This window comes from Cyprinus carpio, chromosome A24, assembly GCF_018340385.1.
Source record: "Cyprinus carpio isolate SPL01 chromosome A24, ASM1834038v1, whole genome shotgun sequence".
Taxonomy (NCBI): Eukaryota; Metazoa; Chordata; class Actinopteri; order Cypriniformes; family Cyprinidae; genus Cyprinus; species Cyprinus carpio.
In genome coordinates this window covers 10,690,791-10,759,328 of record NC_056595.1, presented here as the reverse complement: position 1 = coordinate 10,759,328, position 68,538 = coordinate 10,690,791, and the positions used below count along the sequence as shown (strand labels likewise).

Below are 68,538 nucleotides of genomic sequence, written 5' to 3'. Positions count from 1 at the left end.
TTTTAAAAATTTATTTTGGCAAATTTGTAATCACCGTAAAATGGTTAAAAAATAAAAAATAAAAAAAAAATTTATATAAAAAAAAAATAAAAAAAAAAAAAAAAAATAAAAAAGTTTTGGAAAATTTTGCCCCTTTGCCTTCACCCAAATTTAGGGGAAAACAGCAATGTTAGTCACCACGGCAAAATTGAAAACCCCAAAAACAAAAAATGGCCTTTTTTCCAATTTTTTCAAACCCAGGGGCCGGGGGTTTTACAGCTTTCCCCCACCATTTTTTAAAAATCGGGATTAACCCAAAAAACATAAACCCAACTGTTTTGTTCCTTTGGAGTCTTATTATTAAAAAGAAGCCCTTGAATTATGCATTTTATTTTTTGTGCTCCAGGGAAAAATATAAGTCTTACAGGTTTATAATTAAAAAAACATAAGGGTGAGACCCCTTAGTACTAAATGTTTGTATGCATGTTCATACCCGATGAGCCCAGTGTCTGGGGCTGGCGGGAAAAAAACATTAAACCCCAAATTTAAAATCATTACCTAAACCTTTACACTTATGAGTTCAAAGTACCCCTTTTTGTTTTTTAATTTAAAAAATGTAAAAAATGGAACTCAATAGGTTTAGATTTGTATTTGGGAAAACCTTGTGCCGAGAACATTTAGCCCCGTGTTTTGAGGGCGATATTCTTTGCCTAAATTTCTGATATCTGCAAAAAACAGATCATTTAAATTTACTTTTGAAGTGTTTGATATGCATTATGTCAAAACAAGCCACACCTGGAGTCAATGCCCGGGTTTAAACCTGACCTTCTAACAATATTTGAACTTAAATATTAAATAGAAAAAACCATTTTGTAAATTTTAATTGGAAATCTTTCTTCAGGTTTTACCGTTTCCCAGAGGAAAAAAACAGTGAAAAAAATACAAAAGTATTGTCTAGGTTTTTAAAATTTGTTTTGGGTTTTTAGTAGAATATTTTTTAGAGTATTTTTTAAATGGTCAAATTGGGGTTTTTTTTAAAAACCACCTGTTTTCCCATCCTTTTAAAAAGTTCAAAAAAAAACACTAGAACTTTTTTCGTAGTAACAACTTTTTTCCTCCATCTAAGTGGGGTTTTGGCCCACCTTCCTGTTCCCGGGGCCCTGGGGAAATGGGGGTGGCCAGAAAGGGTATAACCTTTGCCTTCTGCCTCTCAAGTAATTTTCGGGTGGCATTCATGACCTTTCAGAACCCTCTGGGGTGATGCTGCAAAAGACACGCGGAGTATCTGCTCCAATACATGAAAGAACACATAAAACAGATGAAAAAACCACTGAAAAAGATATGCAAAACTGATGGAATTCAAAGCATATCAGGTGATCTTGAAACTAATTAATAAAAAATAAATACATTTTAAAAAAAAAAAAAAAGAGAGGATCACAATTTTCCTAGCTACCTAAGATCCCCCCTCTCACAATTTTGGGGGATTTCTGCTCGCATGCTCAGCCTGTTGGATAATGAAAGGATGAAAGGTTCGAAAGGGAGGGATGGAACATCGGGATGAGAGATGTTTGAACATCTCGGCGGAAAGGTGAGGGGAGTTTAAAGTGCAAAACCATCCTCAACATAAAATTTTAAATTTTACAGAAAAAATTTACGAAATTAATAACAGTCTTATTAACCCCCTCGGTTGTTTAAAAATTTTTGGGTACAAAATATTTTTTCTGTGGAAGAAATAACAGCATTCGGGTTTTGTATGGACATGAGGGTGAAAAAAAAAAAAGACTGAATATTTATTTTGGTGAACTACTGTTTTTTCTATAAGAGATAATAGTTCAAATCACACTTTTCCAAAAAAACTCTGTAACTACAGAGAGACCCCCCATTGTAAGATGTGAAAGGACATGGGGAAGACATTTGTTTTTGTCAATACACTTTTAAAAGTTAGTGGGATGGTTCTTTTAGAGAACTAACCATCAGATGAGATGTACATGTTGATGCGGTTGTTTTTTGAAAGTAAGACAGTAAGCACAAAAATGATGACATAAAAGGGGGGGACTTTTTCGGGAGAAAGTGAGAATGAAAGAGACAGAAAAAAAAGGGGTGGAGAGTGTATTCAAATGAATACTTCCCAAATAAAAAAAAAAAATTTTTGGGTTGGTTTGTGCTTGCCCCGAAAGAAATTTTAAAACTGGTCCCTTTTAAAGGGTTTTGGGTTCCCAAAAAAGCCCTTTGTGGGGAACATGTAGAAAAAGCAAAACAATAAATTAAACCCCCCCAATAAAATTTTTTAAACCACTTCCATTACCTTCAGAACAAAATTTAAAAGATATTTTGAATGAAAACCGGGGGCTTGGGGAGTCCCTTTACGTCAAGTTTTAAAAGGGCCGAAAAGTAGAAAAAACATCACAGAATAGTCCCTCTGCCATCAGGGAACAAACGGGAAAATTTTGAACAACAAGAATCCTTTTTGTAACGAAAACAAAAAATAAAGATTTTTTTCAACAATTTTTTTTCCTTGTTTCCCCCTGCATCACCGTGGGTTTTTTGGGGAATATCCGCTGGGTGCAAGCGCTACACTCGGTGTCCGGTGTGCATGATGCCTGTTTTTTTTGGGTGGGACCAGGAGAGGGACTTTGGGGGGATGGAAATTTTACAGGACCAGCGGAGACAAAAGGAGAACTCTCGGGGCGGATTCTGGGGGAGGATAGGGCCGGAAACCCTTTGGGGGTAGCACATTTACAAGGCCCGGGGGCAGCGGCGGAGGGGCCTGCGGGGAGCCAATTCTGGATGGGGATGGACACTCTCCAGACAGGAGGAACCCTTCCCCGTCGTCCAGGGGGGGCCCCGGGGGGGTCCACTATGACGTTTGGTCCGATCCAAAAGGGGAAAAAGGAAAAGCCAAGTGGCGGCTGGTTGGAATTTGTGGGGCCCCGGGGCGAGGAGAACCAGTGGCATTTCCCTGGCCTGGGAGAAATACATAGAAAAAGAAATTTTTAAAAAAAAAAAAAAAAAAAAAAAAAAAAAAAAAAAAAATAAATAAAAAAAAAAAAAAAAAAAAAAAACACTCATTTTTTTTTGGCTGGGAAATTCGTCAGGGTCTGCTACGTGAGGGGGGCAAAGGGGGAGCAGGTACAAATCAAACATACAGTCTTAAAAAACACCAAACCACACGTAGCAAGGGTTAACATAACAATTCCCTACAAGGAGAAAAGAAAGGGGTAGAACACAAATGGGAGAAAGGGGGGGGCAGAAGGGAGGAGGATAAAAAAATGAGAAAAACCGGGGAAAAAATGAACTAAATGGGGACAGAAAAAGAAGGACCAAATAAAAAACAGGGGAAAAAAACGGAACATACCGGACAGCACAAATGAAATGGCATAATTTTTACTTTTTTGAAAATAAGATTTTGCCTAAATGATTATATAAACTACATTTTAAAAACAATCTAGTTGCCCGGGTTTTTAAAACAATAACCAAAATAAAACAGATTACATACTTTACAAACTCAAGCAAACTTCATCCCCCTGAGTGAAATCTTAATTTGAATTAAATCACTTCCCGTTGCATATTCTGCCCGGTTTGTTATTAGAAAATTTACCCATAAATTATGAATATGTTTACTGAAACTTTTATGTAAATTTATTTGTTGACAAATCATGAATCATGGTTTTACATAATATTTAGAACAGTTTTTTTTTTTTTGTTTTTTTTTGTTTGTTTTTTTTTAAAAAATTAAATTTTTTTTTCAGAAAAGGGTACATTTAAAACAGGGGGCACCCAAAAACGGTCCTGGAGGTTCTGCAGGTTTAGCCAAACCCCCAAATTAAAAAAACACCTGAACTAGCTAATCAATTTTAATAAGTATACTTGAAAATTTCCCGGCGGTGTGTTGGGGCAAGTTGGGCTAAACCGCAACACTGGCCCCCCAGGATGGGTTGGGGCCCCGAATTTAACATAATCAAAGGACAATAAAAGGGCCAAATTAAAAAATGTTCTTTTGAACTTTCCTTTTATCAAAGAAATTTTGAAAAAGTTTTATGGTTCCACAAAAAAAAATTTTAAACAGATAACTGATTTTAACATGGGTAAAAAAAAAAATATTTTTTGAACAATCAGCATGATTTTTTTAAGAAACATTTGACACTGAAAACGAAGGCTGCTGAAAAACCAGCAACACCAAATTCATTTTCATTTTAAAATATATTAAAAAGAAAGTTTTTTTAAATTGTATAACATTTAACAAAAAAAAAAAATCCTAGGTGCCAAAGATATATATATATAAAATATATATATATATATATATATATATTCTTTTTTTCAGTTATTTATTTTTTTATTTTTTTTTTTAAAAAAAGGCTTGTTTTTCCCCTGGATAGTGGGAGAAACTTTTCAACAAATGAAGAAACCGAGAGCTCAGAACCAGAGTAAAGGCTTTTTTTTCAACATCATGACTGCTATAATATCACCACCAGTACTGTAGATTAAAGAAAACTAAAAGGAAGATTTTTATCACTCTAAGTGATGAGCAGGTTCTAAGACAGGAGTATGAATGGACTACGCTTGATTCAGGAGGCATCTCTCCAAAGCTCTACTGTGTCTTCCATCATGATGCATCTCACCTGCTGTGGAAGAGAGAAGAGAGTAACTGAAGATTCTGCTGCAGGGCATTATTATTCAGACTCTCCTGAACCAAGAGGAGGGGGTTGAAAGAAAGAGAGAAACACACAGACACAAAGAGAGAGATCGATTAGAAAAGACAAAATGAAAGAGAAAAAAAGACAGAACCACAGAAAATAAAGTAGAAAGAAAGATAAAATAGATGAAAGACACAAGCCAAACAATTAAAGGGATAGCTCACCTAGAAATTAAAAATTCTGTCATCATTTACTCACCCTCATGCCTTTCCAAAACCAGTATGATTTTCTGTAATTTTTATTGAACACATTAGAAGTCCTGATGATTGTACTGGTTTCTGTTCTGCACTTTCCAAAAGAACGCTAAAATGCATCACATCTGTGTCAAGAGAAATTTGTCAGTGCAACTTGGCAGTATGCACTATATTCAAAGCAATATGTTAATTAAAATTGTTATTATTTTACTGATAATCTTTACCTTTGGAAAGATGTCAGATATGTGAACCAATCATTCAGATTAGTTTTGTCAACCAGACCAATTAACTGAAAAGATCTGATCCAAAAAGAATGATTTACTCTAAAATTAGACATTGCTGCATCTCCTCATGAACTCTGCCAAGGAGAGGATGAGCAGATTTCAAGATTTTCTGTGTATCTATAGTGCTTTTAGTTTCCTTTTTTGAAGCTTCTTGAAAGCAATTCCATTTTGCAAAAGAACCAATTTTGATTTTCTTTTTTTTCTTTAATGTAAAATCATACTGGTTTGGAGAAATATGAAGAAATAGTTGTTAATTTTGGCTTTAACTATTCCTTTAATATAAATGGGATAAAGATGCTAGTTTGAAAGGAAAGGACTCAGACCAGATGCTGCCAGGTGAAGAGGATCCATAGATGAGGACAGTGCTGCTCTCTTATTGTGTGCATTCCCTCACAGCATCAGATGTTCTCACAACATCTAGAGAGGTTCTTTATTCATTTCGCAGGCTGGTTCATCTATCACACATTGCCTCATGCACGATACAAGTCTGAAGTGACTACACAGAATTGAGCTTTCATCAGACATGCTTTTCTGTGTGAGCTTGATCATGACTCCCTCATCACCATTGAGAGCGTAAGATCTTCATTCTGGACCCACATAGCAAACGGACTTGGCTCCAAATGTGGCCTCCCTGTTGGTACCGCTGGCCTCCTGGTCGGCAATAAAGGCATAAACCCACTTCAGCCAGAGCTAGGGCCATGTGTGTGGCAATGAAGTCACCCACAGCATGGGATCTGAAACCATGAGCACAAAATGAGGAGTCGCATTGTTGTTGATGAGGAGGTGTGGCCCAGATCAGGCTATGATATCTGGCGAAGCACATATAATGTGGCCCCATGAATGATAAACCCAGATAAACAATATACAATATTGCATGATAATGGTTAAATGATCACATACATTTTTAATGAAGTGGAGTATTGTTTAAATATAGTCTTTGAAATGCCAAGTCAAAACAGAATGAAACATTATCTTTACAAAATTAAGCAAATCTTTTATGATCACATACAACATAAACTGCACGTTATTTATAATTTACAATTAGAATTTTATATTATTCTTCTTGGTACAAATAATCTTAGAATCCTTACATGAAAGAGAAAAGAAAAGAATGATTTAGAGATTATTTTGTAATTTTTATTTAATATTATATTTTTAATTTTTTACTATTGAAATCCCTCATGATCCATGCAAGTGTGAGAGGAAACAGAGCCAAATGTCAAAAACCATTTCATCAGTGATATGTATATTTCCTTTCTCTGTGTGCTATAGTAACAATTAAATTGAGGTGCAGGTTAAAAAGTTTTACAAGTTCATTTCTTGACAGCGATATCAAATGCTCATTGGCTCTCGCTGGTTTCTTCATAGATTGCGACATGCCGTGTTTCTGGTGATGCGTGTTTTGAATGTGAAACGCACACCTTGACGGAGTGGATCGGGATAGTATTTTCAGCGTTTAACAACTTAAATTATGCCCTGACTCCCTCGCACTAAAACTGTTATATTTCTGCCAGAGAAGACTGCTACTGCAATGCATCGTCATTTGGACTCTACTATGGTTCTGCTCTTTGACACATCTGCAATAAATTCTTATGATTTAAATTAACGGTACGTTACATGTGTCTATCTGTTACATTTTTCTTATAGACTGTATACTTTATACACTCACTTTTTGTTGGTTGATTTGTTTTATATATATATATATATATATATATATATATATGAGAGGTATATATATATATATATATATATATATAAAGATAGATAGAGGTATCCCAGACAGCAAGCAGTTTGATCCAGCCCTCACATCTGCCTCAAGATGGATTTCTTGGCCGTCTGGGGCACAGTTACATGATTTTGGGGTTTTAAGTCTGATTTTTCATCAGTTTAATGTCTGATATAGCAGATCTTACCGGCTACCAAGCTTGCTGTCAGGGGTAATACGGCACAAAGCATGTCACAAAATGAATAATGGCAATTATAGTAATACACAATGTAATAATATGAAATATTAAGATTCTGTATTGAGCTATATAAGGCTCAGATTTGGGGATTCTGGTTTACTTAAGGCTGAGAATTGGTACCTAATAATAAAAACCTGTTTTGGCCCAGTTCAGGGGCAGTTAAGGGTGATTAACTGGCTGAGATTCTCGAGCCGGTTATGGCCCATGTGTGGCTCCCCTTGCTCTGGAGCCACTTCAGGTCGTCATTCTTTGCGGTACTTTTGGGCCGAGGGAAAAGTGATTGCATTGGCCTGGATCTGGGCCAGAAAACATTTGCTATGTGGGGAGTTTGATCAGTAACATAAATGCAAGTTTAAGGGGTTTGATAGAGTGCCGGAATTAAGGATCTAGACAAGCAGGCATCTTCTAACGGACCTCAGTCTCTTATAAGGCACCACATAATTTATGGCGTAAAGTAGGACATCAACATCCTTTAATATTTCTGGAACCACATTCAACCAATCACTATCCTCTAGTTTTAGGTGTAGGGCTGAGGATTGGTTGACAGGAGGATCAACAAGGAGATTGATCCACAAACTCATCCTACTTTGTAATCACATTAAGTCTCAGCTTATCAACAGTGTGCAGTTTATTATTTAAACTTCGATAAAGGAGAATTGAGTTGCATAATAACACTTGACATTCACATCAGAGAGTGAACTAGGACTCTATTCCAAAACCACAGTGAACTGCCTATATGCTATTTTTTTTAAATATACTGTGCCTGTACCACGATACATTGATTGCATTAAATGGCAATACTATTTTTTTTTGAATGAAACCATACACTTGGTAAAATACATAAGTATCTTTTACTGAACATTGATGGAGGAGGAACACATTTAATGGGAAAGAATAAATGATAAAAGTAGTATATTTTTGTAAAAAACAAAACATAAATGGGGTAGGACAGAAGGTGAACTTTTGTCTCCATATACCATACTTTTACAATCATACATTTTATTTACTGTTTTAATTTTATTTATTACTATTTATACTGAAATCTGTAAAGTTTATCATTAAATTAAAAAAAACAATAGATGTGGTTATGATGCTCTTTAACGTGGCATGACAAATTGCTGTAGTGCCTTAGTTCAAGTGTCATGCCAAGAGATATCAACTAAAATGGGCTACTGAATCATATACATGATCTACTATTTGATATAATTCTGTTTAGATGTTTTACAAACCTTGTAACGATGTTATTTGCATTTATAGTAAAAAGTTTTTTAAATTAATTAATTTACGTCATTTATTATTATTTTAATAGCAATTCAGCACTGAATATTTTCAACTCTCCATGTTCTCTAATCAGGTATAAAATCCCTCATATCTGAGGGTGTGGATGATATTTCTGACATCTTTAAACATATTTCTTTTCTAAGAAATAAAAAAAATACATGTTTTCATTTTTATTTATCAGTTGATTATTTAAAAACTAAATGATTAATAAAAGGAAAACATTATTTTTTTTTGTTTTAATTAAAATATATATTTAAAAAGTTATTAATTATAATAATAATAATAATAAAATTGTTACAAAAGGTTTATCTGTTAAATGAAAACTATGAGGGAAATAGAATTGCATTTAAAATGGGCTTCTTGCGTAACATAACTTATTTTCTATCCCTTTAATCGATTTGCCCATTTCCGGAAGCAAGCTGTGTTCCAATTCAGAGTCTGCATCCTTAAAGGACCATTCACACCAAGAACGAGCAACCATAAAGATAACTATAGATGGTTTCAACGGCAACAACTTATAAATGCTTACTGTGTATGCCAGCTTTGTGGTCCTAACTTGACTTCCGGTAGACTTCCAAATAGAATCACTAACAACAGCTAAATAGTCCTCCTCTAGATTAGATTATTTTTGATAACATGCAAAATATGTTTAAGCTGGGCAGAAATCAGATTGACTTATTGAAAATGCAAATGCATTCTCTGCCAGCAGGGAGGTGCTTTAATTATAGGACCTAAAAAACTCTGCATGTAATAACCTCAGAACACTGCCTAATAGGCTGACCAAACGCGAAGTGATTTTCCCAGGACACGCCCTGGCCAGGATTTCTATATTGCCTAAAATATCCAGGTTTTGGATTTGATTGATAGCATGAGACCAATTGTTGTATGACAAAGTACCGTTAAGAGGCCTCTAGAGAGTAGACGGCTTCTTGTGCTTTTTGAATCACTCTCACGGTACTTTGATGTCATCGGGTATGCTCAGTGCTGCTCCTCATAGACGTGCAGCTAAGCTGAATAAAAAGCAGAATGAACTGATGAAACGTTAAGAAAAAAAAACACAATAAATAAATAAAATTTATGAGTGATGCAGTGCTAATTGACATATCATTTATTACAGTACAGAAACTATAAAAAGTTTATTTTCTACCTTATTCTGTGCCGAAAATTTTGATAATTGTTTGTAGTATATAAAACAATCATAAAATTGTCATACGAAGAAAAAATAAATAAATATTACAAATGTTTGATTATTGTCCAGCAGTGTATTTGATTTTTTTATAGCAAATTCAAAGTAATAGATAAGAAAAGAATTCCTTGTAAAAAAAATAATAATAATAATAATACACACAATAATAATAATAATAATAATAATAATTATGATAATACATACATACATAAAATTATTGTATTTGACACTTCTGTCACTTCTGAAATTATGGTTATGCCCCTGGTGTGACAAAATGTTATCTAATACATAATATTTTTAAAGCTCTTTTTTTAATCTTGGCTTACATAATTGTTTACATATGCCATGTCATTCCATAGCATCATTAAACTAGCATCTAACAATGGACAAAAGTGTTTTTTTCTTTTCACAACCTAAGGTTCTCTAACCATACAGGCTGCTGTGTAATTCTTGCCCCTGATTAATCATTTTAAAGAATTTAGGGGAAGCATTTACATAATTCTGTGAATGCACTTAAAAAGAATGCAGAATCGAATTATTTGCTGTGAATCTAATCAAATTTAATTGTGAATCAAATCGTTCTAAATTTTCAAAAATCGTTCTTGATTTAAAACGAAAACCTATGAATCGTGAATTGAATCAAATCACTGTCTATCCAAAGATTCACAGCCCCTACTTATCTGGCATTTTCTATCATTAAAAATCTATTGTCACCTGTGTGCAACAAGTCTTAGTCTAGGCTATGAATGATCCACCAGTTGTAAGTTTGCTGCCTAAAAGGAAGCTTGAAGGATGCATTTCAAGGCCACATTTTTGAAGAATCGCTTTTGGATTGCAGCTGAAAACAGCCTTTGAAGGATACAGCCTTTGAATTAGGTTTACAGCTACAGACACCAGATTTTTTTGAGATTCCAGATACAGATATCGATACACAGATAGATATAATGGATGCTAAAAACTTTTTTGTTATTTTTTTCAATGATGGTCAATTATTAAGCATTAGTCATTTCCACAATTAATTGTACCGCACTGCTACAGTACATATTACATTACTGATGTGGTCACAATTTTAACAAGAAAAATAAGCCAAATCTATGCTTGTGAAGTGACAAAGAATAATTTTCCATGCCTAACTATTATCGAGATTCTAAATAACTGGAGACAGAAATTTTGAGACTCTATGTAGATAATAAACCAATGAAATCAGTTAAGAATGTTAATGTAATTGCACGCTATCCAGAAGAAGAAGAAAAAAACAAAAACAATTCCAAAGCCCCGCTTCTTTTTTATTTGATTATGTGAGCAGTCTTGCCTGGTCCATTATGTCGGACGAGTTGAAGCATCACAGCATCGGGGACAAAGTGGCCAATGAGTATTCCATGTATTCAAGTTCATGGATATTTCCTTCAACTACATCAAACATTAAATGACCATCTTGCAATGCACTATGACCTCTTTTTAGGGTTGAAACATACCTTATGCAAAAAAATAAATAAATAATATTAATATTACACATTGTAGCATCCAAAATGTGTTCCATGACCGACCTTCTTACTTTAGCTGCAGACACTATAAGCTGTCTTCTTCTACAGTAAGTTTTCTTATTCAGGTTAACTACGGTCACGGCGCAGCAACAGTCTGAAAAGAATTAAGTTGTTTAAACTGTCAATATGTTTACAGCTTTAGTTGAATAACTGTTTCAGAGTTTGGTTAGACAGTTCATTAGAGGCACTGTCTGGAGATGTGATTGAAGACCTTGTTATCTTTTTCTCAAGTTGTTCTTGTTTTTCTGACCCTGTTTCTGATGGACTTCTTTGTGGTGATATTCTCTTCAGCTTTTCCTCATTGGGCTTTTCTGTTTCATCATAGTCTTCCTTCAAACTGTTATTTGTCTCCATTAGTCTACCTAAGGATTCTTGTTCCTCTCCTCTTTGGATTTCTGCATTAATACCTATAGGTTCTAATTCTCTTTTTCCATGCATATGCTTTTCCTCTTCTTTTTCATCTCGTGCTCACCCTGATCGTCTCTCTCTTGCTCTTGTTTCAGCTGTTTCTCTCCATTTCTCTCTGTCTTTCCTGTTTCCTCTCAACCCGCATCTTGAGCTTTCATTTGTTGTTCTCGTCCCTCATAGATTTGTTTCTCCAGTCTCTGTCTCTCTCTCGCTTCTCTCTCTACTTGTCTTTCAGTTTTCTTTCTTGTCTTCCCCTATATCTCTTCACTTCTCTGCAAGCTATATTTATCCTGTCTCTTACTGTATCACTTATTTCTATTTCTCTAACTGTTTTGTCAATTTTCACACACTGGATTCCCAGTTTTCTTCCTCTTTCCTTCCCTCTTGTCTCGTTTTGTCTCAAGTGCCTCTCCATTTCACAGTCTCATTTTCTCATGCTCTTTGTCCTTTACTTGGTCCCTCTTGGTTGTTGCCTACTTCCTGATTACTGTCTCAAAATCAGATGACATCCACATCCATCTCAACTTGGCTTGGCTAAGCCAGCTCCCAGAGTTTGGATCTCCAGTTCCTGTTCAGGGTTTCATTAACAGAGGAGCCCCCTAAGCAAGGGCCTTGCCAGATGTTGAGACTCTGGTTTGCTTGCTGGCCCCCAGTTGGCTCAGCATTGGTGGAGCTAGTGGCGCCCGGAGATTGTGAGCCACTGTGTTCTGATAATAGTAATTCAGTTGCAGTGTCCTCATGGCGTCAGAGGCCAAAAGATCAGGAGGGGGAGCCACAGTCAATCTGGAGCCTGTAGTAATTCAGAGGGACTGGGTTCTCCTGGCCTCCTCAATGTTGCGAGGCGCATCCATCCATAAGTGCTGAGGGAAGGACGGCCGCCACTGTTCATCCTAGAGATGTAATTAAAAGAGATGAACAGTTGAGATGAGCAGAAGAGACATATTATGAAGGAGAAATAATAAGAATATAAAATAAACACTTCATGGCGCTAGAGATAATAAGGGTTAACATTTTTTCCACACTATTTATGCCAATAAAAAGCACAACTCTGTCATGCACTGCCACCTACTGGAGTCAAATATAAACCATATTCAAAACTTTCAAAAGCAAGAAATTCTAAACAAGTTTTCTTCCTTTTTGTTTTCAATGATTTTATAACTTCCATTGCTTCCTCTTGCCAAAATGGTCATTTTCTATTTAGTATCTTAAATATTGACAAATGATGAGTAGCATCACATTCATCTTTAAGAAGTCATCTATATTCCCACTTAAGCGGCGATTTTACAGTGTTGTTTTTAAAGAAATAAATGGAATTCCAATGTATTAATTTGTATGTCCCTAAGTAATACGTTTATAGCAAGAAAACCCCAAAAACAAACAAACAAACAAACAAAAACAATCTTGCCAATAATTACAAGTTTTATAGAACATGAGGTGTGGCAAGCATTTTCATCCAGAGATGAGGATAAGAGTCTGGTAAGACACTAAATGGAAAAGCTCAAGGAGAATTTAACTGTGATGCCTTAAAAACACATGATGCTAAAGAGAGGGGTAGGGGCAGAAAAAATGTTCCTATATATTTATAGTAATAATAATAATTAAATACTTTAATAATCACATTTAATTAATAATTAATTACTTTAATAATCACATAGGTCTGGTTAAGGATCTCTCCTCATTAAGATATTCATTTGCTGGTTATTTTTTTGCACACCTATCTAGAAAAAATCAGCATAGGTTTATTTTTATTTGTGTGCTTGATATGCGAGCAGCAACAAAATGACATGTCAAATCTTTTGTCATAATATAAGTCCAAATCACAAATGTTATATATGTGCCAAAGTAATCTCAGTATGATTTTTTTGTGGATCAACCAGCAGGCTATTATTTTTCACCGCTGTGGCAGAGCTGTACAGTGCAAATGTGCTCAGCTGTGCTCTGATGTCTTGTATTTGCTCTTCTCCTCCCGCCTCATCTGACCTGCTTTGTTCGCTTCTCCTCCCCATCACTACTGTCCCCTTCAAGACGGGGGTTAAAGTTTACATCCAGTGCCTCTGGCCTCAGTAGAAGCGAAGCAGCAATTTTTACAGGATGTCTGTATGGAGGATACAGGTGTGAATCAGATGACCTCTTCTGCGGCATACCGTGGGCTGGTCTGCAGGTTTGAGTGGACAGGGCAGGAGATGTCTCAGAGTCTGAGGTAGGAGTCTCAGTGTTGGTGTACTGACCTGAGGAGGGTGATGTAATGGGTGGGTGTTGAGTGTATATCCATTCAGGTTTGTGTTGGGAGTCAGCATAATACGTTTCATCGGAGAGGCGTCTGCAAAACTGTAACAGGGCAGCCCCCTGATCCTCTGGATCTGAATCAGAGCCATCTTGTCATACATGGATACCACGCCTGATTCTTTCTCCAGCACGCTGAAAACAAGACTCTTGCACTTGGTCAGCAGACTGGGCCAGGAATGCTGGGAGCTCTGCAGGGCGATCCAGTTACCATCAGGGGACTGCAGGACTGAAGATGCACCTGAGGATAGAGATACAAACAGCTAGACAGACAATTATAGAGGATTTGTGTGTGTGCACGCGTGTGTGTACATCATTATGTGGGGGTCATTTTCTAGGTGTCTAGATGTGTATTTTTTTCCAATACCGACCATATATGAAATTTGTTTTCGCAGTTAAGTTTTGATTAAGTTTTATGTTTTGACACTCAGCACACAGAATTAAACACATCGCCTTGGTAGATTTAATTTGCATCCAGTCAAAATGAGGTATAGTTCACCCAAAATTTCATTTATTTATTTATTTTTTTGGTCGATAGAGTCCAAAAGTATCCAATAGGGTCCAATATTGTTAATTTTGTATGGACAAAAACATTTTCTTCATTCTTCAAAATATCTTTGTGTTTCATCTTTATCTTTGTGTTCCATACAGGTTTGGGACACCATGAGGATGAGTAAATGACAGAATTAAAATTTTTGAGTCAACAATCTCTTTACATATTGCATGTCGTAATTAATCAATGATTAATCAATTATTCAGTCATGTACTATATGTAAGTTTTGTTCTGAGGCACTAGACTATTCTATTTTTGATTCTCTCTCTCTCCCTCTCTCTCTCTCTCTCTCTCTGTGTTCTTAGAATTGTCCAGGCAGTCAACACCTTTCACCCAGGAAGTGATAATGCTCTGACCCCCTCCTGGAGTGAAGAAGAGCAGTTCCTTATAGCCGTCTCTACCTTAATGCCTCCTCGGTCCCCTGGGGCCATGCCTCGCCTAAGGGGCCTTTCTCTGGAGATTTGTCACTAGTCAAGAGAACGCTGATCTTGACGTCTAAACACACATAAACACCAACCCACATGAACCCACATGAACAGTGCTCTCTTCCACCCTCAATACCCATGGCTGAAGTGCCCTTGAGCAAGGCACAAAACCCCTATTTGCTCCCCGGGCGCTGGATATAGCTGCCCACTGCTCCAGGTGTGTTCACGGTGTGTTCACTTCTCACTGCTGTGTGTGTGCACTTGGATGGGTTAAATGCAGAGCACCAATTCCGAGTATGGGTTACCATACTTGGCAAATGTCACGACTTTCACTTTCACTCTCAATTCCGAGTATGGGTTACCATACTTGGCAAATGTCACGACTTTCACTTTCACTTTCCTTTGCAGAACACATTTTATGTAGACATTTATAATGATACTGTTCTATTTGCAGTTGGTTGTAGTAAAAGAAAAGTTATACAAGTTATACAAGTTTGTAGCTATAGGAACCAGGCAGGTTGTATTAAATGAGTTCCTCTGGTAGAGGGAGCTAGAGACTTGGATTTTACCTTATTGACTTGCTGCAATTGACAATGAGAAAGTATTTTTTTTTTTACTTTTTTTACAGCAATAACAGAATTATCACTAAAATGTTTGTGTTTATTGATAAAAAGCTTTTACTAAGATTTTAAATATTGTTCCCTCTCATAGTAGAGCTCAGCTTGTTCATAGATTCCAGCAGCTACATTACCATGTGTTTTTGCATGCTACAACAGAAGAAGTCTGTGTATGCTTTACAGATGAGGTCAGGAATAATGAAATAAGCACTGTAAAGCACATATAAATACTGTATTATAGGTGCATGTTAAGGTGCTGACAGGTGGGGTGTGTAAATGCAGTGTCACACGTGTACATTTTGTGTTGGGTAGGGAAGTTAGCTACTACTCTGATCCCAATACCTCATACCAGCCTAAATCTTAGACCGTTTCCCCCCTCTAAATGATTTACAGATAAAGACATTGAAAAAGATGAAATAGATAACTGGGTAAAAGTGGCATCCCATTCACAACCGTAACTATACAGAATTCATACCATACTATATGGTGTCGTATCTACCATATTAATTACTATGTGTCTCAACCATAGCCATTGGGCATTGTGAAACATTGTAGCCGGGACTCAGCTTGATGTTTATATCTTTGCTGAAAACATACCTGGTTTTCTATGTCTATTTATTTGTTGTTTTTGCAGATGTAAATGGTTTAATTGGGGTTTTTCTGTTATTTGTGATTTTTTTTTTAACTATTCTCATCTTTGTTGTGAACAGTCCTTTGGTCTTTGGAAAGGGCCTATAGGTACACTTTATGAATAACATTCTGTTATAATTCATTTATAAATTATTAGTTTAATGATGACGATTCATTTACAAACTGACTATACATTCAGACATGATGAATACTTATAAGTTAACTTTTAGTATGTTTATTAAGTTCCATTATAGTCACTTATAATTTTAGTTAATGTGAACAAATCATTTACAAACCATGACTATATTTCCTACATGATTAATGAGTGGGAGCGAACAATTTTACAAAGTGTTGTAAGTTTCTTAAAAAAGTTCAAATCATGAAATAAATCAAACTGATCATTAGTAGATGGTTTATAAGTTATTAGTTGATACCATTATTTATCGCTTATAAACCGTTGAAGTATTAATGTCAAAATTGTTTTGTATAATTATCTTTTGAACAAATGATGAATAAACCATTAGTAAATGATCAGTATATGATTTATTGGCGAATTTGTTAGCTGGTCTGTGTTCAAAAGCACAAACATGCAGGTATGCTAAAGCACTATTTTAAGAAGAGAAATTCATTTATTTTGAAGTGGAAAAACATTTATAAATGCCTTATTCAGGTGATTCCGGCTTGTTTTTAAAACCCTTTTTCACTCATACCAGACTTTGTTCTTTTGGGGGAGTGTGTGATCTAGTGATAAGTACCCTCAACTTCTTTTACCTTCCACTAAAGCTCACTCGGGGCCAGAGTTAAAACTCCATTTTGTCAGAGAAACCTGTCTATACCCCACCAGTCGTACTTGTACACACTAAAAAATGTAAAAAAAAAAAGTTCAGCGGGTAAGTGAGGGATGAATGGATCGAACGGGAAGACTGAAATGTATGTAAACTTTTCAAGTGAAAATTTTACCTTTTGTTAGGGATGCAAAAGTGTTAAAAAATGATTGTGTATGGGAGGATGGTGAATTCGCCCTCCCCCCCTTTTTGTTACAATGGCTTTCATCCTTTTTATGGGTTTGCGTTTGGCTCGCGTGTTCTGGGTGGCCAGCCCTGTCGGGAGGGGGGTTAAGCTCGAACGACCCCCCTAAAATGGGTGATGCTGGAGCTCGTGTTGTTTTGGTTCAGCCATTTTGGGGTGGTGTCGCGGGTTATGTGAGGTCTATTGCAAATGTTGTCGTTCTAGGTTGCTTGTGGTTTTGTGGTTTCCGTTGTTTAAAAATTTCCCTTGCTGGTTGCGCTACCCCATTTTCCTCGGTTAAGGGAAATAACGTTTTTTATTTTTTGCTGACCGCGCCTGCGCATTGCCATCGATTGGGTTCAGCGTGCTTTGCTCAGGTAAGGTTCCCATTTGGGGCTTTGGGGTTGCCTTATTTGGGTGGTAGCTTAATAGTTATTATTATTGTTTTTGGGATCCGCTATAGCAAGGAAGGTTTGTGGGGCCTGCCTTGGGGCAGCGCTGCTTTGCTTTTCGGCTTTTAAAGCCCTCGCCTTTTGTGCAACTTTGGTTCGCCGACCCAAAGTTCCCGGGACTGATTCATCTTTAAAAAGACACTGCATCTGGCCCCTTGTGGGCCGACTGAGTACTGGTATTCCCCCTCGGTTCAGTTATCCAAAATTTGTTTTTATTTGTTCATTGATTTTTGGTGGTTTTTGGGTCTTTGTTTCTTAATGTTTTTTTTTCATTTGCCGTTTTTTTTTTTTCTTTATCAATTATTTTTTTGGGTAAAGTTTTTCATTTTTTTGTTTTTTTTTCATTTTTAGCTTATTGTTTTTTTGCATTTAGGTTATCATTATTCTTTTTCTTGTTTCGTTTGTTTCCCTTGTTAGTATTGTCTTTTGGGAAAAATTTATTTTTTTTTGGGGGGGTTTTTGTGGTGTTATTTTGATTTATGTGTAAAATATTTTTAGTTCATTTGGTTTTATTTTTTTTTTTTTTTATATTTAGGGCTGATGCTGAGGGTGGAAGGCGGCTCGGGTGGGGGGCCCCCTTGGTTTAGTGTGGTCCCTTTCCGTGTACCGGTTCTGTTTGGTGGTGTTTTTTTCACCCGTGTTGGGGTTGATTTTTTTGGATCCACCCGTCGCTGGGCGCCCACCAGTAAGCCTAAACTCGGTTTTTGTGTTATTAAGACCCCATACAGACCGATCACACCCCCGTGTGCTTTTAATTGTTTTTTTGTGATGAAATTTTCATTTCCTTTGGATTGCGGGGAATTTAATATATTTGATTGGTTTTGCCCCTTCCAGGTGTAGTGTTTTTGGGAAAATTTTGAGTCACTTTTGGATTTTTTTCTTTTTTTGCTGTGAATTTGCTGGAAATTGATAAAAAAATTTTTTATTTTCTTTTTTTGTATGAACCATTTCTTGTTTGTTCATGCCCACTTTTTTTCCCTAGTTCCATAAAGTCGGGGTGTTTACTTATAGTTCCCCGGGGGTCGTTTAATTAAAAAAGGGCGCGCTACTTTTGGGGCGTAGTCCAGGGGGTTTTTTTGGGAAATATAAAAAAAAGTTACCTATTTTTTTTGGTTTTGTTTTTTTTTTGGGGATAAAGTTACTTGTGTCTTGTTTGAGGCATTTGGTAATTATTGTTGAAAAAGGCAGTTGTTCTCACGTGCCCCGTAACTTGGTTGTCGGGTTTTTTTTTCCCTGTTGACTGGTTGGGTGATTTTGATTTGTCTGGATGAGGAACTAAAAAGGGGTGAGGGTTTTGGGGCCCAGCTTAAAGTAATAATGAAAAGCTTGGCCCAAAAACGGCTTTACTGTACAGGATCCCAATTAATCCCTGTACTACCTAATTTCCACAGCCTTTAAGGTTCTAAATGGGGGGCTGCAGCCCTATAGCGGAGAGGGGTTTTCATTCCGGGAACGTACATGCCCCAAATTTTTAGGGGGAAATGGGCCAACGGTTGAGCGAGTGGTTGAACACAAGCAAGTATGAGAGTACGGCATTTGGCACTAATATAAAGCCGTTTTCCTTAATGCCCCACTTAAGGGGGCTCGGACGAGATAAGTCCGCCCAGCTTTGATCGAGGGACCCACTCGTATAATTGAATATTAAAAATTTTTAGGGGTTGTACGATTCTATTATATTGCGGGGGCATTTTTTTTCGGGACACAGGAAGGCGAAACCCTTAAAGATTTTCTTTGGCCCTAGACCCTCATGGAAAGGGAAAAAAGGGTCGGCACCTGATGGTAGGAAAAATGCGAAGCCCCCTTAGGGTCAGTTTAAAGAAATACGTTCTTGTGGGCTTTACGGCGTGAAAGGGGGGCCCTGCGTGGGAAAGGAAAGGTTTCCTGGTGGTAGGGCGCAGCCACCTGTTCCCTCGGGATTGGATCCAGTTAGGGTCAGGGTATCCGCATGATCCCCCGACACCCCCGCCGTCAAGTGAGTGAAAAAAAGGAATGTTGAAACTTCAACAAGAACAGCTCGACGTCAAAAAGCAATACTGTCATGGTTCATGGTTCATTTCTCCCCTCGCTTTGGTGCCGGGGGTTGAATGGGGGCGGTCATCACGCGGCTCGTGTTCCCTGATGAGCTGATCAGCCCCTGTTTTGAAAAATGCTATAAATTTTTTTTTCACTCCGTCTTGTCTTTTCAGATGGGTTTTGGAGTTCCCGGCGGCACTGGGCCTCTTTTCCCTTGCCCTTTTCCCGGGGTCCGTTTGGATTTTTTGCCTTGTTCGGAGGGTCGGGTTTTTGGTTTTTCCCGCAGCTGTCCCGCCCCTGAGTCCTGCGTTTCCCACCGAGTATTGTTGTCTGCTTTTTTGGCCTCCTACCTTGGTCTTGGTGTTAAAAAACACAAGTCACTTGCTATTTGGTCCTGACTTTCTTTCGAGCCATACAAACACGCCACACCAGGATTCCGAGTGCAGCCCCGTAAACCACGCCCCATGAAACATCAGGAGAACAATCGAGCCTCGGGTCGGGGGATACGGCCCGGTAACGCAGGGGCCGACTCACCCTCAATTTCCACGTCTGAGAGGGCCCACTCCCAGCACCACCCCCCCTTGTTTCCCCGGAGAACCCAACCTTAACCGGCCAACCGTGCATCCCCACATGAAGGGTTTCCCGGGGAACCAAAAATTTTTGCAAGCCTTTTTAACCAAAGGGTTTGTTTTTACTTCTCTCTGCAGCCCATGACATTTTTTTTTTTCCCAGGGAATAAAGGGGGCACTAGTTTTTTACTTTTCATTTAACATTTTTGCAACCTTTTTTCCAAGCGCTTTTCAAATGAAACAGTAAAACAAACTCAAAGAGAACAACAACGGTTACAGTGCTATGCAGTCCGTTATCTATGCAAACACTAGTTTGCGAGTTTTTTTTTTTTTTTTTTTTTTTTTTTTTTTTTTTTTTTGGGAATATGATAGACAAGAAAAAGGTAAGTACTAGTATTAGTTGGTTAAGTGGCAGGCGAAAAAGATGATTTTAGATTTTTTTTTGAAATGAGTAAGAGAGTCAGCTGTTTGAATTGAAGATCGGGAGGTCCTTTCACCAGCTGGTGAGCAGCATCCAGGAAAAAGTCCTTGAGAGTGATTTATGAACCTCGTGGGATGGCAACACAAGGCTTCGTTCCAGTTGCAAGCGCAAACTTCTGGAGGGTGCTAGATTGAACTAGTGAGTTTAGGTAAGTTGGCGCCGTGCCAGTGGTCGTTTGTAGGCAACATCATACCATTTTGATTGGATCGAGCGCTACTGGTAGCCCTCGCCATCAAATGAACGCTGGTTAGACGCTCTGTCTGGACGTGCTGATCTGTGGGGAACACGGTGTGGCAGAATCAACAAACTGCTGCTCCCCCCCCCCCCCCCTCCCCGGTCCACGCACTCAAATCAGGAGATGTGGCGCGTGTTCCGACCGCGAGTCCGCCGGAACGCGAGGCAGCCCTCAACTGGCCGATTCCAACAAGAACAACCAACTCTGTTTTCCGCTAATTCCATCGAGTTTCGGACGTTGCGTGCCGATTGCAAATGGAACTATGAGGCGCAGTGTGACATTTCCTGTCATGGGTTGGCTGACCCGTGTTTCAAAGGGATTATACGTTAAGGAACTACCCAAGGCAGCTTGATGTAACTGGTCGAACTTGCACCTACGAGTCACGATGCGTCTGCAAATCAGAGAGAGACTTCGCGCCATACCAGGCTCCTGTGGGTGATTCGCTGAGTTCTCCGGTTACAGGGGAGAGTGAACGCGGTCGGCCCCTCTAACTTCCTGAACCCATGCAGTTGGAGTCGGGCTAAATCTCCCGGGAGGAAAGAGACATCGTCCGCTCAGAGGGGTCTGTGTCTCTACTGTGGAGGCGCCGGCCATTCGTTTCTACCTGTCCGCTAAAAGATACAGCCCGCGGTAGATGAGGAATACTGTCGGGCGGGCTTTCCATGACCAGACCCTCCTACGCCACCCTCACTCCCGGTGAGACTCCAGTGGGCAGGCGGTTCCTTCAGACGGCCAGCGCTGGTGGATTCCCGAGGTGGAGGGTAACTTGATGGACTTTTCTTTGAGAAACACGGCTTCACCTCCCGATCACGAGCGCTGGAACACCCCATATCACTATCCAGCTCTTAATGGACAGGAACTCCCGTTCCATTATCTCCAAAAACACACCACCTGGACTCATCACGCTCATTTACTCGGGTAACCACACTGGGAAGGGCTCTCCTACCTCACCCAGTCACCTCAACTCCACCCCATGTGTCCCTGGGTCATCCGTGGTTGGGCTATCACCACGGGACCAGGGTAGAGTGGGGTCCAGAACTCTGTGTCCATTTGTGGAGTAATCAATCGGTATGCCTCATGTCTTTAGTCTGCTGTTCCGTCTGTTTCTTGTTCTGTGTTGCAGGAGGAGTCAGTGAATATAGTCCAACGTGCCACCGGAGTATCTCGACGCTGAAGGAAGTGTTCAGTAAGGTCCCAGGCTGCTTCTCTTCCTCCGCATCGAGTCCCTATGGCTGTGGCTAGACGATTTACTACCAAAGATGCGTCTCCGCCCTAAGGGCAGAGTTATATCATTCTGCCTGTTCCAGAAAGGAGGCTATGGAGAAATATATTTCTGATTCTCTAGCAAGCGGAGTTTCATCCATTCGCCTTCTCTTTCAGCGGGGTGGGGATCTCTTTTTGATCGGGTATGAAGGATGGTTCCCTGCGACCTTGTATTGATTAACCGGGAGTTTGAACGCATCCGCGGTCAAGAGATACTTAATCCTTTGCGTTGATGTCTTCAGCTTTCGAGAGTTGCAGGGAACGTCAATCTTACATAAGGGGAGTGGATTCGCGTAGATGCATATGTGTTTGGTTAGCATCCGGAAGGGGGATGAATGGAGGGTCAGCGTTCAACACCCCCAGGGGCACTTTGAATATTTGGTTATGCCGTTCGGGCTTTCCAACTGCCCAGCGGTCTTCCAGGCACTGGTCGTCAATGATGTGTTGAGAGAACATGGTAGATCAGTTTTCATATATGTTTACCTGGATGACATATGTGGTTACGCTGTGTGTGTCTCTCCAGGAGCACCGTTCAACACGATCAGGCCAAGTGCTTCAGGGTTGCTAGAGAATGGGCTTTTTTTTTTTTGTCCAGGCGGAGGAAATGTGCTTTTCATGCACAGTCTTGTTCCTTTTCCTAAATTTACTCGCGTTAGATCTGAGGGAGATCTGGATGGACCCTGAGAAGGGATGCAAGGCTGTGGTGTAGCCCAAGCCCAGATTCCGTAAGGCCCTACAGAGGTTTCTGGGATTTGCCAACTTCTACCCGGCGTTTTATATTTTCGCAACTTCAGCCAACTACGTCGCGCCTCTGGCTGCCTGTGACCTCCCCCAGGCGACGTTCAGCAGTGGTCGAACACAGCTGAGGCTGTGTTTGCTCAGCTGAAAATGCCGTTTCGTTTTCGTTCAGCCCCCCATCCATACAGCCCCTGATCCATTTTCACGTCAGTTAGGTGGTGGAGGTCAGTGCATCAGAGGTGGGGGTAGGAACAGTGCTGTCGCCAGCGTTTCTCCTACAGGCGATAAGAGCACGATCCTCGCTGCTCGTTTTTGTCCCGTCGTTTATAAGCTGCCGCAACGTAACTACGACATTAGCCGTGCCAGAGAGTTGTGTGGCGGTCCAAGTTATCGTTGGAGGAGTGCGTCACTGGTTAGAAGGGTCGGGTGCAGCACATATGTCTGGGACCGATCCACAAGAACCTAGAATATAGCAGGGGCGCTAAAAGGTGGAACTCGCAGGCAGGCTCGGTGGGCACTTTTTCGATGCGTTTTGATTTTTCTCTGTCGTACCGCCCGGAGTTTCCAAAACGTAAAACCTGACTCTTTATCCAGCGTATTTTTTGGCCGTGGTCCGAGCGCCCGGTCTACTCCCGAGTGCATTTTACCTGAGACCCTAATTGTCTCCGACACTCCACATGGGAGGTCAAGTGAGTGAATCGAAGGTCAAGGCGGACTTAGAAGGGGTAAGCATACTCTCGCCCAGTTACCCACCGAATCGCTTAATTTGTGCCGGAGAATTCTGGTCAGGCGATCATTCAGTGGGGGGCATTGTTCCAATGTGGCTTGTCATCCAGGTAGTTGTCGCACCTATTTTTTTGGTCAAGCAAACGGTTCTGGTGGCCACCATGGGCTCGTGATTCACAGTTTTGTTTTGGCTTGCTTTCGGTTTGTGTGCCACTGGTAAGACTTCCAATCGACCCCCAGATGGGCTTACTTCAACGCGGCTGCCTGTCCCTTGAGACGACCTGGTCCCGCACATAGCCGCTGCTAGATTTTTATCATCCGCCCAGCCACTCCCCGCCGTCCCAGAACTTATCTGATTCGTTTTGACTGTGGTGGACCCGGTTCTCGAAGGCGGCTCATTTCCATTCCCTTGCCCAAATTACCTCACCTCAACCAAGGAGACAAGCGTTGACAATTGTAGACCCGTCTTTGGCTTACATGGCCTCCGATAGACATGTTCTCGACAGAGGACCCCAGTTTGTGTCCAATTTTGGCGAGAGTTTTTGTAAATTACTGGGAGCGACTGTCAGTCTGTTCTCAGGGTTTCACCCCCAGAGTAATGGCCAAACCAGAGAGAGCCAACCAAGATTTGGAGAGGGTGTTGCGATGTCTGGTCTCCAGGAATCCTTCACTCATGGGTCAACAACTTTCAATGGTGAATGCGGCTCCACAATACATTACCAGTATAGATCCGCGGGCCTTTCTCCGTTTGAATGTAGTTTAGGTTATCCAGCCACCAATTTTTCCTAGTCTGGAATCGAAGTCGGCGGTCTGCCCTCTTGTGCGCTGTCGTCAGGGGTGTCCCCGCACATGGACTGAGAGCCAGTGAGACTCTACTCCAAGTGGGTGAGCGCAAAGGCTGAAAGCCGATCGCATCCACGGTCTAAGCCTCCCGCATAATTCGCTGGTCAAGAAGGTGTGGCTTTCAACCAAGAACATTCCTCTCGGCTTCTGTTCTAATAAACTTGCTCCCCAAATTCATTGGACCCGATTTACTGTCACCAAAATTATTAGTCGGTGGCAGTCCGCCTCCAACCTTCCTCCCCAGCGTACCAGGAGAGTTCATCCCGTTTTCATGTATCAAAAAAAATAAAGCCTGTATTTCATTCTCTGCACTTAATCCGCCTGCCCCCGGTTCCCCCGCGCTGACTGTTGTAGATGGGGAACCTACATATTGATTAATCGATTACTGGACTCGAGGCGGAGGGGACGGATTCCAGTAACCTGAGGTGGACTGGGAAGGTTACGGTCCGGAGGAGGAGATTGGAGTTCCTGCTAGGGACATCCTGGATCACTCCTTATTGATGATTACAATCGACAGGTAAGGGTGTCGGAAATGCCAGGCAGCGTTCCTAGGAGGGAGGGGTACTGTCACTGTTCATGGATTCATTGACTGCCCTCGGTCTATGTGGGTGCATGTGGGTTGAATGGTGCGTCTCATCAGCTCGGCTTCGTGTTCCACTGATGGAGCTAGTCAGTCGCCACTGTTTTGAAGTGAGAATTATCCAAATCTGTTTGTCACATCCATCGTTGTCTTTGTCGATGGTTGTGGAGGTTTCCCGGTCGGCACTGCCTGATCTTTTCCCTTGGCTCCAGTTTCCTGGTGTCCGTTTGGATTTCTGCCCCCCCCCCCCTTTTTTTTTCGAGGATCGTGTTCTGGTTTTCCCTGCTATCTGTCCTGCCCCCTGAGTCCTGCGTTGCCAATCCGAGTATTGACTTTTGTCTGCTGTCTTTTGGACCCCTACACTACCTCGTGTCTTTGGTACTAGAATAAATACTACTTCGACTTGCTATTGGAGATCCTTGACGTGTTCGTTCGAGCCATGTACTTACAACAGGCTTACTCCAAAATCTTGTACACACTTGCAACGCCCGGACATGCGTGGTCGTTCGTCACGTAATGGGCCGTTATATGCGCGCTTGTTAGCCAACAGCCTGGCCATATTTGGGCTAGTGAATTGTGATGGGTTTCGGGTCTCTTCTTCATCGATCCCCAGTCTTTTGTGTGCGAGGCCCTCCCCTTTGGTGGCCAGTGCCCGCCCAACTTCAGCTGCTCGTAAAACTACAGTGCCCACCGTTTTGCAGAGCCACACATCCGGTGGGGCAAGCTGCTGGCTCAATAAACTGATTTATCAAATTTGACCAAGGTTTTAATGTTAATGGCCTGCTGTCCATATGTCAGGTTTAATATTGGGAGTTGGTCCAAGGTGTCCATGCTTGGTAAATATACTTGTTCCGATGGTGGACTACTGTCCCACTGGAGGAGGTTTTTTTTGCAGCATTTTAAAACCTTGGGTCCGGAGCGTCTTCATTCTATGCCATTGTTTTGCAGCTTAGGGTCGGCCAATGGCTTGAGCCTATTCCGTAAACATCGGGTAACTATGGAAATGGGTGTGGTGCTTTGATTGGGGAAGTATGATACCACAGTGTGGTGTTACTAGGTGGTTCAGGAGTCCACCAGGTAGTTTCCCATATGTTATAGCACCCGGTTGTTTTTGGGAATGAATTGATTCAAACGTGTTTCCAAGAGGCTCTTTGGACTTCATGGTCTAGCTTTATCATTCGAGTTGCCATCAGTGTCGAGGACACCTGTTTCTGTCTTTCGGTCCAACAGGCTTTCCAACGCTGCCATAGTAGTAGCCTACAGCTGTCTGGTGGGCCAGGGGTAAAGTAAAGGGTTCGTGGTAGGAGGGCTTGTATCAATCCCCTGGGGGCACAATGAAGCTAGTGGCTGCTACTTGTTCGTCCAGTATGTCTGGGGGCTGCACTGTGGTATTGGAACCCCCAGAGGTGGGATTCACTACTGCGGGTGTTTGGTGGTGATCGTCCTCTGCTCGTCATTCACCGTGATTCGAGGCACTGCCCCCACGTACCGGTTTTCAATGTGGGCACCGCTGATGTGATGCTCTATCCCCGCACCGGGGTTGTAGGTGTGTTAGAACATGTGCCACATTGTTAGCTTAACCAGCGTGGGGTCACCGAAGTGCCCTCCTAATAGCCGCTACTGTGTGTGTTTCTCAGTCAGCCTCCCCCTCAGTGTCGGACCCAATATGAGAGCTTTGAACCTGTCCCCCCGTTGTCTAGGGAGGACCAAGAACAGGTAATGATTTTTTAAGGAAATATGGCCCATGTTTTCCTCAAGCCAACGAATTAGTCTGGTGTGTAACCAACTTAATTGCTCATGAGATCCCCCTTCAAGATAGTACCCCAGTGCGACAACTTATCGAACTTCATACCCCCATCGGAGTAATGAGTTGGTAAGGAACATATTAATCAACTGTTGGGAAACACGGGTGATTCGAGAAAGTTGTACTCCATACGCTTCCCCCATAGTTCTCATGAAAAGAAAGATGGCAGTCTGCGTATGTGCGTGGGACTACCGAACAGTTAATAAGCAAAACAAGAAGAGATGCATGTCCTTCCTCTTCCACGTATAGAAAAGTCGTTAGATGCGCTGACGGGTCCCCAATGGTTTTTCCACATCGGTCGATTTGGCTAGTGGCCTACAACCAAGTTACGGTTAGAGAGAAGGATAGGTCCAAGACCGCTTTTTTTGCAATGCCCTTTGGACTATTTTTTGAGGTGGAACCGAATGCCTTTTCGGAAAATACTGGTGCAATGCCCCCCAGCACTTTTCAGCAGATTGACTGCATGCGGATATTTTGTGACCAACAGTGTCAGTCGTTGCTTCTCTTACTTTATTTGGACGACATTGTGGTCTTTTCCGGTTCAGGTTAACCAACATCTTGAGAGGCCTGGGGGTGGTGTTGAGTCGGTTGGAAGCAGTGAAGGGTTAAAGGTGAGAGCTCTCGAAGTGTGCGTTTTTCCAGCAGCAGTAAACGGTATTTGGGCCATGTCATCTCAAACCAAGGTGTGGCCACGGACCCCAGTAAAATCGAAGTGGTACTTCTTTCTGGCCAACTCCTACCACAGTCTCTGATCTACGGACGGTCCTTTTTCTGATGCGCTAGCTACCTATAGGCGATTGTTGAGGGTTTTGCTAAGTTGGTCTGCCCCTTTAAAAAACATAAATCAATACCATCGTCTAGTATGCAGAGCTGGCCCAAGTGGTGGGGTCCGGAAAAAGGCTTCAAAAGGCAGCCATTCAAGTCTGGTCTAGTGAGTGTCAGGTAGGTTTTGATGACTCTTAAGAACAAACAGTGACATATTGCTCCAGTACTAAGCGTTAACGCCTCAGATTTTGGGCACTATCCTTTTATTTTAGAGGTTGATGCGTAGCTATGGGGGTTTTGGGTGTGGTATTGTCACAGGAAGCCAAGGGGGCTGTAGTGAGGCCTATAGGCCTATGCCAGTCGGGGGGTTGAGACCTGCAGAAAGGAACATGCAGAACTATAGTTTCCATGAAACTGGGAGTTCATGGCTCTTAAATGTGGCCGATGACAGTAAAAATTTTGTGAGTATCTGGCTGGGTCACAATGCACAGTACTATACAGACAACAACCCATTGAGTCATTTGGCCTCAGCGAAGTTTCGGCGCCATAAGAGCCGCGCTGGCTAGGCCAACTGGCTTCATTTGACTATGAAGTCAAATATCGTCGGGGATGATATAAAAATGGCCAAAAAATGCATTATCTCGTATCTAGGCCTGCATTTACCAGACACCCAAACCATAGAATCTATAACCCCGGGTACGTTACTTCTCCCTCGCAACCACTTGCAACAGGTGCTACCAGTCCAGGGGGACTGACCAAGGTTACCCAATTGGCCATTTCTCCTGCTCTACCACCGGCTCATACACCGGCGGAGATTGTGCTATTTTTCATAGCAGGCAGACTCCGTAACCATTCAGGGAAGCTTTAGTCTTTTGGAGCGGGGGGAACGGCCCCACCCCCCAAAGATGGCGCAAACCAGTGTTCCTCACCACAGCGGTGGCACCTGCTTAAACCATGGGAATCGTTTAGTGGGAGTGGGAATGGTGTGGTGTTACCGTAAGCCTTCCCGTTCAGACCGGTGGAAGAATGGTATGTGCAATTGTGGTCCTAGAGCCCGAGGCCATGAAAAAAGAAGTATTAATACAGGGCCCCAGTCAGCAGCATGGCCACCCAGGGAACCGAAAGGACCCTGGAGCTTTAAACGGCAGCGGTGGCTTCATGCCGGTATGGCTCACGATGTGGCACGCCTGGTGCCCATTTTGTGCGAAAGATGTCAGGGTTGCCACGACAATCATCCCTACGTGCGCCAGAGTTTTATATGGGCCACCTAACCTGTGCGGGGCGACCCAATGAAAATCTCTTGGCAATTGAGTTTCTATCTACTAGAGCGCCACTAGGAGGGGCAGAGAGACTGTCTTGATAATGATATAAGATAATATTTGTTAGCAAGTAGACTTTGGCTTTCCCGACTAGCGATCAGCAGTGCCCCTACAGTGGCACGGGTACTGGTGGGGGAGTGGTTCTCAAAGTGGTGGGTTCCCCTGGCCGAATTCATTCGGACCAGGGCCGCAGTTTTGAAAAATGGGCTTATTCAGCAGCTTGTGGTTCTATAATGGGATTCCCGACCATAAAACACGCTATCTACTACTCCCTGATAACCCAGTGGGGAAATGGGCAGTGCGAATGTTTTAATAGGACCATGCACAACCTGATTACGAACTTTCACCAGTCTCACAAAAAAACGAGACTGGAATTGCGTTGCCTTGCCCCAAATCTTGATATTGTTATAACACACACACCCCCACGCAGGCCACCGGGGAGTAAACCATTTTACTCCTTGATGTTCGGGGGCAAGAATCACGTTTTGCTCATTGGATTTCTTTTATTGGTAATGTCCCTGAGCCCTCTGGTGTTGTCACGGTTTTCACGCATGGGTCCAGAACAGCAGGCTCGTTTGCAATTTGGCATTTCATGGATTCAGATAATAACGGCTGCAAGCAGCAACTTACGCGCCGTAAGACAAAACCATTGATCAGCGAGTTCGAGAGGTACCCTTTACAGGAAGGCCAGTTAGTATATCACCGAGATCTCAGTTCTTAGAGGGGGCGCCACAGAAATTCCAGATATTGTTGAAGCTCAGTAATGCACTCAGGTACTGAGAGCACCGAAGGAGGGTGGCACGGCATATATGGTGCACCAGTAAGTGACCTGAGGGCAAGGCTCGGCAGGTGCACTCACTTCCCCGTGTTGAAACCGGTGGTCGCGAAAATGTACCAACGCCCCCTGTTATCGATCAAACTGATGCCCAGCCATCCACCTTTAGGTGTAACCCGGCAGAAGGAATGGCTGAGCGATTACGACTTGATGATTCACGCTGGCCAGCTTCTCGACTGGCAGTCTGAGTCTCCCAGCGAAGGGGGTCAGCCAATAACGATCACGTACGTCCCTCCTTTCAGTTCCTCAAGTGGATATTAGTGGTCCTCTACTCCCTGGGGTGGCTGTGTTGCCTGGCCCCTCTGATGGGACTGAAGTGAGAGCACGACAGACCTCCCGAACAACATTCTAACCTCCATCATCTCCCAAGATCGGTGTGTTAGGGAGATAACAGCTTTGTTGATACAAATGGTTCATTTGCCTTATCCTCCTGGTAGGCTGGGTAGATTGTGGCAGGATGGACTGAATTCGTCCAAGTTACGACGGACTGAGTTCAACTTTCAAAGACACTGCATCATAGGCCCCTTGTGTGGGCCGACTGAGTATCCCTGAGTATCTGCCCTCGGATTCATTTATCCACGGATGAATGTGTTTATGTGATTCAATGGTGATCGTTTGAGTGGGTTGTGTGTCTTTGTTTCTTAAACGTTTATTTCATTTGTCTCGTTTGTTTGTTTATTTCATTTATCAGCATTACTGTTTTTGTAAAGTTATTTAACTTTTTTGTTGTTTTTCATTTGTTAGCATTATTGTTGTTTTTGCAATGTTAGGTTATCATTATTTCATTTTCTTTTGTTTGTCGTTTGTTTTGCCTTGTTAGTATTGTCATTGTTGGTAAAGTTATTTTGTTTTTGGTTTTGTGTGTGGTGTTAGTTTGATTTATGGTGTGAAATGATTGATCTGTAGTTCATTTTGGTTTATTTTTGTTTTTTTGTTATATGTTGAGGAGCTGGAGTGCTGATGGTGGGAACGGCATGCTCGAGGTGTGTGGGCCCACCTTGGTGTGTAGTGTGGGTACCTTCACTGTGTGACCGGTTGCTGTGTTGGTGGTGTGGTTGTGCACGTGTTTAGTGTTTTAGGAATATGCTGACATCAGCTTTGGAGTGTTTACTATTTTTGCTGTGAATTTGCTGTGAAATTGATAAATAAATTGTATTTTCTTTTTTTTGTATGGAACCATTTCTTTGTTTGTTCAGTGCCCGAACTTGATTGCCTAGTTCCATAGAAGTCTTGGTGGTTACTTATAGTTCCCCCCGGGTTAGATCTGGGGTGGGCATAGTCTAATTACAAAACTGCCGCTGCTACTGTACATATACCAATTATTTGTAACAGGTAAGAAAGAAAGGTCTACAAGTGATTTGTAACATTTACAAGTGATGGATAGTGTTCATTTTAGATTAGGGGATGCAGAAAGCTTTGTAAATAATTTATTCATGCGTTTACACATCATCTATAACAGGTGTTGAACACTTTGTAGTGTGTACTGACTGGTGAGGGTATAGACAGCTGTCTTCTCTGACACACATGGAGTCTTTAACTCTGTGCACCTGATGTAAGCTTCAGTGGAAGGTAAAAGCAGTTGAGAGGTTCACTTCATCACTAGATCCACACAGAACACAAGTCTGTGCTGATGAGTGAAAGGATTTAACACAAGCCACTGGAATCACCTGAAATGTTTATCCATTTCAAAATAAATGAATTTCTCTTCTTAAAAATCGCGCTTTAGCATACCTGCATGTTTGTGCTTTTGAACACAGACCAGCTACACAAATTTGCCAATAAATCATATACTGATCATTAACTAATGATTTATTCATCATTTGTGCATGATTAACAATTGTTTATTGAGATAATTATACAAAACAATTTTGACAGAAATACTTCAATGATTTATAAGTGATAAATAATGTATTAACTAATAACTTATAAACCATCTACTAATAATCAGTTTGATTTATTTCATGATTTGAACTTTTTTTAAGATAACTTAAAACACGTTTGTAAATCGTTAGCATACCACTCTTTAATCATTTATGAACATATAGTCATGTTTTGTAAATGATTCGTTCATCATTAACTAATAACTTATAAGTGACTTATAACTAAATTAATAAAACATTACTACAAAATGTTAACTTATTACTTATTAATAATTTTATGAAAGTATAGTCATGTTTTGTAAATGATTAGTTCATCATTAACTAATAATTTATAAATAACTTATAACAGAACGTTATTATAAAGTGATACTGACTTGGGACTTGATTGAAAATAGTATGCAAAAATGTCTACAGATGGATTATCTTTTTTTTTTTTGTTCTACAGTGGAGCTTGTGACAGGATAAAGTTGATGTGTGAAAGGAGTATTGAAATTACTCACTAGACACTTCTCATCACCTAAGAAATACATGATTTAATTTCCTGTCAAGAAAATAACAAGCACATATTTCACCACAATAAGAAAGAAATAAGAAATTACATTTTATGTACAGGAAATAAAGCCTATTTTTATTTGCTGTTTTTACTGTTTTGCCTTTTCTAATTAAGCACATTTGCTCAATCTCATTACCACAATGACAAATCTTATTCTGATTATTAAAATGCAAAGAAAAACAGTGGTATATAATATTTAAATTGCAATTCATGGTAGTATGTTTGTATTGCCTATATCTAAAAACATTGCTGTATTACATTAGCTAAACATTAACCTAACCCTAATTTTCTTCTCCTTATTTTCTTATTTATAATTATTTTGTAAATCATAGTCACATGCACTACCGTTCAAAAGTTTAGGGTCGGTAAGAATTTTTAAAATCTTCTTCATTTGATAAAATAAATACAGCACAAATAGTTATACTGTAAATATTGTAAGAATTTTTAAATAAAGGTTTTCTATTATAATAATTTTTAAATTGTAATTTATTAATGTGATGGCAAAGTTGAATTTCTTAATCCATTACTCCAGTCTTCAGTGTGACATGATTTTTCAAAAATCTTTCTAATATTCTGATTTGCTGACTTTTCTTTAATGTTGGAAATAGTTGTGCTGCTTATTTTTCATTATTGTTAATTATTTTTATTTTATTTTTTATTTTTTGGAAACGGTGATCAATTTTTCATGTTTCGTTGATGAATAAACAGTTGAAAAGAACAGCAAGTAGAAATCCTTTGTAACATTATTTCTTTACTCTTACATTTGATCATTGTAATGTGTCCTTACAGTATAAATGTATGAAATTTCTTTAAAAAGAAATCCTACTGACATTTACACTTTTGAAAGGTATACATGTTATTATTATTAAGGGTTCAAGCGTGAAGTGTAGAAACCCTATTGTAATTGTAAGGATTATTATTATTATTATTATTATATTATTATTATTACTATTATTATTATTATTATTATTATGCTGTAAAACTGATCGTGCAGACCAAACAGTAAGTCCTTGAGACGTGAAACCTGGCCAAATGGTAAGCCCGGGATGATTTTTGACTGTCCTAAATGAAAGATTGCCATTGTGAACAATTGTGGCGATTTCTATGATCGTGGGTCCTAATCTGTAGTCCTGTGTTGTACAGGGAGAGAGGTTCAAAGACAGCCGTTGTCACGGTCTTGAAACCAAAGATATCCTATAATACTTTTCTGACAATGTCAGAAATTCAGCATGATCATCACATAGTGTGCTCACTCCTATGACCTACATCTACTGACCAGCCAATTAAAATGCAATATGAAATGGCGTTGATCAACAACTAGTTAGACATGCTGTTTCTCTCTCTCAGGTAAACTGGGAGTTTGCAGCTGACAACCACAACTTAACATGACGATACCTCTTGCATCTTAACAGGGTAGGAGAAATAGACTTTGAATGGGCAAAAAGAGAAATTGGAAACATCACTCCCCTCCTCTCAATGTTGAAACAGACGAGATGGATCTCACTTACGAGTCTCTTATGGAAACCCCAAAGCTTTTGCTGATTATCCCAGTCTGCCTGATACCCCTCAAAAAAGTAACTCTCCTGCTAAAAAAAAATATAAATAAAGTCAGTATAAAACTGAACTCTGAGAATACTTCCGAAGTGCTTGAAGCTATTCAAGGTGCTTAGCTTGAAACCTAATCATACGCTTTTGAAGATTTTAACGATCGAGAAGACTACAGCGCTTACTTCGGCCAAGGTGGACACTTTAGCAACTTCTGTGCAACAACTCATAGTTGATGTTAAAACGGCTATCCATGATGGAGAAGGAAATGTGAGCTTTAAAGGCTGAAAATGTAATTTTGAGGGCTAATATAGCCAAGGCACAATGTTACAGTTACAGAGATGGGTGCTCAAATTGCATGGCTTGAAAGAGACCTATGGAGAAGACGTTAGAATGATTCAATTCAATTCAATTTTATTTGTATATAGCTTTTTTACGGTACAAATCATTGCAAAGCAACTTTACAGAAAATTAAGTTTCTACAATATTTAGTAGTAGCTTATCAGTGATGACTGTCATTTTAGTGGTATACGGCAGAAATGTTCGGAAAAATCAATAAAAGATGTAAACAAACAGACAATTAACACTTTTAACAGCAATTATGCAATCAAACTTATAGTAAAATGTGGTAGTTCTGTATGACGTTTCAGGGTTAGCATCATCTGAGGTCCTCTGAGGGGTTGGCATCATCTCTTCTCAGGTGGTTTGAAGGATAACTTTTGATGCTCTTGCTAAAGTTGCTCCGAAAAAGACCAGCTTGATACGGTGGTGGACTTAGTTCATCAACTTGATTGCAAAGAGGCTGGACTGGGACAAAATAAATAAATAAATAAAAAAATTCAGCCCTGGCATTTTTTGGTCTAAATGGCCCACCACCATGGTCAGCACCCATATATATATAGACGGTCTATATAGACTGTCATTCATAATGCACACACATGTGGACCCCATAACGCAGGGAATGCCAGGTACACACTAACAGACTTTTAAATCCCCAAATCACTGGACTTAATGACTACAGACATGTTGCTGTCATGTCTGTGGTCATAAAGTCATTTGAGAGACTGGTCCTGGCCTACCTGAAGGACATCACTGGACCCTTGCTGGATCCTCTTCAGTTTGCGTACAGAGTAAACAGGTCTGTTGATGATGCAGTTAAAATGGGTCTGCATTATATTCTGCAACATCTTGATAGACCTGGGAATTACGCAAGGATCTTATTTGTGGACTTCAGTTCGGCCTTCATTCAAAGAAATACCATCATGTCTGACCTTCTCTCAGCCAAACTGACCTAGCTCTCCGTGCCCACCTCCATCTGTCAGTGGATCACCAGCTTCCCCCCACAGACAGGCAGCAGCTAGTGAGGGCTGGGGAAACTGGGGGATGGGGTCTCTGTTACGATTGCCAGCTGGAGTGCCCGCATCTCCACTAAAGGGCACTCCACCTTGTACCTTTGCCATTCACCCTGGACTCACTTTCCCGCAATCCTTTGCCTGGACTCATCACAACTCAGTTCACAGCTATCACATGTTAGAAGGACTATAAAGATTGCACACACACACACACACACACACACACACACACTAGCCTGTATCGTTACAAATTTACTGTGTTTCTGCTGGGTATTGTTAGCCTGTAGTGTTCCCAAGCCCTGGACTGTTTCCTTGTTTCTGATTGTTTGCTGCCTACCTTGACCTTCGCCTGTTTATTGGATTACTCTTAAGTCACGCCCTGGATTGTACCTGTTTGCTGTTGTTTGACCCTGCCTGTTTCGACCACTCTTTGGAATAAAGCTCGCATTTGGATCCTCAACTCCATTGTCATGCTCCCCACATTATACTAGCGCTTGACTGTTTAGACTATGCTGATAATGTAGAAGAGGGTGCTGTCATTCTTTTTTTTCTTTCTTTTTTTTTTTTTCCCAAAGCGTTTGACAGTTGAATACTACCTCTTGTTTCAAAACTATATCGCACTTTTTGGTTTTGGAAATATATATATTTTTTTGTTAGTAGTTGAATTATTATTGATTGGTATTGTTAATAATGAACAAATCTAAGGTCTCAATTTTTGAAAAAGTACTTAAAGGAGCTGTAATGTAAGAAGTCTATTTCAATCAATCATAAAATTGGCCCTGATGTGTCACTAGACATTAAGAAATCATGTTCATTTCAAATACTTATATCACTGACAACAGTAGTCCGGCCAGGATATTGTCATTTAAAAAGTGGACTTGCAGCCCTCAACTGATGTTGATGTTGTCATTTTTGTGTTTTGGCCTGACGCGCCTCCCTCCACCTATCTACCAATCACGAAGTCAGTAGTGTTTCGGGTTCCGTGTTGCCAGCTTTGCTGTAACCTACCCTAACTCCAGTCGGATAAAAATGTCTAATGTTACTAAATCAAAAAGACTTCGTTATAATTCAGAAAATTCGTCATGACAAAGTCCGAAATAAAACCAGAATTTTGTATTGGAGATGCTTCTGAAAGATGGAGACGGCTGAAAACGGAGAAGAATTTGAACACAGACGCCAACGTTGCTAATTTTCTCCTGGACAGGTAAAGATGTCATCTTGCTTGGCTAACTTGTACTTGATGTCAATGGACATTTCATATATTCATGACAGTCGAACAAAGTTATGCCATGTTTGTGCAAAGTAACATATCGTTAGCTCACATGGATGTATGCTAACATTAGCAATGGATTATAGAAGCCCGTTTCTCTGTCATTATGCTGAGACGCTGAGGAAAACAACATTAGCACGCCCATTATGGCAATTTGAAACGTAATTGAGACAGTAGCCTAGACTAACAGTTACCATTCTGTCTGTCACGTACGAGAATAAATCTTTACGATTATACTGTCACATACGAGCATAAATCTTTACGATTATACTGTCACATACGAGCATAAAATCTTTACGATTATACTGTCACATACGAGCATAAATCTTTACGATTATATTTAACTAATGACAATTAGTACATTTTTTAAATACATAATTACTTATCAAAATATCTCTCATGAAGCATAAACATAATTAACAGAAAAAAAAAACTTACTGTGTACGTCTGTTTGTCACTTGCCATTGGAAGCTCATTGAAGCAGCCATTGTTTCTGCTGAATCCTGCAGCTCATCTGGCAACCTCGAGTCAGGGGGTAGGGGGAGGGGATACAATGCTCTACAGTAATTTTATAGTGATTGCAGTACCAGTTTAGGACACAATCCTACATACGGCTCCTTTAAGCTCACAGAAGTAGTTTGACCCAAGTCCTCAACAGCCAATGACACTGACCCGTTCAAACTGATTTTTTAACGTGTTCTTCACGCGTATTTAACACGTACTTCACGTGTACTTCACGCTTATTTAACACGTTGAATACACGTATTTAACGCGCTGATTTTTCACGCATAAATGACACGTTAAATACGTGTTGTTTACGCGTGAAAAACACGTATTTAACGTGTTGTTTATGCATTAAAATTTGCGTGTTTTAGACCCTCTGGGCCTTCCATATGCATGTTTGTGCGTACGTGCATGTATGAGGTGTGATTTATGCATTTACCTTGCTAACTAAGCAATCAGTCGTGTCGATCGTCGCGTACCTTGCCGTGACCAAGGACGTGTGATAAGAAGCGCGACACTTTCGTTGCCCCCTTCTCGCATGGTGAGAAGCTGTGACGACTACGCCCTTGTCGTCTGTAATACCTTTTGACAGTTGTGTGTGTGATTTTGTCGTCAATGTCTTAAGTGCTGTAGATTAGTGTTTTAGTGTTTTTTGTTTTGTTTTGTTCGGAGCAAAAAGAAAGAAAAAAACCTGCATGTTATAACATTTTAGCACCTCCAAATCCCCGAATATTTCATAACCTTCAGAACATTGACGAAAATATGACGAGTAAAATTAAAATTACACTGCAATATAGCTAATCAATGAACTTACAATGTTATTTAGAAGTGCACTTGTAGAACAACAACCAGGAACAACCAATTCACAGCTTTCTTGTAAGCACCATATATCACTAATGGCACTAAGATAATGGCAGTATAAACCAAATGGAAAGACAACATTTTATAAGTTTATGTGTTTTGTCCGCCAGAAAACCGTTATTTGAAAAATGGCTTAATGCATTAACACAGTTAAAATCCAAAGCCAAATTCTAAATTAACGATGGACCATGAGTAAACACTTCAATCATGTAATGTTTTAATAATTAATTTAGTAGTTTAGAAATAATACTCTAGGCTATATATTATACTGGAATGCATATATACACACACATTCCAAATTTTTTAATGATTTCTCCAAAGTTGGCCTCATTTTACAGATATTTTATGTTCTCATTCATAAAACACTCACACATCAAATAATTAACTCTAGTGTCACAGTGTGAACTCAAATAACACACAATTATCCATAAGCAAGCATTCAGGAACAAAACTGATGACAACAGGCAGAATTTTCAGGATAGTATAAACAGGAGCACAGGTGACTGCTTTATTTACTTGAACAGCAATCTAGTTTTAACCAATTGCCTTAAAAAAAAAACAAGTTACCGTTACTCCAGAAACTTAAATGCTTCAAACTTCCATTACAAATTCATGACAACAATGTTCTATTCTTCACACACATAATTACCCATAAATCAAAGGTAGTGACAGTTCAAAGTTAAAGATAACAAGTTACCGTTACTCCAAATGCAGTTTTAACTTGTATTATAAACATTTTGAAACAAAGCAAAAACATTCTGCTTTTGTTTATGCTGAACAGTGAAGGTAGCAGTACGATGAGATTAAGTATGGCCAATCAAAGGTAGTGACAGTTCAAAGTTAAAGATTTTTTTAGTTAGTCAAGCATCATATTGTAAGTGTTCTTCACAGCATCAGGGTAATCCACATGTACCAGTAATCCAAACATAGCACATGGTGGTCCGGAAGCAAATGTTCGAGGTAGACCCTGGAGACGGTTCTTTGCAGTACTACCCTGTACAATGATGGCAGAAGACATGGGGTCAAGGCAGAGAAGATCTGGAGAAGTACTTCATCTTCAGTGATAGTCAGCAAACCAACAGATAATAGTGCCCAGACTGCATCAACATCCAACACCTGTATAAAACCAAATAAATACAATATTAGCAGGGAAATGTGGATGATCAGTTGTCAGTGTTATCTGTCTTGCCTACACTGCCATGCCACTGGGTTAGTTCACCCAGACTTGAAATTCATGTCATCATTTACTCACCAGCCAGCTGAGCCTGTTGGGGAGCCCTGTTCAGTCAAACAGGTATGTGTGTTTATTAGAGCTGCAGCAACTTGGGCAAAATCTTCATCTCTTGAATATGCCTTAAAGTTTTGATTGCCCCAGCAAGTGCTTCCAGTATGTCATGTTTTAAGTCTCTTTCCACATTAAGAGTTGTACCATCTTTAAGAAAAGCAAGGTTTCCCTGACGGAGACGGTACTCAACATTAACGGAGAATTTGGGTATTTCAAAATCCTCTGGCCATTCAAGCTGTCGTTCAGCAGACAATTGCTCTGATGTATCAGAATCTGAGAGAAGTACAGTGTTAGCTTGACTTGAGGAGGGAGATGTGTCTAGAGGAATTATTTTCAGTGTTGCCCTGTCTGGCAAGTCATTAATGTCACTGACATTACACAATGCATGGTTAAAATCAGGGTCTTCATATTGGACACTGAATGTGTAAGTGAGCTGAAGATTCTCTTGCAGCATCTTTTTCAAGGCATCACCATCAGCTGGTTTTTCAGGAATTATTACTTTTCGGATGTCACTGTCGTGCACAATAGCGCGAAGTATCATCGACATGGCCAAGTGAAATTCTAAAATGAAAAGAAAAAAAGCAGAAGTCAAAAAAACAATAAACAATAATACAAAAGAATGTAATTTAGCAGCAGATATAATACTTCAATGTGACCTAGAACTGGCCTCTGACATTATAAGCAGCCAAAGAGAAGGGGTCATTTAGTTCAGAAGGCAGAACAACTTGCAGCGAATGTAAGCTGCACAATGTACCATGCAATCTGAGGTTTGCAGAGGAACATTATGTCAGTGTTGATCGTCAAGATTTTCTCAATCTGCATGAATTCTGGCAAACCTGAACAAGATCCAACTGAAACCACCATGTCTGGGCAGTACTTAATTCCATCAATGTAAACACTGGATGAAACTAGCACTGTACTACAATTAGGATTCTGCAGTTTTATTCCTGAACATTTTCAGGAAAGGCTGTGATAAGTGAACTACAGACCCTGTCCATTTGTACTTTTGGCTTGAAAAAACAACTGGCATTCATGTGATAGGCAATTGCCATTTGATGCTTCTTGGCCAGCATTAGGGGAACATTTTTGAAATTTTGTGCATCACGTATCACTTTCTTGAAGAACTTATGTTTTCCCTCAAATCTGATTGTCCATAAATTCTTCAATGGCCCATACATTCTAATCAGTTGATGACAGTCCATGAAGTGATGCTTTGGGCGCAGCACAAAGTTTGGAAACACTTCGTGTAGCAAAGCCCTGTGTTCTGAGATCTTGCAATTCAAGAAATCCACAGTATCATCAGAAAAGTGGGTAGACAAAGCCAATTCAACAATATCTTTCAACAACATTAGAATTTCCCAGGTATGATCATTCTCTCCCACTTTATGGCCAATCAAGAGTGGGAGGAGCCTCAAGAGGGCCCAATTCTCATGTCCGTTTCCCCCTATTGTTCGCTTACTTGTGTACAATTTTGGAATTGGCTGTGGCTAGTCAGTCCTATCTGAAAATTTGTATGGGAATTGTTTGATGGCACCATTTAAGGAATCCAGGGAAAAATAATGTTTGCCAATTAAATCCTGCAAACACACCGCCATCTCTACAGGAACAACGCACTCCAAGAGATCATGCAACAGATCTAGGGGGAAACCACCAATTGCATTAAAGTGTTTCAAATTGTCACTCAATGGACAGCTACTCTTTACGACATACTGCGCCACCAAAGTACTATCCCGTAGGACATCTTGAACATGCTGTTGGTGTTTTTCTTTTGTCCTCATTTCAAAAGAGCCAGATCTAACTTCTTTGACTTGAATGTCATCCCTTGTGGCCATGCAAAATCTAAAAGGAATATTCACTCTAAAGCTCTCCTGAAAGCCTGCCAATGAATGGGCACCCAGATTATCTGCCAGCACATGCAGAACAGTTCCCCTCACACATGATCCCAACTGCTCAACATATACTCCCTGCTCTTCAAGACATTTCAGGTCTTCAATTAGTGGGTGGAGTACTTTTAAGTAGCCATGCTGCTTAACTACATTTGTTTTACACAGAAAAGCTAGCTGAATGGTGTGCAAAGATGATGTATGTTTTGCTGGCAAGTTCGCAAGCACCCAGTAGATAGCACACAAATTGTGTGTTTTTTTTTCCTGATGTTCCAAGTGGATTGGCCACTTCAAAATCATCTATGTAGAGATTAAGGGATATTCTTCAATCACCTTCTGCCAAAAATGAATTATCCCTATAATGAGTACCATCTCTGTAACTACTGTATCCCCTTGAGGTCTCACCTGAAGCCAGCACCTCATCAAGAATTTCCTTTTTATTTAGCAATTTCTGCAACATTTGTATTATTGAGACATACACATAATGTTGATCATCTCCATCTATTTTGTACTCAACAGGACTAACAACTGAGAATTCTCTGATCAAGGAATGATGCTCTCCTATTAGTCGTGGAAAGAGGACCTCCTTCATTTGTACAGCGTAACAGCACACACAGTGACTGTCCTGACAAGCTCTTTCACAACTTTGCTGTCTACCTCACCGTAGTGCTTAACAAAAGTCTGCTGTATTGTGCTATTTAACAGTGGCTCAGACAATAAGTGAATTTGATTTAACTCTTGGATAACTCAGTTATCCAATATCAGAACTCAATATCAGAAATATGCAAAATTGTATGCATTTTTAGAAAAAGTGATGCCAAATTGTGTTCCAACTTTTGTTTTGTGTCATCCAGATTGCCCTGTTCTTCTGCCACATTACATTCATCTTCACTGCCTGAGCTGTCAACAGGTGGACAAGCTGTATCTTCCTCTGCGCAACTATGTTGAGAGCTTAACACAACCCCCAGTTTAAAATCTTCATAGCAGTGGTGCTGGTGTGCCTTACTTTTATGCACATTAAATGTGGAGTACACATTAGTCTCAAATGAACAGTCTTTGAAAGGACACTGAACTTTCTCGTTATTCTTTAAATGAGTACGCAAATGGGCAAAATAATCTGACTTGCTACATGGCTCAGTTAAGTCACAAACATGGCACTTGTAACAAACTTCAGCATGACCAGAGCTACTTGACTCTGCAATTCTATGCTGGGAATGGATTTTTGATAAATGCACTTTTAATGCATTGAATGACTTAAAAGTACATGGACACTCAGTATGAAGACATGGTATTGGAACAATTCGTGAATATGTTCCATGGCTTATGCAGTAGTGTTTAAGAAGTGGTGCCCTCTTTTTTGATGTGTAAGCGCAGAACTTACATTTCCACTGCATAGCAGCTCATCAACTGGTATTCTAAAAAAGAAAGAAAAAAAGTAAATCAAAAGTTAATTAACAAAAAACAATCGGATGCATAGACCAGTGTTTCTTTTTTCAAATTGTGGGACACATGCAAAGCAGGTGGCCAGTGAGTTAAATGGAAACATAACATGTATAAGGTATTATTTTAAAAATAAGACGTGCTAACTTTTATTTAAATTAGTTGCAACGTTGTTTATAATCTGCTTGAGGAGGTGGGGTGAAGGGTTATGCTAAAGACTTAACGTTAATTGAAAAATACCTCACAATGGTCGTCTTTTTGTGCTGCCTGCATATTGCCATAATTATAATAATAAGCACGCATTTGTAGCAACCGACTTGATGAGAGTTCAGCACTCGTTGGTGCTTTTTTAACGCATCGTGTCAAGTTATTTTAAAATAACTGGTCTGAAGATGTAGTGGTCTTTTCCATCCATTTGTACTTTGTCTGGATTGCGCGCTCTCTAATGTGTGTATATAAGTGTGTGTGCATGTGTACATGCATGTCTTCTTTGTAAATTGAAGCTGTTGGTCACTGCAATGTCCAGGAAGTGCTGGAAAATTGTCCCTCACTTTTGGCAGATCCATCTCACCCATGAGAAGCAGACCTACGTACTTATTTATTTCTTCAGGGTATACATCAGCCCATGTGAATTTCTTACTAATCTCCAAATTTCTCACCACATTCTTGTTTGTGTTTGCACACAAGATGTATATGTATGTGTGTGTACATGCAAGTCAAGTCAAGTCAAGTCAAGTCTGCTTTATTGTCAATTCTTCCACAGTACATACATACAGAGAATCGAAATTGCGTTACTCTCAGACCCCCAGTGCATACAGATAACACTAACAGTAGACCCTAAAATCTAGATCAAATATAAAATATAAGATAAAACTATACAATAAGGGAATGTAAAAAAAAAAAGACATAATAGAAAAAAAATAAAATTAAAATATGGTTAAATAAAAGCAGCGCAAGGCACATGGCAGATAGAGTGCAAACCAGTGAACAAACAGTGCAGATAAAAAGATTTTTAGTGCATAAAAAAATAGCTTATTCAGTCTGATTAAAGTGACAAAGGGCTCAAGAGCAGTTATTTTATTTAAACTGACTGATGAGGAGGTAGAATGACGTCAGTTCCATGGTGAAATGAGGTAGTGAGCAGACCAATGCTGCACAAAGTGACTGGTGCATGACATCGTATGTTAGTGGGAGGACCTGGGGATGTGGGACCTGGGGGTGGGGGGATGTTCATTGGTGCGTGGTGCCTGGGGCAGAAGAGGGACAGGGGGGGGCAAGTTCGGGAGCGAGTTCAGCTTCCTGACAGCCTGATGGATGAAGCTGTCCTTCAGTCTGCTGGTCCTGGCCTGGAGACTCCGCAGTCTCCTCCCTGGTGGCAGCAGACTGAAAAAGCTGTGTGACGGGTGAGTGGGATCACCTACAATGCAGAGGGCTTTGCGAGTGAGACGGGTTCCATAAATGTCCTGGAGGGAGGGGAGAGAGACACCAATGATCTTCTCAGCTGCTCTCACTATGCGTTGCAGAGTCTTCCGGCAGGACGCGTTGCAGGCGCCATACCACACAGTGATGCAGCTAGTCAGAATGCTCTCGATGGTGCCTCTGTAGAAGGTGTACATGATGGGGGGTGGGGCTCTGGCTCTCCTCAGTTTGCGGATGAAGTAGAGACGCTGCTGTGATTTCTTGGCCAGTGCTGCGGTGTTGTCGGTCCAGGAGAGGTCCTCTGTGATGTGCACACCCAGGAACTTGGTGCTGCTCATTCTCTCCACAGTCGCACAGTTGATGGTCAGAGGAACATGCTGAGTGTGCGCTCTCCTGAAGTCAACAACAATCTCCTTCGTCTTCTCCATGTTCAGAGAGAGATTGTTGTCACTGCACCACCCGGTCATGCGGCTCACCTCGCTCCTGTAGTTTGTCTCATCTCTGTTGCTAATGAGACCCACCACAGTCGTGTCATTGGCAAACTTAATGAAGAGGTTGGAGTTGTGTGACGGTGTGCAGTCGTGTGCCAGCAGAGTGAAGAGGAGGGGGCTCAGCACACATCCTTGGGGGGCCCCAGTGTTCAGTGTGATGGTGCTGGATATGTTGCTGCCGACACGTACTGCCTGAGGTCTTCCAGTCAGAAATTCCAACAGCCAGTTGCACAGCGAAGTGTTGAGCCCCAGCTCGACCAGTTTGTGAATGAACTGTTGAGGGATGATTGTGTTGAATTCTGAACTGAAGTCTATGAACAGCATTCTGACGTATGAGTCTTTTTTTCTCTAGATGTGTGAGTGCTGAGTGGAGGGTAGTTGAGATGGCATCATCGGTCAAGTGGTTGGACCGATATGCAAACTGGAATGGGTCCAGGGAGGGGGGGAGGGCAGACTTGATGTGGTGCATGACTAGCCGTTCGAAGCACTTCATGAGGATGGGAGTAAGTGCAACAGGACGGTAGTCATTGAAGCAGGATGGAGATGGCTTCTTCGGGACTGGAATGATGGTGGTAGCTTTGAAGCATGTGGGAACAACAGCCTGACTAAGTGAGATGTTGAAAATGTCTGTGAAGACATCAGTGAGTTCTGCTGCACAGTCTCTCAGTACATGCCCAGGAATGTTGTCAGGACCCGGAGCTTTGCGTGCATTGATCCTGCTGAAGGATCTCCTCACGCTGTCCGGGGTCAGCATCATCACCTGGTCACTGGGAGGAGGTGGAGTCTTCTGTGCAGTGGAGCTGTTTTGTGCCTCAAAGCGAGCGAAGAAGGTGTTCAGCTCGTTCAGCAGAGAGGTGTTGCTGTCACGGGTCCGCTGTGGGGGCTTGTAGTCCGTAATGGTCTGTATCCCCTGCCACAGGCTCCGAGTGTCTGTGCTGTCACTGAATTGATGGGCTATCCTCCTGGAGTACTGTCTCTTAGCCTCTCTGATGCCGCGGTATAGGTTGGCCCTGGCTGTTCTCAGGCCCCCCTCATCTCCAGCTCTGAAGGCAGCATTCCGCGTCTCCAGGAGTCTGTAGACCTCCCCTGTCATCCACGGTTTTTGGTTGGCCCGGACAGTGATGGTTTTTGTGACTGTTACATCCTCAATACACTTGGTGATGTAGGCAGTGACAGTCTCCGAGTACTCCTGGAGGTCAGTGGTGTTATTGTAAGTGGCAGCCTGCTTAAACATATTCCAGTCAGATGTATCAAAGCAGTCTTGAAGAGCGTCAGACGACCCTTCTGGCCACACTTGAATCTAGCCGGCACTTAATAATCATAAACTCCACCAGGGGTGAGCAGTGTTTGCAGATCACAACAGCATCACAGCACCACACGTCATTGATGTAAACACAAAGCCCGCCGCCGCGGGTTTTTTTTCCTCCCTCGACCCGAGCTCTGTCTGCTCGATAGCACGTCAGCTGGTCGAGCTGAATGGCGCAGTCCGGAACGCTGTCGCTGAGCCATGTTTCCGTGAATACAAACACACAACAGTCTCTTACAGTCCTTTGAGTTGAACGTAGTAATCGGATGTAGTCCAGTTTATTGTCCAAAGAGCGTACGTTAGCCAGTACGATGGTTGGGTTAGATGGCTTGTCTGTGTTTTGCAGTTATTTTAGCCCAGATACCTCCGCGCTTACCCCTCTTCTGCTTCCTCTCACACCGCTTGTGGCGACTCCGCTGTGGGCGAGATGCAGTAGTGGGGGTCGGTGATGATGTAGGCCTCTGGAGCAGACCGAGGGCCCGCAGCTGTTCCACGTGCGCGGAGTTTAACTCTAAAAATGCGGCTCTGCCGACATCCAGCAGAAACTCACGACTGTATGCGTGCTTAAAGACAGATAGACGCGATGACGATGTACAAAAAATACTGCGACTCACAAGACAAAAAACACGAAAACACCGTTCTGTCGGGACAGAGAGAAGCCGCTGCGTGTGGACGCGCCGCCATCTTGGTTCATTCACATGTATGCAAGCATCTGTATATCTGCATGTTTTTGTAAAGGTGTGTATGTGTTTACGTGCATGTATGTGTGTATGTGTGTGTGTGTGTGTGTGTGTGTTTGTGTGCATATGCATGTGTTTGCATGTGTGTATAAACAACTGCAGGCTTTATTTTTATTGTTATTTTATTGTTATTGTATTATTAGTATAGTTACTTTTTTTTGTTTGTTTTTTTACAATTTTGCTCTTACTAATAATTTGCTTTATAATGAAAAGTATTTTTAGGAATTTATAGTGAGTTTGTAACACATGTGTAACCGGGGCAGGAATAGCCCAATATTTAATTCCCCTGGTGATTTCCCTCTTTAAGTTTACGTTATGATGCAGTTATGCGTGCTGTCTCCTTTAAGAGTTTGTGCATGCGCACGATAGAGAGAGTGCGCGTCAGAGGGGAACAGAGAGCGCACTGATTGAAGCAGCAGGTAAAAGTGAGGAGAAAATAGTTGATAAGAAATTGTTAAATGGATATAATACAGGCTGATTATCAACTTGTGGACCTGTGGTGGTTTCAGTTGTGTGACTGCACCGAGTGGATGACCTAAGTCAGTGTTTATATTAGTGTCTGTTGCTGCATATGAGAGATCTCCGGTGGGGGAGGGGATTCAGGGCTACTTCGACGGAGATTGAGCGTAAGTTAATTTAAAATACGTTTTGAAGACTGTTATAATGTAGAATAATACAGTGTAATACATGTATAGAAGGAACATGCAGTAATTGTTGTATATTATACTATTAAGAGGGGAGAACAAGCTTGTGAGATCGCACGTGCCAGTTTCCACGTGATTGATAAACCGGAGTCTCATATAACAGTAAATTTCATTTTCATTTTATTCTCCCAAAGTGTGTTTACATATGTGGCATGAAAAGTATTGTACCCTGTATAAAGTGTATACTGTTATCTATAGTCTGTTTACTGATTAATATGTTTAAAAGAGGTTAAAAGGTGAACTGTGTGTAATGTGGGTGGTGTATTTATGTGGCAAGATGTGCAGATTTTTCATGTTTGCTCATGCTGTTGTTTTTTGTTTTTGTCTGTTTTACCAGGCACATATAAGCCACTGCCGTTGTTTTGCACACCTTTATTGGTTCTTTATCATTGGTTGCACTATTTCAAGTCAAATTGGGGCTTGTGATCTGGTGTTTTGATTAGAGGTTATTATTGTAAAAGACTTATTTTTATTCTTTACATTTCTTTTTATACCTTATTTCACTTTCTGTGCCCATTGAAGTGAATTGGGTAACGTCATTTATTTTGTTTTATTATTGTTTTATTTGACTTTTCTTGTTTAATTGGATTGAAGTCCTGAGAAAATACTATTTTTCCCCTGAACCAAACATTAATGCTGGGTCTCCATTTGAGGCTCAGTCAAGAATAAAAGAATCCTTTTCAGTAGATGTCTTGGCATTGTCTTTTCCTTAGTATATTAGAAGGACGTCAAGCCGCGCCACATCTAATTTTGGTGTCAGAAGTGGGATTCTGTTTTGTTTGGGGGCTGATTTCTTTTTGTTACAATAGTGCAAAAGTAAAAGGGTGCAAACAACGGTAGTGGCGAAAGGCGACTGAGCGCTGGAAGGAACTGCAGTGACATCCTGACAGAAGCGGCGGCAGGACAAAGGGCCAGCGCACCAAATCTGCTGTGTGAGGACTTCGAGGAGGACAGTGTTTGTTGAACTGACTGTTTGAGAACTGAGACTTTCTGTGACTACCGCTCAAAGTCATGGAGGCTGAGGACATCGACGGTGCGGCTGCAATGGCGGAGGACATTCAAGGTGCAGGTGCTGCAGCGCCGGAAATGGACATTGAGGGAGGTAACCCCGTCTCACAGCTTCAGTCCCAGATCTTGGAGTTGGGGCGTAGACATGATGAAGTAATGTCAGCTCTTGCCAACATGACTAATGTTCATACTAGATCCTATGTGTATATCCCAAGAGAGAGACAAATTGTACCTTTCAGTGGGGATCCAGGTAAAGACTGCCAAAATGTCGATGAGTTCATTGAGGAACTTGGGAGGGTTATAAGAGTGAGGGGGTTGAGTACTGAGGATCAGGTAGATTTTATCCTCTCCCACTTAAGGGGTTCAGCACTAGAAGAAGTCAGGCTGTGTATGGGGGGGGAGGATAAGGTGGCTGAAGATCTATTCTCATATTTGAGGGCAGTAGAAAGTGTAGAGCATTCAAGGATGACTGCCACTGTACCAAATGACTTGACTGTAGCCCTACAAGAAGTAATTAAGGTGATTACACAACAAGGGAAAGCTATCGGGGACCTTACCAATGCTGTCCGTGATCTCACTATCCAGAGGTCTGACCCAACTTGTGAGAAACCTAGTAAGCCCAGGTTTAAGCCAAGGTATACCCGAGACGGCCAACCCATTTGTTTGAGATGTGAGGGCATTGGGCACATAGCCAGGCAATGCACTGGGCAGTGCTTCCCGGAACACCCTGTGCCAGCTACGTCTGAGTCTCCGGTTCCGGGAAACAGCGCGCCTCCATTGCGAAGAGCCGAGCAATGAGAGGTGGCACAGATGGCTCAAAGACTGGCACACTGACAAAAGAGCGGTTTCTGGAGCGTGCAGTGGGCAAATGCCCAGAAGTTGAAATTCATGCTGGGGGGGTAGCAATCCGGTGTCTGTTAGACACTGGCAGTAATGTAAGTACTTTGACAGAGAGCTTCTTTAAAAAATATCTTCATGGGGAAGACAAAGACATGCATTGTACAAGCAAGTGGTTAAAGATTACTGCTGCCAATGGGTTGCCTCTTCCCTACCTTGGGTATGTTGAACTTGATATCCAGGTAATGGGGTTGACTATACCTGGGTGTGGGTTCTTGGTGATACGTGACCAGAATGATGGGGAGATTGACTCAGTGCCCCCAGGCATACTTGGCATGAACATAGCACAGCGGTGTAAACAATTAATTCTAGCCGAGTTTGACAATGCTTTGGAGGGGACATTGGATGCTAACTGGAGAGCAGCCTTTAACAGAGTGCAAGAGGCTGCCCCAGTAGGAGCGAACTCTGTGGTTCGGGTGGCAGGCACACGTAAGTCTTACATACCTGCAGCATCTGTGGCTACAGTTCAGGCTAGAATACACAAAGAGCTGATTGGCAACAGCGGCGTAGGCTTGCTTGAACCAAGTAATACATCGTTGCCAGGTGGCTTGGTCCTGGTTCCTACCTTGGTGTCACCCGGTAAGCGGGTATTCCCAGTGCAGGTAGTAAACTTGTCCCCAGAAGATGTGTGGTTGCCACCTAAGGTAAAACTGGGGGTACTTGCCCGAGGTCATCATGTTGAGAGTAGCTCCTGCGAAGTTAGATTCCATAGAATCTCTGCAGATCATGAGGAAATTATGGTAAATCAGAGGTCAATGATGGGAGTTAGCAGTGACCTGCAGTGTCCCTTGGAGAAAGTGGAGATCGGCGGTACCCCTGCACAGCAGGCAGAACTGAAGGCACTTCTGAGGGGATACCTGGACGTGTTTGCCATCACTGATGAAGACCTCGGTTATACTGAACTGGTAAAGCATGAGATTCCCTTGAACGATGACCTTCCTGTCTCACAGTCCTACCGACGTATACCCCCAAACCAATTCCAGGAGGTGAAGGACCATATCTCTGGACTGCTCAAAAAGCGTGTCATCCAAGAAAGCTCCAGTTCGTATGCATCTCCAGTGGTGTTAGTCCGGAAGACTGACGGGAGTCTTCGGCTATGCGTGGACTACCGGAAGCTGAACAGTAAAACTAGGCGTGATGCATTCCCGTTGCCACGAATAGATGAGAGTCTGGATGCTTTGAGTAGGGCCAAGATGTTTTCATCTATTGATCTCGCGAGTGGCTATCACCAGGTGGCAGTTCACGAGAAGGATCGCCACAAAACAGCTTTCATTACACCATTTGGCCTGTATGAGTACCAGCGGATGCCGTTTGGCCTATGTAATGCGCCAGCGACATTCCAACGTCTCATGCAGGCCATAATGAGTGACCTGGTCTTTCAAACGGTACTCGTCTATCTGGACGATTTGCTTGTGTACTCAAGTACATTCGAGGGACACCTAGTGAGGCTTGAGACTGTATTACAGAGGTTGAGGGAGGCCGGACTTAAGGTTAAGGTGGAAAAATGCCACTTCCTGCAGTCCGAGGTGAAGTTCTTAGGGCATGTGGTTTCTGCTCAAGGGGTGTCTACAGACCCAGACAAAGTGAGTGCAGTGAAACAGTGGCCAGTCCCGAACACTCTGAAGGAGTTGCGATCCTTTTTAGGATTCTGCAGCTACTATCGGAGATTCATTGAGGGCTTCTCTAAGGTGGCCGGTCCGCTCCATGATGTTGTAAACAGTTGTGTCCACCGGGGGAGTGTTGCTCAGGTCAACCAGTTGTTTAAGGACTCCTGGACAACGGAGTGCCAGCAAGCCTTTGAGCACCTCAAGGAGAAGCTTACCTGTGAACCGACACTAGGCTATGCAGACTTCACCCTACCTTTTGTGCTGGAGACCGACGCCAGTAACCTGGGATTGGGTGCTGTGCTATACCAGCAGCAAGGGGGAAGTAAGACTGTGATAGCCTACGCAAGCCAGAGGTTGAGGGGTGCAGAGCGAAACGACAGGAACTACAGTAGTATGAAGCTGTAGCTCCTGGCACTCAAATGGGCTGTGGTGGAGAAGTTCCATAGTTACCTGCTCGGATCTAAGTTTATTGTCCTAACAGATAACAATCCCCTCTGCCACCTCAACACTGCTAAGCTGGGCGCTATTGAACAGAGGTGGGCTGCACAGCTTGCGATATTCGATTTCGAAGTGCAGTACCGCCCTGGGCGGTGTAACACCGCAGCTGACGCTCTTTCTAGAAGACCAGGACTGGAGGCCATGGAGGTGGTAACTGAGGATTTGGAGTACGATGGCTGTGTGGCTATTTGCAGTGGGCTTCGTACAGGGACTGCAGTGGGAGTTGACCTGGCTGGGCTAGTGGCGAGTCCTGGAGAAGGAGAAATAGGACTGTTACAGGCAGCCATAGAAGATAGAGGGAGTGAAGGGGACCACCTGGGGAATACACCAACATTACCTGGATACACAAAGGATGAGCTTCGTCAGTTTCAGAGGGCAGATCCAACCATCAGTGTGCTTAAGAGTTTCTGGGACAAGAAGAGGAAGCCCACAAATTGTGAGAGGAAGCACTTGTCCAGGCTGGTGCTGTTGTTGCTTAAACAGTGGGACAGGCTTCAAGAGAAAGAAGGGCTAATGTACAGAACTATTGACGATGTGTTTCAATGGGAATGCCAACAGTTACTGCTCCCTGCATGTCTGGTTGAAATGGTGTTGCGAAGTGTCCATGACCAGATGGGGCATCAAGGTGTAGAGAGGACGCTGGCCCTGCTCAAGCAACGTTGTTATTGGGTTGGGATGTATGATGCTGTGGATAAGTGGGTGAGGGAGTGCCAGCGGTGCGTGCTAGCCAAAATGCCGCAGCCCAAGATTCAGGCACCTTGGACCCATTCTTGGCTTCTCATCCACTGGAAGTGGTCGCAATGGATTTCACCACACTGGAACCTGCGTCGGATGGACAGGAGAATGTCTTAGTGGTCACCGATGTATTCACTAAGTTCAGCCAGGCATTCCCCACCCGTAATCAGAAGGCAGACACTACTGCTAAGATCCTTCTGAAGGAATTGTTCCTCAAGTATGGTGTGCCTCAGCGTCTCCATTCAGACCAGGGGAGGAACTTCGAGAGTGCCGTTATTGCAGAGCTCTGTAAGCTGTATGGGGTGAGAAAGTCCCGCACTACGCCACACCACCCCCAGGGAAATGCACAGTGCGAGAGATTTAACAGAACTCTGCATGACCTCTTGCGTTCCTTGCCGCCTGACAAGAAACGGAAATGGCCAGAGTACTTACCTGAGTTGGTGTATGCCTATAATGTGACACCTCATTCCTCCACTGGTTACTCCCCTTACTACATGCTGTTTGGTATGCAGCCACACTTACCAGTAGATGCCTTGTTGGGCCAGGAGCCAGTGCTTGAGAGGGAGCCTGCCTGGTTGTCTGTCCACAAGGAGCGGCTTCGGGACGCTCACACTCGCGCACGTGCGTACGCTGAAAGGAAGGCAGCCGACCGAGTTACCAAGCGTGAGAGTGGGGTATACTGTCCTGAGGTTGAAGTTGGTCAGCAGGTGTACTTACGATATCGTCCCCCAGGACGGAACAAGATACAGGACACCTGGGCACCTACAGCCTATAAGGTGGTGGAGGTGCATGGTACAACCTACACTGTGGAGCCAGTGGGAGGTGGTCCTGCAAAAAGAGTACATAGATCAGACATTAGGCCCTGTCCGAGACCAATACCAATGCCACGGAGAAAAGTGAGACCTGTAGAAGATGTACCTACCTCTGTGCTAGTGGAAGAGATACCTTTGTTGGATGCAGAATGTGTGTTAGTGGAAGAAACTAGATGGACTGAGGAGGATCCGCTGTACCCAGTGCCTGAGGAGTCACAGCAACAAGGTGTGGAATCAGAACATTGTGCTGGATTGGAAGAAGCACAAGGAAGATTTAATGATACACTAGTGAATAATGAGGCGAGTGCTGTTGAAGAGCTCTCTCTGCATGATACTGAAAGAACTGATTCACCTTTGGATGTGGTTTCAGCTAGGCCAGTTCCTGTTCCCCGAAATCCTAGAGAAAAAAGTGCTGCACCCCATCCTATGCCACGCAGGACCCAGCGATCAACTGCTGGAGTTCATGGTAACCCAAACAGACTGCCTAAATCTGCTTGTAATGCTGTGTCCTTCAGTCCTGATGTCCTTTCCCAAGTGTTAGCGGGTATGGTCTTGTACACATCCGGCAAACTACAAACAGTAATGGATGATTAAAGGGTGTTTGCAGTCATTGAGGACGTTGACTGTTAGCAGGGGAGAGTGTAACCGGGGCAGGAATAGCCCAATATTTAATTCCCCTGGTGATTTCCCTCTTTAAGTTTACGTTATGATGCAGTTATGCGTGCTGTCTCCTTTAAGAGTTTGTGCATGCGCACGATAGAGAGAGTGCGCGTCAGAGGGGAACAGAGAGCGCACTGATTGAAGCAGCAGGTAAAAGTGAGGAGAAAATAGTTGATAAGAAATTGTTAAATGGATATAATACAGGCTGATTATCAACTCGTGGACCTGGGGGAGGGGATTCAGGCCTACTTCGACGGAGATTGAGCGTAAGTTAATTTAAAATACATTTTGAAGACTGTTATAATGTAGAATAATACAGTGTAATACATGTATAGAAGGAACATGCAGTAATTGTTGTATATTATACTATTAAGAGGGGAGAACCAAGCTTGTGAGATCGCACGTGCCAGTTTCCATGTGATTGATAATCCGGAGTCTCATATAACAGTGAGTTTCATTTTCATTTTATTCTCCCAAAGTGTGTTTACATATGTGGCATGAAAAGTATTGTACTCTGTATAAAGTGTATACTGTTATCTATAGTCTGTTTACTGATTAATATGTTTAAAAGAGGTTAAAAGGTGAACTGTGTGTAATGTGGGTGTTGTATTTATGTGGCAAGATGTGCAGATTTTTCATGTTTGCTCATGCTGTTGTTTTTTGTTTTTGTCTGTTTTACCAGGCACATATAAGCCACTGCCGTTGTTTTGCACACCTTTATTGGTTCTTTAACATTGGTTGCACTATTTCAAGTCAAATTGGGGCTTGTGATCTGGGTGTTTTGATTAGAGGTTATTATTGTAAAGGACTTATTTTTATTCTTTACATTTCTTTTTATACCTTATTTCACTTTCTGTGCCCATTGAAGTGAATTGGGTAACGTCATTTATTTTGTTTTATTATTGTTTTATTTGACTTTTCTTGTTTAACTGGATTGAAGTCCTGAGAAAATACTATTTTTCCCCTGAACCAAACTTTAATGCTGGGTCTCCATTTGAGGCTCAGTCAAGAATAAAAGAATCCTTTTCAGTAGATGTCTTGGCATTGTCTTTTCCTTAGTATATTAGAAGGACGTCAAGCCGGCCACACATGCTTCTATTTTTTTCCCCCAATGTGGATTCTCCAATTACCTAGGAAGAAGCAAATGGGCCGTCCACATCGAACACAACACCATCTCAGAGGGGCCGTGGTCGCAGCTGTAGCTGTAAAATAAGTACATGGGAGAAGTTGACACCTCCAACACTACTTCCGGCGTGCTGCTACAATGGCCTCGCTGACGAGCGCTCTGTGCAAACTTTGTTGTTTTTCATGTTATTTTGTGTTATTCATGTTACTTCTTATACATACTTTTGCTGAGACAGTATAGACTCTCATACAGTATGATTGACAAAAACTACTGGACATCCAATCTAATTTAAACTTCGGTTCGGAAACAACGGCCCCTCGGAACTCCAGCTTCAGCATCTACGCGCTCCCACTGTTGCCGGCCTGCATCCTAAGACACTGTCGGCAAGCGTGCTGGAATTCTATGCAGATTGCGGAAAAATAAGTTTTAATCCTCCACTCCCTACCATCTTGTTAGCCAACATACAGTCTCTGGATAACAAACTTGACGAACTTAATGCGAGAATCACATACCAGCGGGACATTCGTAACTGCTGCGTTCTGGCTTTCTGTGAGACGTGGTTACACTCAGAAGTACCCGATATGGCTATTAGATCTCCTGGATTCTCTGTTTTTCGTCATGACAGATCGCTAAACTCCAGTAAGAGCAGAGGTGGAGGCGTGTGCTTTATGATTAACACTCGCTGGGGAGGGGGGGCGGGGGCACTGATGTTACAGTTTTATCTACACACTGCTCCCCTGAGATCGAACTGCTCTCCATTAAAGTGCGCCCCTTCTACCTCCCACAGGAGTTTAATTCAACCGTTATCACAGTTGTTTACATCCCGCCTCACGTGGACAAAACTAAAGCATTGGACGAACTGTACAGCACCATAAATGGATTAGAAATTGCTCATCTTGACTCTGCTTTCATCGTTGTTGGGGATTTTAACAGGGTGAATATGAGGAAAGTTCTTCCCAAATTCTACCAGCACATAAATTTCCCCACAAGAGGTGATCAGACATTAGATCACTGCTATTCAACACTAAAGGACAGTTACAAACCCCTCCCCAGTCCAGCATTCGGCAAAGGTGACCACATTAGCCTACTGCTGTTACCAGCCTACAGACAATGCCTCAAAAAGGAAAAAACTGTTTCTAAAACAGTTCACAAATGGAGTGAACATGCCATCTCCACATTGCAGGACTGCTTTGAATCCACAGACTGGCAGATGTTTCAAGATGCAGCAGGGGACAACATACAGGGATACACAGATTCTGTGATATGCTACATTAACAAATGCACAGAGGATGTTGTTCCAACCATTAATGTTAAATCATTTCCAAACCAGAAACCATGGGTCAAACGGTGAGGTGCGTGCCAAATTAAGAGCACGAACTGCTGCCTTCAACTCTGGGGATCGAACTGCTTACAAGAAGTCCAGGTATGACCTTCAGAGAACCATCAAATCAGCCAAAAGAGACTTTAGGGACAGAGTGGAGTCAGAATACCATGGCTCTGAACCCCAATGCATGTGGAGCAGTTTGCGCTATATCACTGACTACAAAGGAAGGAAAAGCAGTGGTGTGTCTTTGTCTGCCTCCTTACTGGATGAGCTCAATACATACTATGCTCACTTTGAGACAGGCAACACATTCCCTGCTGTGAAAATAACTGCTGACCTTGACACCTGCCCTTTGGTTCTAACCACACTCGAAGTGACTAAGGCCTTCAAGAGAGTCAACGGCCGGAAAGCTCCAGGTCCAGATGGCATACACGGACATGTCGTGAGGGCCTGCACTGTCCAGTTAGCAGATGTCTTCACCAAGATCTTCAACCTCTCCTTGAGACTAACAGTGATCCCCACTTGCTTCAAGCAAACCACCATCATCCCTGTTCCCAAAAAACCACTGTCTCCTGCCTGAATGACTACCGCCCTGTAGCACTGACATCATTCATCATGAAGTGCTTCGAATGGCTAGTCAAATCCCACATCTGCTCCTCTCTTCCTGACACCCTGGACCCATTCCAATTTGCTTACTGCTTAAATAGATCCACTGATGACACCATTGCAATGGCCAAACACTCTGCCCTGGAACACTTGGAAGGAAGAGACACCTATGTGCGGATGCTGTTCGTTGATTACAGCTCTGAATTTAACACCATAGTAGTATTATCATATCCTAAGTGTCACTTTGATTTATGACCCTGATTTATGGCCCTGATTTATGGCCTGTTATGGAGGGTCCAGTCAGCGTTGATTGACAGGTTGTCATATGTCCAATGTGTACATGGTCAGATTTATGAGTTGATTTATAGCTATATGGCCTGTCTGTCACAGTGGTTGCCATGTCACTGAGTGCTGTCACCCTTGATTGACATGACAGAGGTGTGTGTAAATCAAAAGATCAAATAGATCTCAGATTTGACTTGTGTTGCATTTATTACTGGAGTGTGTGTGTGTGTGTGTTAAGGCACTTAACGATTCGATCCGATTCCGATTTCTGGAGGAACGATCCGATTCCCAAAACGATTCTTAATTAATTAATACCTGTGTGACTTTCGCTCATAGCACGCGTTTGCAGAACACAAGCTGCAAGCTTCCACTCATCTGTAATGTAGTGTGCCGTAATAGTGACATACGATTCTGTTGTAATTGATGTCCATGCATCGCATGTTATTGCCACTCTGTCCGTATTACTTAGGGATTCTAAGATGTGATCTTTACACTCACTGTAGAGTGCGGGGACAGCCGTCTCACTAAAATAACGACGCGAGGGCAAAGTGTGTATCGTGGCTCAAGTACCTGTAACATCGTGCGAAATCCTTGGTTTTCCACAACGGAGTACGGGCGCAGATCTTTGGCAATAAAACCCGCCACTGATCGGGTAATTCGTTTTGCCTTTTCAGAATTCGGTGGAAGCTTTGCTACTTGATCCAGGGTCCTTTGAATGTAACCGGGAGTGTTCGTGATTGGAAGAGAATGCTGTTTCTCCAGCTCTGAGTGGAACCGCGTAATATGTTTCTTCATGTTAGTCGTGTTGCCGAAATATTTGAATTTGGCGCTACAGACTTTGCACACAGTATGGCTTTTATCAACGACACCTTCGGTGTCTTCAGAAAATCCAAAATGTTGCCACACATCCGATTTTAAATGAGATGGTGCAGGTCGTAGTTTTTGTCCATTTATTTTAAACGAAGCTAATTCACCAGCATATGAACGGTCGTCCATCAACGTCTTTTTTTGTTTGGTCACGTGAGTCTTGACAGCGCTCGCATTTGAATTGAACACAGAATCGATTCAGAATTTTTGAGAATCGATTCTGGATCGTTAGATAACGAATCGCGATGCATCGATGCATCGAGCTTTTCTCCCACCACTACTGGATATATGATGGTTGTATCTGTAACCCGAGCTGTGGGGGTTTCTGTGGACTTCCTTCCTGAGCAGTTATTCACTTCCAGTCAGGAGGAGGTGTTTGGGTTCTTCCTGGAATAAAATGGCTGAGCAAAAGTGAGTGTATTGACGCCTTGACAGGATCAATGTTTGTTTGATCAATACAGTACATGTTAATACCTAGACACCTACAGGCCACATGCTCCCCGTCAACATCCACCTCTGAAAAGGAGGAGGATGTCTGGAGTCTTTCCAGGTGAGAATTTTATTTTTATTTCAGGAAATGCAACAGGAAAAAAGGAAGTACCGACTTAACATCTTAGAAACATCAATGTTGTCTTTTATGTAGGACACTAGGTTTTATGACTTCTATGACAAGTCAAAGAGAGAGAGAGAGAGTGAGAGAGAGAGAGAGAGACAATTATTGAAATCAGCAACTAACCAAGCCAATGAAGAGATAAATAATTTAATGTTATCATTAATGTTAATAAAATACTATCCATAATATGTGATGTGTAAAAGGAGTTGAAATCTCACATGAACTTTAAAACACACACACACACACACACACACACACACACACAAATGCATATGTTGATATTTGAAATAGGTGATACTATTTTCTATATAAAAATAGTCTCCATTCATTTCTTAAAAAATACAGAGTGGTTTTATGTTAGGTTGTTGATATTTCACACAGGCGTTGTTTCCTTTGAGGCTGCAGCGGCTACACGTGACACACCCCTTTTTCGTGACTGTTTTTCGTGTGTACAAAAGCTAACGCCGCAGAACCTGAAGCTTTCTTCAGCAGCTAAACAGTTTTTTGCTACGGCTTAAAGTAGGACAAAATTTTTAAAATGGAAAAATGTCTGGCTCTCCTAACGGTAAGTCTAGTTTTCATTAACAACCGTTTAAATCAAATTTGTTTATGTGTGATCACGGCATGAGTCCTCCCATTGCTTAACAGGCGATATGATGTTCTGTATGCAGAACACCGGTTTTATGAGACGATTGTGAACGAAATCATAGCACTGAACGTGGGCGGTATGATTCAACTATTGTTTATTAAAAACATACCATTATGGATAACAAACTCATGTTTATGTTCGTTCTTTTTTCATTATTCCTGCTGACAGCGCAACCTCCACAACCTAACGTTGCGGTCGAGGTGCCCGGGATTAGGCCTGACATCACCCCAGCACCCGGTAAGTTCTGTTAATAATTTATAATATGTCGTAAAAATAAAATAAATTGTACTTGTGCTAGACTTGGTGTTTATGATTGTTTTTTCTTTCTCATTATTCATACAAACAGCGAGCGCTCAGTTGATAAGTACAGCGAGGGAGCGAGCCGTGAGAGATACGCTAACTGAAAACAGGGGATCGCTCTGTGGTTTTTTTTTTTTGTCAACATCTAGATCTATAAAAGATTTCTATTACAATGTGAGAAAAAAAAGACTAAATAAAACTTTGTGTCCGTACTAGCTTGTTTAAGATGTCTTGTTAACCGATTCCCCACCGTTACAACTGCTGATCGACATGACACAACGAACAGTGCTAGACAGGGGTCACTGTTAGGAAGAAATGTGGTTGTGACTGCCCAGATCCATGCACCGCTGCAAATATCTACTAATTCTGCACCTATTGGTATGTATTAATCATTTATATTATTATTTAGAATATATTTGTATCACATCCTTGATGGTAGTTCTGATGCAGGTGTTAGAAGATCACGCCAGGAAGACCAGAATGTGACTGCTCTGCCGGTTCAGGCCAATGGACAAAAGACTGCAAACCCCTGTGAGATCAGTGTGATACCTAACACCCCTGAGCAAAAACGTCCAAGACAATCAACTCGTGAGTATAGAGGAATTAAATTAAATGATTATTATTAGTAGTATTATTATTAATTATTATTATTAATATTGTACAGAATCAGAAGACACGGAGTTCTGGAATGAACATTTTGCTCAAGCATGGGATGGATGTGATATGAACACCCCATCTAATGTGGATCAAGAGAAGAATTTAAATCAACCCACAGACACTGTTGAAAAAACGTCGCAGATTCAGATGATGATGCAGACAAGCTTCCTTCAAACCAGGAGTAATACAAGAACCAACAGCAGAATGACACAAACAAAGACATTTTGAACACTATTGCCAAGAGCCCAGAAAGAATTATAAAGGACCAAGCACGTTTAATCAGACTTTTGCCAAGAACCAACAACAGAACAACACAAACAAAGACATTTTGAACACTATTGCCAAGAGCCAAGAAAGAATTATAGGGGACCAAGCACGTTTTAATCAGACTATTGCCAAGAACCAACAGCAGAACGACGCAAACAAAGACATTTTGAACACTATTGCCAAGAACCAACAGCAGAACGACGCAAACAAAGACATTTTGAACACTATTGTCAAGAACCAAAAAAGAATTATAGAGACCAGCAGAAACACTGGATCATCCTTAAACAATTATTGCGTTACTAAAACGTCATGATGGCGGACATGCTCAGACGGCCTGTGATCAGGAAATGACTGTAACGCTGTTAACTGAACTGCTGGGGCTTTTTAAATAACTGTATTGGTGAGTCCTATTTTCTTTACCCAGTTTTTTTTTTCCTAAGTGTGTATTGTTTTTGTCACAAGTGTGCATAGATGTGGTTTTATGATTAGATTTTTTCCTTCTTCAACGTTTAGTTGTGTGGGGTGTATTTTGTGAATATTTTTTAAATAAATTAGAGTTAGAAATGGCTGCGAAACGTTGTCGGGTGTCATGTGATGGTGAACAAGATCCTCCGTTAAGGAGCAATAGGGATGATAATTTCCAAAATCAACAAAACACTACAGAAAAGCTACTCAGGCTCATACAGACTGTTGATGAGATGAAAAAAAACACAAGTCATCTAAATTGTTAAAATTACTTAAACGTGGTACGATCAAGGGCAGAGCCTCCTCCAGAACCAGCTTTTGATTTTGAACAGTTTGTAAATTCTCAACAGCCAGGTGAGGTGTCAGAACCAGTTTTTTGATTTTGAACAGTTTGTAAAATTCTCAACAGCTAGGTGCGGTGTCAGAACCAGTTTTTGATTTTGAACAGTTTTGTAAATTCTCAACAGCCAGGTGAGGTGTCAGAACCAGTTTTTTGATTTTGAACAGTTTGTAAATTCTCAACAGCCAGGTGAGGTGTCAGAACCAGTTTTTGATTTTGAACAGTTTGTAAATTCTCAACAGCTAGGTGAGGTGTTAGAACCAGTTTTTGATTTTGAACAGTTTGTAAATTCTCAACAGCCAGGTGAGGTGTCAGAACCATGACCATACCCAATTTTTGAACAGTTTTTAAATTATCAACAGACAGGTGAGGGAGTAGGTACCCGGGCCGCACCACACGCTTGACCTAACAGACCCCTGCATGGGTCTCACACAAGCTGAAATAGAAACACTTGTAAGAGAGGGTGGTGATGTGCTGGATACACAGAAGTACCACGAGGTCGATTCAATGGTTTGGAAAATCCACTGGCTTATAAATCTAAGGAAATATTTTTTCCTTCTACAGATCTATCAGACTACACTGTGTTTTTACATGACAGACGTTTTCTGCAATAGTGGCGTTTTCCAGATTATTAGGTGGAGATGGTATTTTTAATTAACATCACTTTGAGCAGTCCTGGAGTTTTAGCTTGATCATCTGATTTAAAATACACTCTGTTGTCAGCTAGCAAATGATTACAGTGTCAAGCTCTTCATCAGTAATCTTGAAAAAAAATGTACAGTTTGATGAGTGTTTAAATTTTAAAGCTGTCTATAGCAAGAAGTAAACAAGGAGGCGCTTGACGACCAATTAAGGGATCTAGCCCACGATCAAGCAATTAGTAAGAACAGACTTAATTTGTTCATCCCCTCAAACATTTGCTGGGGAAAACAATCTTTGTTTTTGCAATCTGCTTAGCACACTTTCTTAACCCTCAGAAACCACACACAGACCTAGAGTCCATAGCGTCAGCATTGCAGGAGTCTGTAGGATACATACACTGATCAATCTATGATAATGATATCACTTAATGATATTGCTCAGTGTTTGAACGTATGTTGAATATTAAAATAGTGGTCTTCTATAGAACGAATACAGGAATGTGGCTGAGAAATATGCAAACACAGATGTACAGTACCACATCCTAAAACAGTGTTTTTGTACCTCCACGACAATCATTATTTTATGATTAAAAATCTGAAGGGATTCATTGGCACACCATACTTGTGTGAGGTATTGTTATCAAGGGTTTACTGCACAGCGAGATCACAGATGCCGATACACCTGCGATGTTTGCAACGCTTCTGAATGTCATCTTTACCCCCAAAAAAAAAACATGCGGTGACTGTTTGAGGTACTGTAGGTCGACTATTGTTTTCAGATGCATAAAACCACTCCAGGTCAGAAAATTTGCACAGTGCGACGTTACCAAATATTGTGGTAAATTGTAATAGACGTTATCATGTCAGCAGGCACCAACCCCAGGCCACACAATGTCCTGCAGATTGTGTGTTGTTCACTGTAGTGAGGGTTTGGTTAACCGACGGTGTGCATCAGTGTTTTATTCAGCCGGTTAAGTTGAAGGAGCCAAATAATCGCTAAATTTTTTTTGATTTCGAAACTCATTAATGAAATAACAGGCATTTTCCGATTTTTGTATACGTGATCACGTTTTTGAGGGAGAATAATTTTTTGGCCGAAGGTTCTGATTGTGTTCAGACGGCCTTGTTTATAATAATTACACATGGATTGCACATAAGGCATCCGGATTTGATAATTTCATTCTTTTGGAATACTTCACTAAGATGTGGATACCTCTAAAATTATGTATTGAATGAGGCATTCAAAACAGAGATTTATCGATAGTTACAGTTTATACCCATGCGCGTCTAGCAAACACACCTGCTGCTTTTAATCTGGCCAACTCTGTGAAGGGTTATTTCCCACATAACACCGTGTGAAAATGATTGAAAATGCATTCGTATGTTCGCACCATACCCAGCCAAAGAGTTTTATGGATATACGACTATGTCAAACAAAGACAGAACAGAGTTTTGATGCGTGGTATAGTACTATCTCTGACCAAGTGTTTGATTTTAAAAAAGACTAGCAATTTATGGAAAAAAAAATGACGTCCCGTCGCCCCCCCTCCCCTGCTTAGGGATGTGTGTATAAGTACCGTGATGATTCATTCTGTTGTACAGGTCTGGACCCATGTAATTACACCACTCTGGAGTCCACCTGCGTGGCTTATCTATAAAACACACTAACCTCCCAAAAGACACAATAGCACTGACACACAACAGCGCATATATCAATCAGAACAAAACATACTCGAACGTATCAATTGAATGGCTTGATATATCAGCAAATCACGTTCAGTAGTTGTCAACACGCGCTAAATCAAGAGCGGTGAGGTGTCATTCGGCAAGTATTATGTAGATGGTTTTATATCGATGGCACAAATAAAAAAGCATTAGAGTTTGCAGGGTGTTTTTTTTCACGTTGTGAACGATGTTTATAACCCCAATGATTTAAATCCGTTTATTGAGGGTACCTATACTGGGTCCTTCTCAAAGACAGTTTGATGACAAGATTGAAATTTTACAGAATCCATACAATCTTCATACCGAGATTCAATGGGAATGTAGCTGGACCCATGCTTAACAATCTGATCGCTGACCGTGGTTGCGTTCATGTCCACCTATAAACATCCCTGAGAGATTGCAACCCCGCGAAACTTTGTATGGTGGTAGAACGAATTCATTTCAAGTTGTATCACAAGGCAGCAGAAGGCGCGGTCATACGGTATGGTGGATTTCACAAGTCTCTATCCATTTTGGTCAGGCCACAAATGTGTTCCCGATAGGACACCCCCGAAATAAATTTTCAAAGATTTTGATAATCTTGAAAAATTATTTTGCCTGGTTAAGGCTACGTACTACCACTCGAAAGCTGCCCTTACAACTTCCATGCACAGTTTTTTAGAACCTCTATGAGCTTATGGATAGGCTGGGAGTTGGGCTGCTTTATTGTGACACTGACAGTGTTGTTTTTACAACCAGAGAAGGTGAATATGAACCACCACTAGGTCCCTATCTCAGTGATCTTACTGATGAAGTTGGACCCCAATGACCATATTTTTACCCTCTTACCAGCACCGGTCCGAGAAGTTATGGTTTTGTCACCGATACGGGTAAGGTTTTGTATGAAGTGAAAGCATAATGCTTAACGCTTTAAACTCTGAAGCATCACATTTAGATTCAATGATTGGACTTGTTAAGCGTGTACGTGAAGGGGAGGGATGATAGCCGTTCATATTCTTGCACCACAACGACACTATTGTGCGGAATAAAAAGGATTTGACGTTACAACACAATAACTCAATTTTTGTAAAGAAATTCAGAGTTGTGTACGACAAGCGTGTACTGCTCCCTGACTTCACTACACTTCCATATGGCTTCTGACAATGTTTTTGGTGGGGGTGTACATGACACAGAAGGGTTTGACATTCGACTCCAATGTACTTTTTCAATGGTTATAGCAGGACCTAGCAACAGTGGTAAAACATTTTTTTGTAAAAATGTTGTTGCAAAATGCCGGAAAGTTTTGATTTCTAAAAAAATTGACAATATGGTTTTCTTTTCCATTATTCTGTATGGCACCTTGTATGATGCATTTTTGACATGTATATGATAACAAATATTAAATTTATTGAAGGAATTCCACAAACTTTGGATGATGATGTTTTTGTTCCTGTTCAATCAAAACATCTCTTGTAGTAGTTGATGATTATATGCTGCAAGCATCCAATAACAAGGAGATTGAGAAACTTTTTACAGTCTATGTACATCATAAAAATCTAAATGTTATTTACAATTCCATACAGAATTTATTTTTTCAAAGGTTAATCCAGCAGAACTATTAATCTGGACACAAATTATCTGGTTGTCTTCAGGAATTCGAGAGACACAGCCCAGAGTGGTATTTTAGCTAAACAGATGTAAACCAAATAACTCAAAGTTTTTTTATGGAGAGAGTTCTAACGATGCTACTGGCACCCCCTACGGTTACCTTTTGATTGAATTATAAAGCAAAGACCCCCGAACAGTATCGTCTCAGAACTGCATTACTTTCACAACATCCTGTTGTATACCTCCAAAAAAAAAAAAAAAGACCGTAACTGATTATGGGGAAAAGATGTCTGGGAGACTTTTAAGAAAACCACTCTCTTTTAAAGCTGTTATTAAAAGCAACACCCAAACAAGACGTGTTAGTTTTACAGGCAGTCCACAGACGAGTTTCATTTTATGTTTGTGTGAATTGCTCTTATGTTCTCCCATGGTAATATCCCCGCTCACACAGCAGCACACCAGGAAGCTGAAAAGAAAAAGAACTGAAATCAAATTTGTTGCTGATAAGAAAGTCCGGAGTCAAAAGAAAGAGACGGTTGATTAACCAACAAGGTGAAAAGTGTTTCCAGGGTATGTTTATCATAATTTAAAAGACCTCAATAAGACAACAAAAATAAGCATTGGTGTTTGTGCTCTGTGATATCAAACGTCCCCCAGTGACACATCAACCTGTGAAAATATTGTTTGCCCCTGCGTATGTTGATTAGCCCACTGGTGCTCCATGCTGCGATATCTGTACCATCAGGATTAGGTGATTTTGACACCCGCAAAAATAATAGAAACATTGGTTCAAAGTCGATGTAATTTCCGCCCCATTTCCTGCAATAAAAAACTCCAAAGGCGATGTGTGTCTGAAATCCGCTGATAATGGGGGTACCTCTATATAGGTATTTTTTTTCAACTGCAGTCAGTTTGTGTCAGAGGAACTGTGAACAGGTCGAGTTCAGATTTTAATGCATTCTTCTGACATGTTATGTAGTAAGGCCATGATCTAGAAAATTGTTTTGACAGATTTCTTTGACTTTGCTGTTGTTACACGTTTTGCTGTCTCCTTGTGCTTGCGTTTTGCGACTGAGGTCTTCTTAGGGGTGAGTTTTCTTAAGGATCCATTTTGTACGGGTTAGAATATAGCTTTATTTAATTTTTTAAAATACACCCTTTTCATGGTTCTGAAGTGTAACTTAGCACTCACCTTGCGTAAGTGAAACGTACCTTTTGATTCTGATCGTTCTTTTCCCTCTATAGTTATATCTGTAATGGTATGTTGTTTTATTGACCGTACGTAATGTGCCTTATCGTATCTAACACCTGGAGAATCTTATTATCTCACCGTCTATATGTACACATCCAGTAGCAGGACGAGCGCATCACCAACTGATTGATATTCAATGATTATCTTATATATATACAAACTGTAGAAACCCCCGTTTATGTCTGCTTGATGTGGTGCGTACGTCACACAGCCGTGCTTCCTCGGCCATACTCTTCTTCTTCATTAGACATGATTTGTGGATTCTATAGCGACACCCGGGGTTAACCCTAATATAACAGCAAGCTTTCCATAAAATGTCAGCGACATCTTCGGCGGGGCTTTTAGAAGACCCTCTTTTTTCCATGAATCGTAGCCGCGGGTCCGTCCCGGGAGGTAAAGGTGTGGTTGATTTCTCTAATCAGAAATAGGACATCCTCGTAATAACCTGTCTTTAGTGTGTTACATAGCTTTGATATGGTTTGAGCTCCATTGTTTGATGGTGAATCTTAATCCCTTCAACCAACGGCGTAATGTTCAGACTTTTTTCCCCCATCATCTTCCTGTGTGACAATATATGCACCGTCTTCCTCTGGAAATGTGTACCATGATTTGGGGAATTCAAATTCGATCAAACCCGACCTCCCATTCACCTTTTCGGCCTATAGTTCTTGCCCAGCATGGTTCTATAACTAGAAATATATTTTCTGGATAAACTGCTAACGACGCATTACAGGGGAGCGCAAGTAAAAGCACCCTCAGACATGATTGTTTTTAAATGAATGCGCACACATCTATGTGTGTCTTCATTTTATTGTCGGCATCTGCACATCACCACATCTTTCTTCCTCAATTCCACCCTGTGTTGAATTTTGAAGGCCATCCTAACCACTGGACCCCCCCTCAAGAACCTTTGTTGACCGGCCTTCCTCGCCTCCTGTCCATGTCTTTTTTCTATTTTAAATGTTTTGTTTGTACTCACAGATATTTTTTGCAATCGCTCCTCATAAAAAAACCCCATTCGAATAACATCTCCATCATAATCACAGAGTCTGGGGGATCTCACGGGATGCATTTTTTTACAGTGAAAAACTCTTCTGTGTATTTTTTTCCTCATTATCTTTTTGCAAATGGACCCCTTACTTTAGAGATTCTTACTGTGTCACCAATCTTATACTTAAATAGATGGTTGACTTTGTGGTGAACCCATAACCCCAAGGGTATAGGTTATGTAGCACCACCGATACATTTTCTTTGGGCAAACATCTGATCGGTTTCAATCTTGATGCTTTCTCTGAAGCTTGCGTTGTATCCATCTGTGAGGTGGCATGGGGTGAAGTAATGCTTGAACATACCGTCCTGGAGTTTGTAGGCTGTTTATATACGAAACATTTCTGGGCTTAGATAGCTGCGGTGAAATCGCCTCATAATGCTAGCTGTTAACTCTGCTGCCTGTTGCAAAATGTAAGCATTGTTGTACTTTCCTCATTACATTTGGAAAGGTTTTTTGTTAAAAAACTCTTTTCCTTTATCTGTTTGTAATTTCTGAGGTACTCTCCCCTCTTTCAATAATGGATTCAAAAGCTTTAGCCACCCTCCACACCACTCTTGTTTTTTAACAACTATACGTGTCGGCAGCATACTGTTTACGCTGAAATCATATATAGCATGTCCGCCAACAACGTAACACGGCTATATATATGTTGTCATTTTCCTTGCATATGCCGACATATCGACTAGATCTGCCTGGAACTGCATTGTCCTGGCATCTACGCCATAAGACACAAAAACCGTGCTTGTTCACATTCTTGAAAACTATTTAGCGCTGCTGTGCTGTCCTATGTAATGTGTATGCATCCTCCAAGCCGGCTAGCCAGTCCTGAAATTTGTTTATCAGTTAAGCGAACGCCTGTTTCCCTTTAAACCACTGCATCTTTAAAAACGCCTTTTACCCCCTAAAGAGACCAGGGTTAGAAGGGGTATAGTAAATATTTTTTCGAATCTTTTCAGACTAGCATCACCCCCCAGAGTCTACAAAAGAATAACACTCGCCTTTAAGTGATTGTTTGTTATCAAACATGTCAATGTCCTGAAGAAACGTTACCGCGCCATAACATTCTCTGGTGGGTTCGGTCAATCATGTAGTCAACCGTGCTTTAACAGCATCGTGCGTACACTAGTATATATCGGACACAGTACTATGGCCTTGAAATCATCACCACCCATAGTCATCTCATATACATAGTCCAGACAGAAAACGCAGCATGTGTGAGATTTAACCACATTCAGTCATTAGAGCCAGTATGTGTTCTGATAGTTACAGAATCGGTTCCAGGCATTAATACACTACGCATGACATCAGTCCACGCAGTTGACATTGTTCTTACAATGGCCTGGGGGGCGTGAGGATGTTGTAAAACGTTTGAACTTCACAGCGCAGCACCCGTACTGGTAAGGAAGCATCAGGATTGTCGATCAATGATCGCTTTGTACAGCAAGTTCGGTCAGTTCACAGCTAATACGCTGCTTGAATATCATGGCGTCGAACATAACCAAGGCTCAGGCAGATGGCCGACAGAGGCTGTGGGGACAGTCTGGGTCAGTCACAGGGGGCCCGGGGCCACGGGGCGGGGACACGTCGGGCCACAGAGCGCGGCGAAAGCCTCACGTAGCATAGACAGGAGGTTCACTAAGCGACATCCACAACTTTTTTT

General features: G+C 41.4%; 1 long non-coding RNA gene and 1 pseudogene across 1 annotated transcript; one reads left to right on the top strand and one right to left on the bottom strand.

Annotated features, from left to right (window-relative positions):
* Positions 1-12,334: 12,334 nt before the first annotated feature.
* On the bottom strand, positions 12,335-39,470 carry LOC122135457 (annotated as a pseudogene).
* A 19,760-nt stretch (positions 39,471-59,230) lies between these two features.
* LOC122135505 lies at positions 59,231-59,600 on the top strand. Its single transcript, XR_006153550.1, has 3 exons — positions 59,231-59,271; positions 59,344-59,481; positions 59,558-59,600. It is a non-coding gene; the product is annotated as an uncharacterized LOC122135505 (long non-coding RNA).
* The last annotated feature ends 8,938 nt before the right edge of the window (positions 59,601-68,538 follow it).